General features: G+C 37.5%; 1 protein-coding gene across 3 annotated transcripts; it reads right to left on the bottom strand.

Moving 5' to 3' along the window:
* Positions 1 to 16,569: 16,569 nt before the first annotated feature.
* Positions 16,570 to 64,022, bottom strand: LOC115981557 (mediator of RNA polymerase II transcription subunit 23). 3 transcript variants are annotated; one of them, XM_031103775.1, is made up of 21 exons: positions 63,814 to 64,022; positions 63,667 to 63,710; positions 62,476 to 62,575; positions 61,357 to 62,340; positions 58,057 to 58,288; positions 57,111 to 57,328; positions 56,342 to 56,549; positions 50,458 to 50,738; positions 49,862 to 49,945; positions 45,646 to 45,740; positions 45,277 to 45,439; positions 44,908 to 45,153; positions 40,318 to 40,488; positions 39,990 to 40,103; positions 39,776 to 39,901; positions 39,128 to 39,276; positions 34,821 to 35,061; positions 33,963 to 34,734; positions 31,830 to 32,011; positions 17,266 to 17,369; positions 16,570 to 17,158 (listed from the first exon to the last, which is right to left on the bottom strand). In XM_031103775.1, the coding sequence occupies exons 1-21, from the start codon at positions 63,949 to 63,951 to the stop codon at positions 16,957 to 16,959; spliced, it is 4,854 nt and encodes a 1,617-aa protein (XP_030959635.1). In that variant the 5' UTR covers positions 63,952 to 64,022; the 3' UTR covers positions 16,570 to 16,956. The 3 variants fall into 3 exon arrangements, 1 of the variants encoding a protein (XP_030959635.1); XR_004089375.1 differs by lacking the exon at positions 16,570 to 17,158 and adding an exon at positions 27,599 to 27,689 and having other exon boundaries at positions 17,281 to 17,369; positions 63,814 to 63,951; XR_004089374.1 differs by lacking the exon at positions 16,570 to 17,158 and adding an exon at positions 27,581 to 27,689 and having other exon boundaries at positions 17,298 to 17,369; positions 63,814 to 63,951.
* Between the last annotated feature and the right edge of the window lie 8,067 nt (positions 64,023 to 72,089).

Raw genomic sequence — 72,089 nt, 5'->3', positions numbered from 1 at the left:
TCAGTGTGCCCCGAATATGTTCAAGATACTAGGCTGTGTAGATGTCTTAGACGAGCGGATGAATCTAGGCCTTACTTGGCACGATGTGGCTTATCTGTACGAGTGTCACCGCCTCGGGGATGATGGGTATTATCTTAAATCCCGGAACGAGGACGTTAGGTTGATCTCTTGTCTCCCAATATCCAATAAGACCGTGAAGAATGACTTCCTTATTGCTTCTGGGGAGTGGTTCGACGGTATTCATTGTCCAACTCGGGCAGGAACCCCAGGTGCGGCGTCTTTAGGGCCAGTCCTTTTTGGGAAAGGATTTAGTATTGAGGGGTTATTTTTCTCGCTTTCTTTGTAATTGGAAAATTTCATGAACTAACCCCACTTTTCCTGGTTGTTTGCAGATAAAGTTCACGTCGCTCCTCGGATAAACTTTGTGAACGTGCCAGCGTTGAACTACCTTCTTAGGTCGGAGATTTACGTTTCCGAGGACGGACAGTTGCGTGCGGCCCATCTGGTTCTGGGCTATCAACCTCTGAGCAGCTCTTTCCAGGCTATCGGTCACGCTATAAGGGCTGGCAGTCCGAGGCTGGCTAGGATTGACGTGTCCAAGGACGGGTTCCTAGCTCAACACGATCTGCCACCAGTTGTGTTGCCCGGTGTTAGAAATCCTTACTTAGCAGAGCAGCTACCTCCGCCAAACGAGCCTGGTGTTGCTGTTCCGGTTGAAGAGGAAGCTGAATCATCTCGTCTTTCCCTTGAGGAAGAGATAGACGAGTTTTATTTTGAGGAGGAAGTTCAGCAAACCCCCTTGGTGGAACTTTCTGATCCTGAAGCAGAGCAGGACCAACATTCCGCAGTTGGTGTTCCCTCAATTGTTATCTGCTCGGACGATACTTCAGACGAAGAGACAGAGCCCATGGCAGGAAAGGGAAAATCTCTAAAGGAGCTGATGGCCTCCCGAGGGAAAGGTCAGTCATCGAAGGGACCAACTCCATCACAGGTCAAAACCCTCCCTCCTGTGGCCCCTCAGCACACCTCGGATCTGGGCCTCAAGGTTAATCCGGACCTGAAGAAGAAAAGGCCGGTTGACACTCCTGAGGAGGGTGAGGTGGTTGCCCAACCGACCAAACAGCAAAAAACCACTCGGGCTCCAAGGAGCAGAAGGGGTAACTCCTCGGAGAGTCGGGATGAGGAGAACATTGCTGAGGTGCGCGCTACTCCGCGTACATGGAGCCCCAAGTTGGAGCTGGATGGGGTTGCCATCCCCTACAATGCTTCGGTTCGAGAGTACAACCGAGGCCGGGCAGGGTACGTGGCTGACGCCTTAGAGCAACCCCTACTCCTTCCTCGGGACATGGAGGCTTATAGGCGGTTCTCTCAGCCCGAGATCTTCCTATCCCTTAAAAGGGATCTCGCGATGGTAAGTAATCCTTTTACTGTTTCATTAATTTATTTGACCTTGTTAGATTTTAAAGCAATCTTGTTTCGTTTGTAGATTACTCAGCAGGTATTTGTGGCTGAGGAATTTTGCCATGGTAACAGTAGTCGGGCTGAGGCCGAGAACCAGGCTCGGGCGGAGATGGAGAAAACCTTGGGGTCCCTCAAGCACGATCACCTTGAACTCACGGATGAAGTTCAAGGAGTCGGAGAACCGGCGCAAAAGTGCAGAGGCTGTTTGAAAAGTGCCGAGACCCAGGCGGAGGACCAGCGCAAAGAGCTGTACTCGACCCAGATCAACCTCGCCACCGAGAAGCAGGCAGTGCAGGATCTCAAGACTGCTCTGCAAAAAGTTGAGGATGAGCTGCGGCGGGTCAAAGAGGAGGCCCAGCTGATCCGAGAGGCTACAGAGGCTGAGAAGAATGCTGCTCGCCAGCTCGGGGCCGAAGAGAAGGAGGCCAGGCTATCCGAGGAGATCCCCGAGGTGTGCAGGGATTACTGCAGTATTTCATGGGCTCATGCTCTCGATGCTGCAAGAGTTCCTGCGGATTCGGCACTAAGACTTCCCGAGAACATCTTCTATCCTCAAGAGATCCGAGGGAATCCTGATGACGCCTAAGTGGCTTTAGAGCAGGACCTGGCAGTGCCTGATGCCATCCTTGTGCCTGATATGGCGAAAGATCCCGCCACAGACTCTACCATCGAGGTTCCTCCTCCTCAGCCCGAGCAGAAAGAAGATCCTCCTGCTAAGGCTTAGCCTTTTAGGCTTTTGATCTTTGTACTCTTTCCTTTTTCTTTTCTTTTTTTTGAATGAGAATCGTCCTATTTTTCCATTCTTTTGTAAGGACCTCTCTTTCTAATGTACTCGGAATATTAATATAAAATGTTCGTTTTGCTTACTATGGATGTATGTCAGTAGCGCTCTTCTTTAAACATTTGCAACGATGTAGATACAGGTAAACGGTCAAAATAAAATGGGTTTTTGGGCTGCGCACTTGAGGGTTGCGATGGTGCCAGACTGCGCGCACGCATTAAAATGATTTCCTTTAAGTAATAATCTCCCAATCTATCATAAGTAATAATTTCCCCTAAGTCTGTGGTCCGAGGAGCCATGCAGGACTTAGGTTCTGTTTAAAACTTATGAATAGTTGCCTTAAGTATTAATTTCCCCTAAGTCTGTGGTCCGAGGAGCCATGCAGGACTTAGGTTCTGTTTAAAACTTATGAATAGTTGCCTTAAGTATTAATTTCCCCTAAGTCTGTGGTCCGAGGATCCATGCAGGACTAGGTTCTGTTTAAAACTTATGAATAGTTGCCTTAAGTATTAATTTCCCCTAAGTCTGTGGTCCGAGGAGCCATGCAGGACTTAGGTTCTGTTTAAAACTTATAAATAGTTGCCTTAAGTATTAATTTCCCCTAAGTCTGTGGTCCGAGGAGCCATGAAGGACTTAGGTTCTGTTTAAAACTTATGAATAGTTGCCGTAAGTATTAATTTCCCCTAAGTCTGTGGTCCGAGGATCCATGCAGGACTAGGTTCTGTTTAAAACTTATAGAAATTGTCATGAGTAATAATTTCCCCTAAGTCTGTGGTTCGAGGAGCCATGCAGGACTTAGGTTCTGTTTAAAACTTATGAATAGTTGCCGTAAGTATTAATTTCCCCTAAGTCTGTGGTCCGAGGATCCATGCAGGACTAGGTTCTGTTTAAAACTTATAGAAATTTTCATGAGTAATAATTTCCCCTAAGTCTGTGGTCCGAGGAGCCATGCAGGACTTAGGTTCTGTTTAAAACTATGAATAGTTGCCGTAAGTATTAATTTCCCCTAAGTCTGTGGTCCGAGGATCCATGCAGGACTAGGTTCTGTTTAAAACTTATAGAAATTGTCATGAGTAATAATTTTCCCTAAGTCTGTGGTCCGAGGAGCCATGCAGGACTTAGGTTCTGTTTAAAACTATGAATAGTTGTCAGCAGACTAGCAAGCAGCGGATAGTCATGAAAGAAAACGTATGCTAAACCATTCTCATTAATAACAATATCTTCTGAGGTTATTTACATTCCATGGTCGAGGTACAGCTTTTTCATCCAAATCTTCTAGGTAGTAGGCGCCTATTCCGGCCACGGATGTGACACGGTATGGTCCCTCCCAATTGGGCCCCAACTTGCCCCAAGAGGGGTTCTTTGCGCTGCTCAGAATCTTCCCCATCACGAGGTCGCCTGGACCCAGAGGCTGCAGTTTGACGTTAGCATCATACCCTTGTCTCAGCTTTTAGTGATAATAGGCCATATGAATCATTGCTTTTTCTCTTCTTTCCTCGGCTAGGTCCAGACTCCTTTCCAATAACTCGTCGTTACCGTTTGGGGTAAACGATCTAGACCTTAGTGTAGGAAAGTTGTTCTCGATTGGGAGCACGGCTTCAGCCCCGTAAGTCATCGAAAAGGGGGTCTCACCGGTCGACCGTTGCGGTGTTGTCCGATAAGTCCATAAGACGTGCGGGAGTTCTTCTACCCATCTCCCTTTTGCCTCGTCCAGTCTTTTCTTCAGTCCGTTCACTATGACCTTGTTCACGGCTTCGACTTGTCCATTTCCTTGAGGGTAGGCGGGGGTGGAATATCGGTTAATGATTCCAAACTCGCGGCAATACTCCCTAAAGTTCTTACTGTCAAACTGCAGACCATTGTCGGAAATGAGTGTACGTGGAGTACCGAAGCGGGTGATGATGTTCTTCCAGACGAATTTTTGGGCGTCCACATCCCTAATGTTGGCTAAGGGTTCAGCCTCCACCCATTTAGTGAAGTAATCAATTCCGACTATTATGTATCGCTTGTTCCCCGCAGCTTTGGGGAAAGGTCCGACTATATCAAGGCCCCATTGTGCGAACGGCCATGGGCTAGAGAAGGGGTTGAGAACCCCTCCGGGTTGGTGGATATTCGGGGCAAATCTTTGGCACTGATCGCACTTCTTCGCGTACTCTTGGGCCTCTCTTTGCATGTTCAGCCACCAGTATCCTTGGGAGAGTGCCCTGTGCGCCAGCGACCTTCCTCCGGTGTGACTTCCACAAATTCCCTCGTGTAACTCCTCAAGTAGAGACTCGGACTCTTCCGGATGTACGCAGAGTAGGTACGGTCCAGAATAGGAGCGCTGATATAGCTTGTGATCCTCTGATAGCCAGAACCGAGGGGCGTTCCTACGTATCTTCTCGGCCTCTAGTTTTTCCTCTGGTAAAACGTCACTTTGGAGGAAGTTCCTTATGGGGTCCATCCAGCTGGGACTCTTTCCGATCTGATGGACCTGGGTTGGGTTTTTGTTGATAGGACCTGCCTAGGCTAGATTTTCAACAAGGATCAATCGCGGCAGATTATGCGCCGAGGACGTGGCTAGAGTGGCCAGCGAGTCTGCGTGGGTGTTTACGCTCCTGGAAATGTGTGTCAGATTGAAGGACTCGAAACCCGTCTGTAGGCATTTGACTTGTCCTAGATACTCCTGCATTCTAGCATCTCTGGCTTCCAGTTCACCCATCACTTGTCCAACGACCAGCCTGGAGTCCGAGAATACCTCAATCATTCTTCTGCCCAATCTTTGAACCATCGTCATTCCTTGAAGTAAGGCTTCGTATTCGGCTTCATTGTTCGTAGCCGAGAATCCAAGTCTTAGTGATTTTTCAATGGTAACACCGTCCGGCGATATTAAAACTATTCCGACTCCAGATCCTCTCTGGTTGGCCGCGCCATCCACGTAGACCTTCCAATGCAAGGTCCCCCCTGCTGAAATCGCACCAACCGATTTTCCATCCATGTCGTTCTTCTCGGTTATTGTTTCTAAAGAGGGCTCAGCAAACTCCGCTACCAAGTCTGCGAGGACCTGTCCTTTGATGGAGGATCTGAGCATATATTTAATATCAAAGGCCCCTAAAAGCACACTCCACATGGCAATTCTTCCTATGTAGTCAGCGCTTCGAAGCACTGCTCGAAGGGGAAGCTGAGTTAGGACGATGACCGTATGCGCCTGAAAGTAATGAGGAAGCTTCCGGGTTGCATGCACTATCGCCAGAATTGCCTTCTCTAAAGGTAGGTATCGCACCTCGGCCTCATGTAATGATTTGCTCACATAATAAACCGGTCGCTGCACCCCATTATCATCTCGTATCAGTACCAAGCTTACAGCATGGGGAGCTACAGCGACATATGCAAACAGCACTTCATCTGCCTCAGGGCTGGACATGATGGGTGGTCGGGACAGGTAGTCCTTAAGCTGCTGGAAAGCCTGAGCGCAATCCTCCAACCATTCGAACCCTTTCCATTTGTTTATCAGGAGGTAAAAAGGCCAACATCGATCCGCCGATCGCGATATAAACCAGTTTAATGCCGCAATCATGCCAGTGAGCTTCTGCACTTCCTTCGGATTCTGAGGGACCTGTAGACTGTTAATGGCTTTGATTTGGTCGGGGCTTACTTCTATTCCCCTGTGGGTGACCATGTACCCTAGGAATTTCCCAGACCCGACCCCGAATGAACATTTGGAAGCATTCAGCCGCAACCGGTGCTCCCTTAAGATAGCGAAGATTATTCCAAGGTCTTTCACGTGCTCTGACACCCTTTTACTTTTCACAACCATATCGTCTATATAAACCTCAATGATCTTGCCCAGTTGTGGCTCGAACATCCAAGTCATCATCCTTTGGTAGGTTGAGCCTGCGTTCTTTAGCCCAAACGGCATCACCTTATAATGATAATTTCCGATGGGCGTCATGAAAGCCGTTTTCTCTTGGTCCTCTAGCGCAAGGGGTATCTGGTGGTAGCCCTAGAAGGCATCCAGGAAGCTCATTCGAGGGTGTCCCACGGTTGCATCCACCAATCGGTCGATTCGGGGTAGGGGGAATGGGTCCTTCGGGCATGCCTTGTTCAGGTCCGTGAAGTCCACGTAGACCCTCCACTTCCCTGTCTTCTTTCTTACCACCACCGTGTTTGCTAACCATTCGGGATAAAAGACCTCTTTGATCGCCCCTGCCCTTTTCAATTTCGCCACTTCGTCTCTTACGGCACTAGCATGTTCCTTCGAAGGGCGTCGGGGTGGCTGCTTCTTCGGAGCGGAAGAGGGGTTGACGTTCAAGTGGTGACAAATAAGGCTAGGATCAACTCCCGGGGCGTCGTAGGCGTCCCATGCGAACACGTCGACATTTTCTCTGAGAAATCTGACCAGTTCCTCCTTTTCCTGAGAAGGTAATTCAGAGCCGACCTGAAAGAACTTCTCCGGGTCGTCGTTGACAGCGATCTTATCTAAACTTTCACACCCTATCTCCTCGGCCAGCCCATCGCCTTGCTTTGCCGAGGGGGTTGGTTGCTATAAGTTCTCTGGGGCCGAGGACTCGATTCGGGGCCGATGTAAAATGGCGGCCACCATACACTTCCTGGCCACGGCCTGATCTCCTTGGATCTCTTCTACTTGTCCTCTGGATGGGTATTTCACTTTTTGATGAAGTGTGGAGGTTACGGCTTCTAGGGCGTGGATCCATGGCCTGGCGACTATCGCGGTGTAGGGTGAGTAAGCGTCGACGACGATAAAATTCACCTCCACCACCTCCGACCCCGTTTGTATGGGTAGTCGGATCTGCCCTTTTGGCGTAACAATTTTTCCTTCGAAGCTGAGAAAGGGGGAGTCATAAGCTGCCAAATCTTCTGGCTTCAAGTTTAGCCCCTTGTATAGATCAGGGTACATTATCTCTACTGCACTTCCCGAGTCCACCAACACCCTTTTCACGTCGAATCCCCCAATCCTCAACGTGACCACCAAGGCATCATCGTGAGGTTGAATAGTTCCTCTCTTATCCTCATCCGAGAATCCCAGTATCAAAGGGCTTCCCTTTTTTGACCTTTTGGGTTCCCTTTGCCCGCCCTCGGAGGGGAGCCGATCAACAGCTAATACCCTGGGGATGGGCGGTCCAGTTCTTCCTGGTGCAGCGAGGATGACATGTATCGTCCCGGTGGGGGGTCTTAAGGACACGTCCTTTCGAGGCTCTTGTGTTGCTTGGCCGGGATGGCGGCTCGATGGGTGCAGCAGGTGACGTAACTTTCCTTCTCGGACCAACTGATCTAGGTGATTCCATAGATTCCTGCAGTCCTCAGTAGTATGCCCATGGTCCTGATGATAGTGGCAGTACAGGTTCTGGTTACGTTTGGAAGGGTCTCCAGCCATCTATTCCGGCCACCTGAAATAGGGCTCATCCCTTACTTTTTCCAGTACCTGTTGTACTGGCTCCCTGAATACGGCATTCACCGTTGGCGGGTTGCTCTGCCCAGCCTGTCGCGGAAAATCTCTCCTCGGCTGACCAGGGTTGTGCCGTTCCGACCTGAAATCATTTGCTTTGGGGGGGATAACCTTCTCCTTTCCCCTCCCTTGCAGCTGATCTTCCTCTACCCTTTTGTATTTGTCGATCCTATCCATCAGCTGATGAACGTCAGCAACTGGTTTCCCGGTGAGGGATTTCCTTAAGCCATGCTCGGTGGGGAGACCGCTTTTGAACGTGCTGATAGCAACATTATCATGGTTGTCATCTAAATCGTTATACACCTCCCAATACCTATCCGAGTACGCTTTCAGGGTTTCTCCTTCATGCATGGATAAGGATAGTAGCGAACTGAGAGGTCGAGGGACTCTGGTGTTTGTAATGAAACGAGAGCAAAAAGCTTGAGTGAGCTGCTTGTAGGAGCCTATGGAGTTTGTCTTCAGGCTGTTGAACCACCTCATTGCCATCGATCCCAAGCTGGATGGGAAGATTTTGCACATTAGGGCTTCATTTTGCGAGTAAATCGCCATTTTTTGGTTAAACTGACTCACGTGCTCTACCGGGTCTGCCCTGCCGTTATAGATGGCGAACACCGGTTGGTTGAAGCGTCTAGGCAGCTTAGCCCCTTCGATTCTATTCGTGAAGGGTGACCTTGAGACCTGATCCAGCACTTTCTTCATGGCGTCGTTCCCCGAACCCTTGCTGGATGAGCTCTCATACTTCCGTACAGGGCGTGGTTCCCTTTCGTAAGAAAAGGTTTCACTTGGGGGGGGTTCTTGACCTTTGTCTGTAACTCGCATCCTCCGCATTAGAAGACTCGCCTGAGTCAGAGGGAGATCGTCTTCGCTGCACACGTCGTAACTTCCTTTTTAGGTCATCTATCTCTCGCTGCATGGCCTGGTGATTATTTCGCCTCTGAGACACGTGACTTCCTATCTGAGTGTAACTCTGGCTCGTCCGGATAGTATGCACACTTCCCTCACGATTCCCCCTGCCGTCTGGGTTGGTTAGGTTATTTTGCCTCTGGGACTCGGCGGGTTGTGTCCGTTGGGAGTTAGCTTGGTGAGGATCCTCCTGGTGCGGACCTGGTTCTGCCATGCTCAACCGTTGCATTAGCTGATGCCTTAGTTCTTCCCACAGACGGCGCCAATTGTAGTTGCACGATTTTCCTGGCCCAAATTCTATTGATCAGGCCTTGGCCCAAGGTGCAACCCACAATAAATATTTGTAGAGGATGGGTCAAAGAACTTAGCCTCAGTGAGCCTATTCGGTTTGATACATGGACAGTATTGTTGCAGAAAATAAAAACACAAGAAGGAATCTCTAACGTATGATTCTATTTCTTCAGTTCCGGATACAGTTTTTCCGTCCTCTTCTCTGAGGGACTCCACTACATTATATAGTTCTCCTCCTCTCATCTCAACCTTACACTTGTTGATCATCTAAGCATCTACTTGAGCACCTGTCCCATCAGACGCCCTCATCACTCCCTTTGTGAGTTGCAGAGACCAAGATGGTACTGTTCAGGGGTCTTTTCCTCATTAATGCGGTCAAGAGGGTGGTTGGGGCGCAATTAATGTGGTGGTGGCAGCTTTCCATGAGATATTTTGGATTTTATTCATTTTATATGTTGGGAGGATGAACTGAAATGGCTGGGGAGAATTCCTCGTCTGGGCTTCGTAGTGTCTGAGGAGGAGTTACTCCTCGGACAGGTTTCCTTGGCGTTATCGGGACTGAGTAATGCTTCAAATGTGGTTTCTCTTCGGACAGGACGCTCCTCGAACGGGCCTGAATTTGGAATAGCCCATTATTTTTGGGTCGGGCCCCACAATTTTAAATTTAAATACGAGTTTAAAAAGTCAATTATGTAGCATATGAGGTGTATTTATATGGGATATCTTTGCATTTAACCCTATTTTTATTTGTGCATTTTATCAAATGCAAAGAAACTCCTTATGGTATAAGTCATTATCAAATACACTCATTACTTATGCTACGAAATTGACTAAAAAGTCTTGGGTTTTTAAAATAGTGTAATTGACCATTTATTTAGAGTTTAATCACTTTTATTGGACGAAAAATGACCATGTAAGCATCATATAAATCAAAACACATGCAAAGTAACTTATTATCATATAACATGCATGTTCAAATGGTTTTTTTTTTTTTCAATAAAAGTCACAAAAGTCTAATAGAATGGTCAATTATTATTTTAAATTTAAATACAAGTTTAAAAAGTTAATTTTGTAGCACATGAGGTGTATTTATATGGGATATCTTTGCATTTAACCCTATTTTTATTTGTGTATTTTATGGGCTAAATGCAAAGAGACTCCTTATGGTATAAGTCATGATCAAATACACTCATTACTCATGCTACGAAATTGACTAATAAGTCCAGGGTATTTAAAATAATGCAATTGACCATTTTGTTAGACTTCAATAATTTTTGTATGAAAAATGACCATGTAAGTATCCCGTGAGCCAAAACACATGCAAAGTAACTAATTCCCATGTAATACATGTTCACGTGGTTATTTTTTTTCCCAATAAAAGTGATAAAAGTCTAACAGTATGGTTAATTATATTATTTTAAATTTAAATACGATTTTAAAAAGTCAGTTTTGTAGCACAAGAGGTGTATTTATATGAAATATCTTTGCATTTAACCCTATTTTTATCATGTTATGGAAGAAGTAATTGGGGTATTCCTTATCACCAAAGAATAAAATAAGAGCCTTATAAATAGGTGTTATTACAAAAGGTTTAGTCATTTTGGCTCAAGGGTACTCCCATATGGGGAGTGGATAAAACTCTAAAAGAATATGAAATGAATTTTTTTGAAAAGTAATTTGTGTGTGTTATTGGATGTATTGAGGCTTTGGGATTGTGAGTTTGTGTGCAAAGTTTGCGAGAGTTTTGTATGTGTGTGAGGTTTGTGAATGTTTGTGTGAGTTCGTGAATTTATGAGCTAAATTTGTGAGGTTCAATTAAGAGTTTCTATAAACCATATTATGGATAATTGGGGGGAAGGGAAATTTGAACTTTGGATCTCATAGAAAGATCAAAAGCTGCCAACAAATTGAGTTATAAGGCTCTTGGCGTTATTCTCTTAATTATGTGAGTTTATAGAGGCTGCATAATTAGCCGACTTTTGAGGACTTGGACAATTCAGAAAATCAACTACTTGCTTTTTTTAGTGGTTCTCTATTTGACTGGTTTCGGACTTAGGGACTCACATCTTGTGATTCTCCCCATTTGTTCCTTAGTTCTCTCCTCTCTTTTTTTTTCTTTTTTTTTTTTTCATAATTAATTTTCTTATTTGCTCTTTCTTTCTTTTTCATCTACTGCTTGACTGGTTTGTACTTCTTTTGCATAAAGTAGTGTTTATATATATATATATATATTTCTTACTTATCAAAAAAAAAAAGTGGGTTTTTTTTAATAATATATTATTGTTGTGTGAATACATTTTTGCTAACCCTAAATCACAAACAATAAATACAACTTATGTTTTTCATGATCAAAATTCACTATTTTTCATAGTATATTGAGAAGATCTAGTTATATAAATAATGATGATTTAATTTCTTTTAAATGTAAGGGAAAATTATACTTTATTACCCTAAACTATACCTCATGTTACACTTTGCACCTTAAACTTTTCAAATGTACTTTTTGCACACTAAACTATGACCATTGTTATATTTTGCACCCCGATATTAAGTTTGTTGTTAATTTGGATAGAAAAATATGGCACCATGTAAAAAGACCTAATTGCCCCTCTTCTCAATACTTTAAAAACAAAAGACAAATTACATTTTTCCACCTTAAACTATACTTCCTATTACACTTAGCACCCTAAACTTTGAATTTTCATCCAAGTTAATAGCAAACTTAATGACAGAGTGCAAAGTGTAACAGAAGTCATAATTTAAGGTGCAAAACATGCATTTGAAAAGTTTAGGGTACAGAGTGTAATATGAGGTATAGTTTAGATAGTAAAGTGTAATTTTCCTTAAATTTAAATATGCACAGTATCACTTTTAAGTAAAATTTCATTTTATTTGATAAAAAATAATACTTAATCTTAAATAAGTTGATAGTACATTTATGACCTGTTTGGAAGTTTGGAGAGAGAGAGGAGAGTAGAGGAGAGGAGAGTAGTGGGGAGGAGAGTAGAGGGGAATGGTTATCCTCCATCTTGTTTGGATGTTTTTAAAATTAGTAAGGGGGAATGGAGTAATTAGCCCATCCTCTTGTTTGGATGTTTTAAAAATTAGGATGGAAATGAGAGAAAATTATTTAAATAGACAAATTTACCCCTATTTGAAAATGGACTTGCAACATTAGTCTATGATTAATTTATCAGTTTTTTAAAGTCTTGAACCTAATAATTATCATTCGTCCAAATCTTAGAATATGTTAGTGATTTTTTTTTTTTTTTTGAGAAGCATAAATAAAATTAAAATAAAAATAAAAATAAAGTATATACCTAAAAACTAAAAAAAGAGTAAAAATCCAAACCCAACACGAAGAATCGAAGCGATTTCTTGAAGCGAAGACGGCACAACCTCACTATCGAAGATCGATTCCCCAAGGTTCCCGGCAGTTTGCGTTCGCATGATCCTCCTCTGGTGTGGCTGCAAAGGTTGATCGGAGCCTCCTCTGGCTCTCACCGAAGTCAACGCCGACACCGACGACGCCATGTTCTCTAGCAAAATTCGACCAGAATCTCAAAATCCAAACACCTTTTACACAAAAGCACAAATCTAAAACAGTGAAGCTTCAATCAAAGCAAACAAAAACAGTGCAAAGAGAAACTGCTTCTCTGCTTACCGGATGGTTGAGAGAGAAAGAGAGAGCAATGGCTAAGCTTCTGAATCTAACATCTACAACAGCACAAAGAGAATCGGTGAAAAGGTGATGAAGTTGAGAAAGCTAAATAATAATGAGATTCAAATTTTTTTTTTCATTCACCTTAAATTTCCTCAGGAAACAAACAAAGATTATTTATATAATCAGTTTGTAATTTTGTTAATTTAGAAAGGGTAAATTGGAAAATTCATTTGGTCAATAATTTATCTACTCTACTCTCTCTATAAATCTCTCCAATTTGGAAGAATTAAAAATGAGAGGTTAGAAGTAGTTGAAACCTCTCTAAATCCCTCCAAATTCCTTCCCTTTCTTCCTTAAAAAATTTCTAAACAAGGTAATTGAATTACTCTCCCTCCCTTTACTCTACTTCCCTTCTTTTTTTAAACATCCAAACAGACCATTAAATTCTTATATATTTAAAAACCAGATAACTAGGATCCTACTATTCTATTTCGCTCCACAGCCTTCAAAATTCTAGCGAATATAAGAGTGTTTAATCTAATGAATATCTTGAATTATTATGATAATAATCCATTAATAAGATGGTGTTAAGATTGATCATGAAACATCTTATCCTAATTTTAGGATGACATAATATGAGACTATCACCTTGTTCCAAACAAAGCAAACATCATTATCCTATTTATTTCTTCATCTTTCATTTCACTTTGACCCTACATTTGAAGGCATTCCAAAAAGTGAAAGGAATAGGGTACCAGAATTAAAAAAGAAAATAGTCTCATTTATTTTTCCTCCATTTCCTTCCTTCTGTTGCTTGTAAAACTAAATTCAAATGGCTAATGAGAATAAAAATTTGTGGTTGTAATATGCAGACGTTGAAAGATGAATCTCAAATCATGGAAAAAAAAAAAAAAAAATCATGTAGTCTATAAACAAGTTTCACGTGCTCACAGGAAGCTAAAGATGACAACAAATAAGGAGTGGCTGTCCTTTCCCGGACGTGAAAGGTTGAAATTAAACCATCTATTATTAAATTTCATTTCCAGGCTGTTTACTTTGGTCCCCGTCGGCACCAACATTAGAAGAAAGAAAAAAGAAAAAATCTCCAAGTTGGTACTTAGTACAACATCGATCAGTCACGTTTTTTTAATTGAATGTTTTTTTTGATGCCGTGTGGGTCACTCTTGTATTAACATAACGTGTATTTTTGTCAAAGATTTTTATTAGATAGCTACCAATCAACGAAGCCTTTCTTTTTCTGTCTTTTTTTTTTTATAAAAAAATTTAGTGACGTCTAGCCTGTCACCACCAACGCAAATGGGGTCACTTTAGAGGCCCTACATGTATCATGAATGGAGTGAGTTTTCTCCTTCTTGCTGAATGAAGATTTGTGGTTGGACTTTTGGATCTCAACCTCTAAAAAAGAAGGGATAAGTCTCAGACTTTCGGTTAAAAATTGGAATAAAGAAGTTATCCGGTTGGGAATACAAGTGAGAGTGACATTGAACAAGAAGGTAAATGGAGAGCGGTTGATATAATATAATTTACCTAAAATTTATAAGATTTTTGGGTCAAATAGTATTCTTATATGTTATCTATACTATTATTTAAGAGATTTTTCCTATTTGGAATCCTCGTTTTTTTAGTTAAAAAATACCCCTACATTCTTATGTTTATGTATGGACAAAACTAAAGGACAATCCGGTAAAAGTATAAATCTAACTTTCACTAAAACATTCCCTTAAAAATAGGTTTACTTTCCTATTGATTTTCAAATTACTTTATCCATTTATAAATTAGATTTTCAAAATAAAAATTATATATAAAAAATAAAAACAGTTTTTTTTTTTTTTTTTTTGCTATAAAATAGGAGCACTAAGCTCCATGTTTTCACTAAACCCAAAAATAAATAAAAAATCTCATCGCACGCACAAAGCGCGTGTGATAACACTAGTATTAATTACCCAGTTACAGACTCTTCAAGGTATAATCTCTCTAATCCATATAATATTCTAAAGCAACTATCCCATTGTTCTTATGTGTTAAAATAAAATAATCAAAATAATAGAATGAGTCATTAATGCCAATATAATTTTTTATGAACTTGGCTTGACAATCTTTTTATGGACTCAATTTTTCAATACTCGAGGTTTAGCTCAATCAAGGCTTTCAAATCCAAACACATTAAAAAGATATGAGAATGATGTCGTTCAAATAATATTCTCAAGAAAATATCACGTCATCCTCATGTGCTAAATTAAAATAGTAAAAATGATAGCAAAATAGTTAACATTGTTAAATAGGTGTTGCAAGGTGTCTAGCACATTCCTTGCATATATAAATCCCCAAACCCATATAATGATTAGTAGACACTTTATTGCCTAATTAAGTATAGGAGACCACACATGCTCTTAGCCCTTGGTTTGCAATAAAATTAAATTTAAAAAAAAGGAATTACATGATCAACCACGTAGGAAACCCAATGATTGGTGGCAACTCTACTCACCAGTCCAATTTGAGATTTTGCTAAGGAATTGGTCCATTATCTAGTATCAATACCTTTAAATTTTAAATTAAAAAAAAAAAAAAAAAGAAGCCATTAAGGAATCTTAGATCGAAGCTTTAACGATTTCATTTTAACCCAAACTTTAGGATGGTTAAATATAATAATTATAAAGTTTGTAGACTATATTATGTTATGGTCAATTTAGTCTTCTTTTTTTCTTTTTTTTGGATAATCTGCAATTTGTATTACTCAAAAACGACTTACAAAAAGGACAATCCACCTGACAAGCAGAAAGTAAAAGGGGGGGGGGGGGGGGGGGGGGGGTGGGTGGTGGATTGCCATTATTGAAACAAAAGGAAACATTAGGATTTAAAGCAAACTTAGCAACTTTATGAGCTGCGACATTGCAGTCTCTCTTAACCCAACTAAAGGAACAATTAGAAAAGGATTCAGCTAAACATAAAGAGTTATCTAGCACGGTTTTGATTGACCAATCAGCATATGTAGCTTTAGCAGATAAGGAGTCGAAACAAATTTTAGCGTCACCCTCAACAATAATTTGGGACCATGCTTCTGGGCAGCCCAAAGAATTGATGATGCTTCAACTAGTAGGGGTGAGCAACTATTTTGCAACTTAGCCCAGACCTTGATCACATCACCACTGTTGTTTCAAGCAACTACCGCTAGAGCTACCTTGGTAGTTGATATGGCAGCATCAACATTTTAAGCTTGACCCAATCCGTAGGTGGGGGAACCCAACTTGCAAACGATAGGGGTGGAGGGAGGCGAGTAGATTAGTTTGTTGGGGTTGAAAACTCCATAAACCTGTAGTGAATATGATGAATGGAACTATAAATATCAGCTGGGCCTCCATTGTGCAGGACATGATTACATAGGCATCATATTCCTTGTAGAGTAAAAGCCATATTTAGGGAGACTAACCAGATTTCATTGACAGAACATGATGAGTTTGGAGGGTTTAGGACTAACTTGACAGTGTCCTCATTGGAACTGATCCAAAATTCATCTGTCCTAAAACCCCAACAGGCTGAGTGCTAGATAGCTTTGGCGACAATGCATTTGAAAAAAAATGTGGCATGTGGTTTTAACCTCTTCCCCGCAGAGAACACACTTGGAATCTGTTACTTCTAATCTTCTCAACATATTTTCTTTTGCAAGGACATTTACAACAATTCTCCATAAGAACATCCTAATTCTTTCGGGTGCATTCATCTTCCAAATCTTCTTCTAAGGAGTTTGGGATTGATGGAGTGTGCTGGTATGTTGTATGACTGAGTGATAGGCAGATTTAACAGTGAAGGCTCATTTGGAGTAGAGAACCCAAATAAGCTTGCCTTCATTGGATCTTATAGGAAGAGGGATTGATAGAATGGCTTGGACATCTTCTGGGTCAAACAACTCATGGACTGAAGCTGTGTTCCAGGCATGCTGCCCTTCTAAAATGAGTTGGGATACCATAATAGGAAGATATGAAAGTTGCTGAATTTAGTCCCTTCTATATACGAAATACGATGCATCTACTTTTTATATGTGATAAGCGAATTAGAAAGTAGTCTCTACAATTTTGTCCCTTCAATATAGACCGACTTTTACTAATTAGTACAACATTCATGCCCTTCTACATTAGAACAAATGACATTTACTTTTTCAGATACCATTGATGGATGATATTACAAGGTTTATCGCCTTAGTTCCTACATTTTCCTCTCAAGATCCAAGAAACTATAAAATCTTCCTAAATCCCTTTTATCTTCGGGATAGGGTGTTCGGCATGGCTGTCTTTGTCTGTATACGAGTAGATCTCCCTTTTTGAGTCTCATTTTAGCTCAGAATAGCACCATGTACATGTACTGATCAGCATACTAGAAATGCCACCAAAACTGTTATGACGGATTCTGGACCAGCTTTGGATGGGTAGCAGCATAAATGGAAGAATTTACATCAGGTTTTAGGTGGGACAGAAGGTGCTGAACATCCGGACATAAACTTTCTGATGCTCTCCCACAGAGAGCCAGTGCCTCTGGTCGAGGCTTGCTGTTGGCTTGCACAGGCCCTCCCTGCCCTTCATAATGGATAACATGATGGCTGAAAAATGAATTGGTTATGCAATATGTAAGTACTCAGGAAATAGAAAGAATGTAATTTTAATCTTGTTCCACAGAACTGAAGAAGCACAAAAAACTGACACTTACAGGAAGTCAATGAGATCTGCTATTTCCGACGCTTCAACAGGAATTGATGGTTGTGAATTCCTCCCAAACACATCAACCATTACACTTAAAAGTAATGAGAGAGTCTGAAAGATTTTTGTCAAAAACATAAAAGATAAGAAATCAAACACACGTAAAAGATAAGAAACCAAGCATTCTTCAATATATATGACCCAAATACACACATTGATTGCAACAGTTTTTAAGATAATCTAAAAAGTTCTCTCAAAGAAACGTTACACAGAACACTAAGAATGGTGAAAAACATTGTGCAGGAGAAAAGTGGGTCTATTGCTTGGACACATTAGTTAGATAGTATGAATACTTGATTCATATCAGGAGCTGTCATTGGTGAGGGGAATAATTAACAGACCTAAAAAAATACGTAAACTAAATGTTCTGTAATCTTCATCCAATGTGCTCTAACTTAATTTCACCAAATCAGATTACAAATAAATCTTTTTTTTTTTTTTGATAAGTCAGATTACATATAAATCTTAACTGATAACTGGCCAAAGAGTTACGTGTGAAGGTGTAATTTTTTACTTTCATTTTATTAATCAATGCCAGGGGAGCCAGCAACTCCCTATGGTAGAGACTCTCATCCTATCTTTCTCATCTGATGATTCTTTAACATGATAATAGTCCCCAGTGTTTCTGTACAAGGTTTTTGGTTTGAATTGTTGCAATCCCTACCTGTGACCTGTCATAGTTTATGTTTCAGTATTTTGGTTCTTTCCGTTCTGCTTGTGTTTTAAGGTCCATGTCTTAACATGGGCAAGTATTAGTGGGTGTGTTAACATATCTACTGTGGGGCCTGCTCCCATCAGTTTAAGCTTATTGGACAATTGGTCATCCAATATGGCAGAATAAAAGGACAATCTCGTACTTTGATTTTTTAACTAACTAGTCACTAATCCATGCAATGCACGGGAAATGTATTGAGTATGATATATGATTTAATCTTGGTTTATTTTACTAAAATTGCAGATATTGAATTTGTAAATAACACTATATAGATAAAACATATATTAAACAGTCATATGTTATAAGATGAAGAAAAAAATGTCTTGTATAGTTATTATTATTATTTACAATGCACAAATATGGAACATAAAAAATATATAATTTATTATAGGGTTTTACTAACGTATGCCATAAGGACATATGTTAGTAAACCATTTTAGTAAATTTTTTATGGAAAAATGAAAAAGTAACTAACTAATTTGACAGCTTTTTCAAATTTCCATAAAAAGTTTCCTATTATGGATGGTTAATGTTTGCCTTAAGGGCATACATTAACTGGACCCTTTATTATAAACTAACATAATTTGTTAACACACCTGAATTGAATATGTTCCCCAATATATAGCTCTTGATCTTTTTTAATTTATTTATTTTTTTAAATTGATAAGTGCAGCTCATGAATCTTGATAAAATAAAATCTACAAAATAGGTATTTATTGTTTAATGAGTGTCTACTGTAGTAACCTGTTGCAATACTTGTCGATAAAAGCACAAACCCCTTAATCCCACACCATCATTTGATTTGAAAAAATTGTTAAAATCCATAATTCATAACCCAGAACTCATAAATTCCCAATTTAAATAAATAAATAAAAACAAACAATAAAAATAAAAAAAGCATCAGACATATCAAATTCTATACCCATTTAACAAAATCTACTTCATATTGAATATTTTCTAATTATTTAACAAATAGACAATCTCTTCTATAATATCCAACAACAAAACCTTAAAATAACCCAACTTAAAATTTGGAATGATGAATCCTATTAGTGGATAGCAATAACCACAAAGGCACAAAGATTATTCCTTCTGACTGCCTATTACAGAGGCTATATGACTAGTAGATTTTTGTATATAGAGTTAAACTAAATGACCGGATCAATAAAACATTTTCACCAAAAAGAGAGAGAGCAAAATAAAAAACATTTTATTTAGACAATTCAAAGAAAGCTTTTAAGAACCTGAGACTAAGAACTTAATCTCTACAGAATAACATAACTTTCACCTAATATGACAGGTAACATAGTTGGCTTTACGGTTTACATATTGATTATCTGTAAGACATGGAGCATGCACTATTGTGTGTGCTTGTTAGACATTGAGCATGCTCTGTCATGTATTCTATAATTGATTAGTAATGTGAGTCAAACTCGAATTCAAGCTAATGAGACCTGCAAAAATATACATGGTAAAAATTCCAGATTCTAGAATAGGAACAAAACAATCAGGTATTTTGTCAACCAATTTTAATGCATGCAACATAGTCTCATTAATTAAGTCTACACCAAAATAATAAAGAAATTTTTTTAGAGGGGTGATTGGCAGAGAGAGACAAACAAATCAAAGCTTCAAAAAAACAAAATAGCCAAGCACTTAATTAAAAGGTGAAATCAAGGTGACCTAATTTTGCTTTGATTGGATTAGACAGAGGTCAAGAAAAACAGTTGCAAAGAGGAGATTGAAGGTTGATCAGAATTAGAGAGGAATACAATGAGAAAGGGTGAAGAAGAAGGGGGAAAAGAGAGAGAGAGAGAGAGAGAGAGAGGAAAAGCAAGTATGCCTCAAAGAACAGTACCAAAACCACCACACGGTAAACAAAAAAGACCAATGGTGGAAGCTGTAGGAAGCAATTGTCAAAACAATTTGAAAGTCGGTGGCCTCCTCTATATAAAAAGCATAACATGGACGGCACACCTGGCACAATCTCTTTCAATATGGCGGGTTTAAATTCAAGGATGCTGGAAGTGGACATGTTGAAGATTTCAAGAGTGACTCTTATCACAGTTTGGTTTTGCGTGTGGGGTTTTAGAGTCCTGTAGAGTTAAAAAATAAAAAATGATGTGTAAAATTGTGAGGTTGCTAAAGCTTATGTGGCAAAATATTAGAAGGTCAACAAATAGTCAAACGTCTTCAGTTATAGTATATATAGATGACATACAGAGGAGTTGGGCTCTCTCACTGGCAGATTCTCTAATTCTATATTGGGTGGTGCAGTACACTGTACACTGGTAACATCCCTCACAGCCACCGATCCTCTCAGTTATTAATTAACTCAGCCCAATCATCTGTCAGGAAAAGCGAGATAGAAAAGAAGAGGATGGATTCAAGTTTATTATTTTATATATTTCTGGTGGAGAGGATTTCCCTCAGAGTTCTAACCAATGACGAATTGTTTTAAAAAGACAACCACAAAACCAGCCAAGCTTCACAATACAGAAATTTAGGTAATGAAGAAAAATATTATATTATGATTGGTTCACCAATAGAGAAATCAATGCATTTGTAAGAACTTGGGGATCCTACTAACAATATGGAAAGGGTATTAAATATATCAGTCATAGGAAAGAAAAAGAATGACTGCATTGCTAAGGATGGAATGTTTATCAAACCAGAGGAAAAGGGAAACTGAAAAAGATTGTACTCTAGAATTTTATACAAGACACACTATTGCTAGGCACGCTCTACTTACATGATACTGCACACGTAAAAAAAACCTATAAGAAACAGTTTCCTTGAGCATTGACATAAAGTCTTGATTTTCTCCTTACTTACAAGGATAAAGTTTTAGTTATAAAATCTTAGGTCAATTATGAATCCTCAATAGATAGTTAGGGTTGGCGACATGTATTCTTTTCCATCATTCAATCCCATCCAAAATCATACTATAGTACTTGTCATTTCTTACTACTTCTACTAGTTTCGTTTTGGGTCTTCTACTTTTCATTCGCTCAACCTGGAGCAAACCATTTTTCCTCACTGAGGAACTTTTTTGCACATAACAAAATTATCTCAAGTGACTCTCCATCATCTATTTATCAATAGATGCCAACCCTATCTTTAGACGAATTTGTTCATTTCATATCCTTCTTTTCCTTCTATTTCTACTTATCCATCTTAACATTCTCTTTTTCTCTCTTTTTTTGATAGGTAGTCAAAGATTTATTTCATAAAAAGGACATCATGTTCACAATGATGAACTCTCAGAACTTAAAACGAATACAAGTACCTTAGGAAGAGATACGAATAGAAAGAAGAAATTCAGAAATGGAAATACATTGTGTAAAACCCCAAATTTTACCCCACTGAAATAAGGTCCCAACTAGTATAGGCTTCAAAAGATCTATTGATCTCACAATATCTTCAAAAGTATGATTATTATGCTCTTGCCAAATTAACCACATCAAACAAGCTGGAACCATATTCCAAATCTTAACATTCTCATTTTCACTACACTCATTTTATGTACATATTGCTTCATGATAGCCCAACATGCAATACCAAATAGCATAACTAGTCTTATAGTAGTCTAGTAGAACTTTATCTTTAACTTAATAGGTATTGTACAATCACACAATACTACTAATGCACTTCTCCACATCATCAACCCTACTCTTATCCTGTGATTCACACCATTTTCAATCACTCCATTCATTTTTTCCAAGATTTTTTTTTTTTTTTGATAAGTAACATAAAAATTAAAAAAAAAAAAAAAAAAAACACAGCCCAGTACATAAGAAATGTACAAAAAGGCAAAAACATCAAGAAACCAGATTACAATGATCTAGCAACATAGGAAGGGAAAAACAAGAAAAAGACTGTAAAACAAGACACCATTTGAGAAGAGAAAAAAAGAAGAAAGACTTAAGCTCAATAATGGACCATTCACAACCCTCAAAGCTTCTAGAATTCCACTCCCGCCAGATACACCACATCAAGCAATGCGGCACAAACCTCCAAATAACTATATTACAATGACGCCTGAAATTGCATGTCCAACAATCCAACAAATCCACTACCCTTTGAGGCATCACCCAACAAATACCAAACAAGCAAAAGATCATACTCTACATCTCATAAGCTATAGGACAGTGAAGGAGGAGATGATCTATAGATTCCCCACAACTTTTGCACATAAAACACCACTCAAGGAAAACAAAATGCCTCTTCTAAAGGTTATCTATAGTTAGAATCTTGCCTAAAGCCACAGTCCAAGAGAAAAAGGCTACCCGAGGAGGAACCTTCAATTGCCACACCATTTTCCAAGGGATAGAAATGCCAGTAGAAGGGGAAATAGAATGATAATACCCACTCACCTTGAAACCTCAATTGCTGGCTGGCTTCCAACAGATTGTCAGAAAACACTCACTCTTTGGTATCTCTTGATCATTAAGTTTTACATCCCCTCCATTTGTGTTTCTCCTTGTACTAAACATATACTTCATGTACTCTATTTTAGACATATTGAACCTAAAACCTTTAAATTCTAAAGCATCCCTTTAGATTTCCAACTTGGTGTTAATTAATTTCTAGTTTCATCCACTAACGCTATATCATTTGCAAAAAGCATACACCCAAGGACGTCATCTTTTCGTTGACACCTCCCCCAAACTGGATAGGAGAGCATATACCCCCTTTTACACTTACCTCCCTAAACTATGAGAGTGCACACTTACCCCCCTAAATTATTACCCGTGTAACAATTTGCACCCCATCCCATGGGTAATGGTTTAGGGAAGTAAGACTACATTCTCATCGTTTAGGGAAGTGTAAAAAGGGTATAGTTTAGGGGGCAAAAGTGTAATTTCCCCCTAAAATTAATGTGTAAGATTAATCATTTAGCACTGGGTGATACCAAAGGTTGATTCACTGTAACAAGAGTTCATAGACATGTGGAATCAATACCCACAAGCTATAGAAAGATATCATTTTCTGATTCCAGTCAATTGTTTGCTTTTTTTTGCACTAGATCTCATCGCCAATACTATTTTTTCACTTCCATACCATAAGATTACCTCACAGCTACGTAAAATACTCAGATGTACACTTAAACAGAGCCTAATCCTGCCCAATCAAATCTGTTAGGCCTCTACCTTCTCATGACTCTTCTTTTCATATAGAATTTCCTTCTTTGCAGCACTAAACTCTGCATAGTACCTTCACACTATTAGACTAGAATGGCATGTATTGTCTAATCATGCTCAATAATGAGCAAGTGTAAGCACTGCACAAAGAAAGTTACATTAGTCTACCAAGCAGTCTTCAGTATCTTCGTGAATATATAGAGGAACTGGACTTCTAAAGAAAGTTTAAGTTTACAATCCATACATTTTCTTTTTAATAAAATATTATTACTAATAAAAAAATTAACACATTATCTTGTGGGTGCCCATCTATGAAAGCACTTTTCACTTAGCTCTATCTAGACTAGTACCTAGGAATAACAAATTGGAATCAAGTCCAATTTAGCATATGAATTGGTTCTTTCCTAGAAACTGAGATGGAAGCAGCCAATTTGTTACACAGGAGAGAAATGGGTAGTAAAAAAGTGGCTAAGTCCAAAAACAAGGGACGTAGAGAGTTGCAAAACTTGATATGCTCGGTGAATTATGAGAGGAGATAAAGGGTGGTTTTGTGTTGGTGTCAGTAGTTGAGGATAGTTTAGTGTTTATGAAGATAAAAATGATTTCGTGGAATGTTAGAGGTTTAAATGATCCTCAAAAACGACTTGTGGTGAAGAATTTGTTGTGGGAGTGGAAGTGCGATGTTGTTTGTTTACAAGAGACAAAAATTGCTAGCATGAATAGACGGTTTGTAGTTTGTGGGGCTGACCATATGTGGATTGGGCTGTTTTGGAGGCTGATCGGACTGGTGGTGGTATCTTGCTTATGTGGGATAAAAGGGTTTTGGAGAAGGTGGAGGTTATGGTTGGCATTTTCTCAGTTTCGGTTAAGTGGCAAGGGGTGGGAGACAGTTTTATATGGGCATGCTCAAGGGTTTATGGCCCAAATGAGAATGTTGAGAGGGGTCACATGTGGGATGAGTTGGTGGGTATTCAGCAGTATTGGAGGTTACCGTGGTGCTGCTTTGGGGATTTTAATATTGTTCGCTTTCCTAGTGAGCGTAGGGGTGAGGCACGTTTGACCTTGGCTATGGAAAAATTCTCTGAATTTATTGAGGATCTTAACTTGGTTGATTTGCCTTTAGACGGAGGTAGATATACATGGTCCAATGGTACTGATCAACTAGCGATGTCTAGGATTGATAGAGCATTGGTCACTCCAGAGTGGGACGACCGCTTCCCAGATGTTCTTCAAAGGATTTTACTACGTCCTATCTCAGATCACAGTTCAATTCTTTTGGAGGCAGAGGGAATGGCAAGGGGGAAAAGTCCGTTCAGATTTGAAAATATGTGGTTGAAGACGGAGGGATTTGTGGATAAAGTTCAGTCCTGGTGGAATCGACATTCTTTTGTGGGTACACCTAGTTTCGTGCTTGCAAAAATATTGAAGGCTCTGAAAGAGGACATTGTGCAATGGAATTGCCGAGAGTTTGGTAATGTAGAGCGTCTAAAGAAACAATTATTGGAGGAGCTGAAAAAATTAGACGCCAAGTAAGGGGACTTTGGTCTCACTGATGGGGAGAAAGGCCATAGGGTAGCTTTGAGGTCCCAGGTGGAACATCTTCTTTCCTTGGAAGAAATTTCCTGAAGACAAAAATCTAGGATGTTATGTATCAAGGAAGGGGATAATAACACCAAGTTTTTTCACAAAATGGCTAATTCTCATAGAAGGTTTAATCATCTAAGGACTTTGGAGGTGGATGGGGTGGTTTTTGAGGAGGAATCCGAGGTGTCTAATCAGGTAGTACAATTTTATAAAACTTTGTACAAGGAGACTAAGGGGTGGAGGCCTTTTGTGGAGGGTTTGGAATTTGATCGTATTGGGGATGTGGAGAGGGTTTGGCTTGAAAGGAAGTTTGAGAGGGAGGAGATACTTCAAGTTGTACGTGATTTGGAAGGGGACAAAGCTCCAGGTCCGGATGGGTTTACTATGGCTTTTTATCATCATTGTTGAAGAGTAGTGGAGAAAAACATCTTAGCGGTCTTTGAAGAGTTTTATCAACATTGTAAGTTTGAAAAATCCCTTAATGCTACCTTCATTGCATTAATTCCTAAAAAGAATGATGCCTCTAATATTAGAGATTTCCGACCTATTAGCTTGGTGGGGAGTGTATATAAAATCTTGTCTAAGGTTTTGGCAAATTGATTGAGAGTGGTTTTAGATCAGTTGATATCTGAGTCTCAGAATAGCTCTGTGGATGGGAAACAAATTCTTGACTCAGTTCTTATTGCGAATGAGTGTGTGGATAGTCGAGGGAAGAGTAGGATTCCTAGAGTCATTTGTAAACTTGATATTGAGAAAGCCTACGATCATGTGAATTGGGAGGCTTTGTTGAATTTGTTGCATAGAATGGGCTTTGGAGTGAAATGGTGTAAGTGGATCCGTACTTGTATATCCACAGTTCAGTTCTCTGTTTTGATTAATGGGTCTCCAACTGATTTCTTTGGTAGTTCAAGAGGTTTAAGACAAGGGGATCCGCTATCTCCTATTCTGTTTTTTATTATGATGGAGGTGTTTAGTAAGATGTTGAGAAGAGTGGAGGAAGCCGACTTGATCCGTGGTTTTAAAGTTGAAGGTAGGAGGGGTGGTGGGGAATGTGTTACACATCTACTGTTTGCCGACGATTCTATCCTATTTTGTGATACGGATGTGGAGCAAATCCTTCATATTTGGTTGTTGTTACTTAGTTTGCAGGCGGTAACAGGTTTGAAAGTTAATGTGCATAAGAGTGAAATGGTTCCAATAAGGGAGGTTGATGATGTGCATGCCCTGGCTGAAATTTTGGGCTGCAAAGTTGGAAAGTTGCCTATGTCTTATCTTGGCATGCCTTTAGGGGCTTCACATAATTCCCCTTCAATTTGGAATCCTATTTTAGAAAAATTTGAGCGGAGATTAGGCTGGTGGAAGAAGTTGTATTTGTCTAAGGGGGGTCGATTGATGTTACTCAAGAGTACACTATCTAGTCTTCCTACCTATTTTCTATCGCTATTCACAATTCCTACTCATGTGGCTGATAGAATTGAAAAGCTGCAAAGGGATTTTCTTTGAGGTGATAGCAAAACTCATTTGGTAGGATGGGACAAAGTTTGTGCGCCTATAGCTAATGGTGGTTTGGAAATAAGGAAACTTACTACTTTCAATAAGGCCTTATTGGGGAAATGGTTGTGGCGGTTTGGGAAGGAAGAGGATCGGCTATGGAGGAGGGTGGTAGCTTCAAAATATGGGGAAGAGTGGGGGGGGGGGGGGGGGGGGGGTGGACCTCAAAACTAGGTAGGGGAGTTCATGGGTGTGGTTTGTGGAGAGGTATTCGCATGGGATGGGAGGATTTTAGTAAAAATTGTCAATTTGTTGTTGGGTTGGGGAATAGAGTGAGGTTTTGGCAGGATGGGTGGTGTGAGGGTCAACCTTTTCACTTGGCCTTCCCAAGGTTGTATGGTATTGCTATTGATAAGGAGGTATCTGTTGAAGCTTCCTTGTCAAGGCAGGGGGAGGAGGATAGAAGAATTTGGGATGTTTGTTTTATTCGAGAATTTAATGATTGGGAGATGAAGGAAGGGCTGCATTTTCTTCGTGTGTTGGGAGCTAATACTCCTCCAATGGATGTGGGAGACCGGATGAGATGGAAGTTGAAGTTTAATGGGGATTTTGATATTCGGTCATATTATAACAAATTAAGGAATTCTCTTTCAATTGTTTTTCCTTGGAAAGCTATTTGGAAAGTAAAGGCCCCTAGGCGAGTTTCCTTTTTTGTTTGGTGTGTAGCTTGGAATAAGATCCTAACGGGTGATAATCTAAGATTGAGGAGACTGGTTTTTGTGGACTAGTGCATTATGTGTAGACATTGTGGAGAGTCGGTAGATCATTTACTTCTTCATTGTGAGATGGCTTATCGGTTATGGAGATTTGTCTTTATAACTTTTGGCCTGTCTTGGGTTGTACCTAGTTCGATCCCAGATTTGCTTTTTGGCTGGTGGAATTGGTTGGGGAAACACTCGTCTTAGATATGGAATTTAGTTCCGTTGTGCATCTTTTGGTGTATTTGGAAGGAACGGAATCGGTGGATTTTTGAGGATTTGAATAGCTCCGGTGATCAGATGCTTGCTTCTTTTAGTGGGACTCTTTTTGATTGGTCTCGGGCTTGGGGACTCACGACTAGTGATTCTCTCCCTTCTTTCATTAGCTCTCTTTCTCTTTGTAATTAATCTGTAGATTGGTTTTCTTTTTTGCTTTTTCTTTGTTTCCTTCTTGTATTTTCTGGGTTTGCTCTATGTTTTCATGCATAGAGTAGCCATTTGTATATATAACATTCTTACTAATCAAAAAAAAAAAAAAAACTGTAACAGCCAATGGTAGGATTCATATTTTACCGGTGAAAACCAACTTACATCACCATTGGTTGTAAGTTGTAACCTCTCATATGATTACCAGAAAACGTAAGTTTCATTCTTTATTGCTTCTTTTTTCCCGTGCTTTGCCCTGCCCTTATTAAAAATTTTCAGAACACACATTAGGCTACACTAGGAAAAAGAAAGTAGACAGGAATGATATACAGAAGGTAGAAAAAACAGGACAAGAAATTTGAGAAGGGGTGCTGCTAACCAGAGGGAAATATTCAGGGAATAGTATCAGTTGATCAATTTCAAGTACTCCATATGCTTTTTCAATGTCCAACTTGCAAAGGATTCCAAGAATATGGCTTCTTATTGTACTATCTACACACTCATTAGCAATGAGCACCAAGTCTAAAATCTGCCTTCCCCCCACAAACAAATTCTGAGATTTAGAGACAAGATTATTCAATACCCCTCTCATTCTTTTCATCGACACCTTAGATAGAATTCTATACACTTCCCATAATAGGTCAAAAGTCTCTAATATTACAACTTTTACAAACGGGATTTGTGGGTCAATCACCTATTCCCACTAAGAACCCTTAGCTAGAATTTTACAAATTTCCAAACAAGATTTGTGGGTCAGTTGCCTATTCCCACTAAGAACCCCACTCTTCACATTACACAGTTACTTGGTTACAGTTAGCTAAGTAATTTCTTACAAGGGGGAAAATGGGAGGACCAATGACAAGTGGGATTTTGAAAAGTCCCTGTTAATGTGGTGGCTCTTGCATTCTATGCAACCAAAAACTAGTAGTGGATACCTAGTACTGTAAACAACCAAGGAGATTTGGAATGCTTTGGCTCAAACATATGCTCACAAAAGGAAATCTAGCACTGTAATATCATTTGAAGTGTCACATTCACAAGAAAAACAGTGGGCTTGGCCTCTGACTACGTTTTTTTTTTTTTTTTTTTTGATACGTAAAGAAATTTTTGTTTTGAAAAAGGCTACTTCCTACAAAAAAGATGAAGCAGCAAGAAAAATATGTCCAAGTATTTCAGAAGCACACTCCATAGCTTTTGGCAAGAATTTTGGACTGTTATCAGAATTTCCAATTTGAACGTGCTTTTGACAATGTAACGTTCCAAAAAATGATTGAACAAGAGAATATACTTAAATTCTTAGCTAGGCTAAACCCTGAGTATGAACCTATTCATATACAGCTGTTGAGAAAGGAACCACATCCTCCTTTTCAGGAGATTTTTGCCTATGTCTAGAGAGATGAAATTCGCAAGGGTATTATACACCACAATGGTTCTTAGGAGAAATCTATGTTGGTCACTTTATCTTCTAGGGATACTAAAGGAATTCCAGGCAGTTTTCTTGTTATTAAAGAAAAGGACAAGTTGTTCTGTGATCACTACAACAAACCTAGGCACATGAGACTTATTGGAATCTCTGAGGTCACCCAACCAGAGGCAAAGGTGGTTGCTCAGGAAGGGTTTCCCTGCCTCATGCTAATCATACTGATATTATTGATTCAATATCTAAAACCTCATCTCCAGCTTTGTTAGAGCCACACTCTCGATCTTTGACAGAAATCAAAACTACTATACTATTTAGGACCCAATTGGAATCGTCCATCAGTGCAACCTCCTCTCTCACTCACTCAAGTAACTTGGCTACATTCCTCAAATACATCTATATTAGCATTGATTCACTGTGGATCATCAATTCTAGAGTATCTGACCATATGACTAATATATTTAACTTTTTTTTCATCTTACACTTTTTCAGGTAGAGAAAAAGTTAAAATTGCATATGAGACTCTTCTGTCTTAGGCAAAGGTCTTATTCATGCAACAGCTTCTTTTGTCTCTTAGCCAAATCACTAAAGACCTTAATTGCAGTGTAATACTTTGCCAATTTCCTCAACAATTTATGCTCTATTAGCCAAATCACTAAAGACCTTAATTATAGTGTAATATTGTTCTCCATTTTGTATTTTCTAGGATCTCAACACAGGAAGGATGATTGGTAATTATAGAGCACAAGATGATCTTTATATTCTAGATTCCTCCATACCACGGGCATTTCAGTCTTGGCCTTCAGATTCCTCCACTGAGCAAACATTGTTGTGACATTGGAGATTAGGCCATCCACCCTTTCCACTATTACCTTCTTCTTCCTTTTTCTTCTTCTTTTTTTTCCTTTTTTCTCCTCCCACACCCCCCCCCCCCTAAAACCCAATTTCTTCATTTCTCAGAACTCTCACCCTTGAAGAGGTGGTGGGTTGGATCCTCCTGCACTAACTGTATCTTTCTAGGCTAATCCATCTCCCCTCTCGTAAATATTTTCTCCATGGATGTCACTCTCTTCAAGTCTTATGCTTATTTTTCTGGTTCAAACACTCCTCTTCAAGAGGAGAATTAGTAAAGATGAACCTTAATCCCAGTCTAGTGTGCTGCCTGCGATTACTCCATCATCTGAAATGAAGAACCACTCCAACAGCCATCCCAACAGACTTCTGTGGTGGAAAAGAAGTAGCACTCTTGAGTGGAGGAGGATTTCCTATCACTAGGAATGTTACTTTGAAGTATTCCAAGATATAAAAAGAGAAGATCACTGTACCAATTCCATGTCAATCGAGCTCCTTATGTTCAGGTGATATCTCTAATCCCATTCCTACTCACAATCATGATAAGAAAGAAGATTTAAATGTTCCTATTGCCCTTTGTAAGGGAATTAGATCTTGTACTCAACATCCAATATCAAATTACATCTCTTATTAAAAAACTTCACCTACTTATCATTCATTTATGTCTCAGCTGTCTTCTGTTCTGATTACTCAGTGTGTACATGATGCTCCTATTGATCTAAATGGAAAGATGCGACAATTGAGGAAATGACAGCATTACACAAAAACAAGACTTCAGAACTAGTTGAGTTGCCTAAAGAGAAAAGGACAGTTGGCTGCAAGTGGGTGTATAATGTTAAGCGCAAGTTAGAAGAGTCCGTAGAAAGATACAAGGCTAGATTGGTTGCAAATGGGTTCACTCATACCTACAGGATTGACTATCAAGAGATATTTGCTTAAATGGCTAAGAAATTCATATGTGTCCTTCTATCATTAGCAGTTAATTTGAAATCTATACATCTTCTTCAATCATTAGAAGCTAATGCAAATTGGACTTTGAATTAGCTTGATGTTAAAAGAAAAAAAAGAGCCCTCTATAATGATTTAGAAGAGGAGGTTCATATGAATGTTCCTCCAGGTTTTAGAAATCCCTAAACTTAAGGAAGGTATGCAAATTGAATAAATCATTTATATGGATTGAAGCAATCTCCTAGAGCATGATTTAAACAATTTAGTTGAGCCATGTATGCTTATGGAGACAGACAGGCTCAGAGTGATCACACTATGTTTATTAAGCACTCACCTCAAGGTTAGATTATTTCTTATTGTTTAGGTCAATGGTATATTTTATTAACAGGTGATGATCCTGAGGAAGTACAAAGATTGAAAGAATATTTAGCTAGTGAATTAGAAATAAAGACCTTGGAGATTTGAAGTATTTTCTAGAGACTAAAGTAGCAAAATCCAAGTAAAATATATTTATATTTTAGCACAAACATGTTCCTGATTTCTTAGAAGAAACAGGAATGCTTGGCTACAAGGCCTGTGATACCCTAATAGAGCCAAATCACATATTGGATGAAGATCTAGGGGCTTAACAGCTGATGAAAGAAGATACAGCACCTAGTTGGAAGAAAGATTTATTCTCACATTATCTAATTTTGTGAGTTTTGCCATTTGTGAGGGCATACTTGTAATTTCCATATTATCTAATTAAGTATAATAAAACTTGTTTTAGGGTAGTTATAAAAAATAAAAAATAAAACTAACACAATTTTCTTCAAAACCAACAGAATTCACTTAAATAAAATAATGAATAAAATCTTAACATTCACAAATGACTGGAACAGTGACGCATTTATTTTTAACTTTGGTCAACTGGATGCTGGTCCTAGGAAACATTGCAAATCCCTGGAAATTCAATCCTGTCCTTGTGGCGCTTATATCTTAGTTTTAACAACTGAAAAAGACAGCAAGCTTTTGGTATGGGTTCATTATATCTGAATGACATCAGAAGAAATAAATAAATGAACAGAATAAAAGTTACAAGTGGTTGTCCAGGGCAGAATGGGGATACTGAGTTCATCACAGCCACTAAGAAAGCATTCAAATAAACAACAGGAATGAATTTGTGACTTTCTGTACCTTATTGAAGAGAGAGTGAGCATTGGCAAGCCTTGGGAGCAATGGACCCATTATACGGAACACTATTCTCAACATTGCAACTGATGTCACTGGCCTGAGATGTTTAATGATGACATGAGTCCCTTCTAGCCATTCCTGTGGAAGGTTACTGAAAAAAGAATGAAGAAGGGCAACTATATTACCTGAAAAAGAACAGGATCAGACTTCCAGTCAGGATGCATGACATAAAAGATCATATACACAGTTGAATTCAGTATTAACAGAAACAGAAAGGCTTGAAGGGCAACTATATTTCTTCAAATACAAAATCATCCTGCTCTTGAACTAGTTATCACAAATTTCCTAATTTAGCTTTCTAAAATACTTTACATTCATCTACAAATTTTCTTTCATACCACAGTTAAAAGCTTCCATAATGAACCCTTGTAGGTCTTTGTTCACATAATCAAAAATTTTTACCACCAACCATAAGAGAAAGTGAAAGCTACAATACCTTGTATGTTATTGAGAAGATCCTTCAACTATGAATTATCATTTGCACACATCAGAGTTTACCAACATTATGTATCTTCTCAGACAGTTTTACTTGCTCTTCAAGTCATTCAGTCGGATGCAATATGTAGGTTTAAGAATTCTAAAAGTTCCTTTAGAAGAAGATTGTTCTTTCCTACCATTAACAATTGACATGAAGCTTACGCTAAAGCAGAATTGCTGCTTCCTTTACTACCCTAGATTTGCATCTTGTTATTGTTAAATGGGTGATAGAAGTGAGGCAAAAGAAATAGCCAATGGCAACTGAAGAGAGGAAGACCACCAAAAAAAAAAAAAACACAGATCCACAGAAAATATTTGTCACCATGACTCAAATGCCCTAATTGGACTTGGAAATAAGAACAAGAAGCTCCTTGAGTCCAATCAGACATTACAAAACCAAGCATATAAAGTTTGGCTATCATTCAGCAGCAAAAGCTCCTAAACGGCTGAAAATTATACTCCTTACATACATGAAAAGAAGTTATATATGGTCCATCGTTCCTCATGGCTTAATGTGGTGTCTTTGGAGGGAGAGAAATAGTCGTTGTTTTGAAGATATTGAGAAATCTATTCCGGACCTCAAGCTTTTCATTTTTAGAACTTTGTTGGATTGGTTGTTTGCTTTGCAAAACAAACCTTTCCCTTCTTTTTTTGTTTTCCTAGATTCTTGCAATTTTTGTTTTTGATTTGTTGTCCCCTTGTTCACTTCTTGTGTACTAGGGTGTTTCCTTTTTGATATCAATATATCTTATTACTTATCAAAAAAAAATGAAAAGAAGTTATAGCCATAGAAACAAAAAGAAGCTTTAGCATCGTCCACTGACATGAATCACAGCTCATAAGAATGTAACTCACAGCAATTCTATAAGTTTACTTGTCAAGTAAATAGAGATTAACAGTAAGGACCAAGTGAATATAATCTTATTCCTCTGAGGAACCTGCTTTGAAGGGCCAACATTAGATAGAGCTAACACACCTGAGCCATCAATATGATGGCGGCACTAAAAATTGACAATGGGTTTGGAAATAAAATTTAAAAAGTAGTATCAAAGTGAATTTTCAAAATGCAAATTTTTGTGTGAAGAAAAAACTTATATTTTTCATGCAGTGGCACATATGTACACACATGCATATATATATATATATATAATTTTTTTTTTTTTATAGGTAAGGAAAATTGTATTTAGAGAAGACTACTTCATCAAAAAAATATGTACAAACAGCATAAAAATATATATATATATATATATATAAAAACTATGTACAAGAAGAAAGTGAGTCTAAAAAGAGTGGAATGGATTCCCAATAAGTAAAACCCCACTCACGAGACCAATCAAACAGGTCCCTGCAAATAAAGCAAGGAGCTGATCCCTGGTAAGCTCCATATCCTCAAATATACAACATTACAACTATTATGCTCCCTCCAAATAATCCACATCACACAAGACAATATTTTGCACAATGAAAATCACTTGAGATTTCATTGTCCAATGATCAATAAAGAATAATTGAAAATATAATTGGAATAATTATAAATCTCATGCAAAGAAATATAACGTGGTTTATCAGTAAACAGCCACCATATATATTATAGCATACCGATGGCTGTTGAGGTATTGTCTTGAGCAGCCCATGATGGATCCAACAAAGCATAGCCAACAGCAGAGTCTAGTTCTCCCAGTGACCTTTTGCCATCAGTGAGCCACCAACTCTCTTTTATTATACGTGATGTCTCTATATAAAGTTGCACGTGGAAATCAGGAGGAAGCTGAGCCAGTAGGAGACCACAAGCTTGGATCAGTAAGCAAGATAGTTGTTGGCACGTATAACCACTTCGAGAAACAATGTTAGAGGTATTTATTCCTGAAACCGATGTAGTTGATCTGCCAGCACTCAAGGAATCTGTGCTTCCTCCTGAAGGGGATGTTGGCAATACGGAAGCTTGCCCAACACCATTTGAAGCTCCATGCAGACCATTGCTGGATTGAATTAATGTTGGTTGTATATTGACAACTATCTGGACCAATGAAGACACAATCTGGAATGCAGACACAGGGAGAGAGAGTAATTCTATGACAGCTGTTTCAAGGACCAATTGAGTGTAGGTGCCAGGATCCTGAATTTGATAAAATGCTTTCTGGCCCTCAGAAGCATTTCCCAGCCCAGACTGAGATGTTGCTGGAGTCTTATTAAGTGGAGCACGCACTGAATTACTTAAATGTTCTCCCATTGATCCAGATTTCGAGTTGTTATGTAATGGCGGTATAACATTATTCACAAGTCCCAATAAGAGAGTCGCAAAATAGTCCATAGGTGGGCACACAGGATTTTGTGAAGTGATGTGCTGTGCGAATGACTCAGAAAAAGATATCTGAAAATAATTTCGAGCCAATGAGAAAGTTGTAGGAGAACTTATATTTGTAATGATCAAAAAGAAATAGAAGGAAGTATCATTACCTTCTTGAGATCAAGAACCTTCAATATCCGGACTATGAGCTTTGCAGGAAGATGACCATAGAAATACGCAAGTATATCACGAACAAATGTAAATTTTAGCGGGTGGTAAGCAAGAAATGGAGAATACATGGCAAGAAGTCTGTCAGCTGGATCTATGGCATCATTCTCGATAAGTCTATAAACAATTAAGGGGATGACTGGAAGCAAACGCGCTGCAACATCATCAAAGAATGTGGGATACCTGTGAAGCTTATTTCAAGCAATGTCAGTGAATATACAACCATTAAAATAGATAAGATTGTAGCAAAAGATTGGTAACGATGCCCTTTAAGATGCCTTCGGAATAACACCATCATAGAGTACATAATTGATTAATATTGATACAATGAAGTAATAAATTATTTTACATGAAACATGAGAAACTAAAAAGGTACTCTATGCCACTCAAACAGGTTGCATCCAGGACCACAATGATCCTCTGAATAGAAGTAGCAAATTCTGTTTTACACCTCTTAAGCAAAGAGATTTCAGAAAGCATATACAAGTTTAAGTTACTAATTTGACTGGCAGGAAGATGGACCACGAAAGTAACCATGATGGTTATGATAGCCACCTTGGTGGTTCTATTCTACTTGGCCCCTGTATATGCTAATCACAATTCTGGATGGAATATAATCTTGTAGTTTTAATACTGACAAGAAGAGGATCCGTAATTAGTAAACTTCAAAAATTTTAGTTTGATAGGCAGTTATCTTGCACAAATATAACTAAGATACCAAAACTGACACAGCATTGACAAGCTGATGGATTTACACAGGCAGCTGCAGAGCAGCAGAAGACAAGAAGAAAAACACAACAGTGTGATGTAGTGATAGGAAAGTACCAAAGAGATCTGGCTCAAATAGCACTTCCTCCTTTTACAAGTGTGGGTGGAGAGAAAGGTCATGGGTACAAAATTCATTGGGTGCGTGTAACCAATTACCAATAAAATAATTAATACAGAGGTTTATGATTTTGAACATAAACTATGGTGCATGGACTTGAGCACAAGTCCTGGATAGTGCGAAAGGCAGACAACTAAAACTATTCAAAATCTCCACATCTCACCCTTTGGCCCATATGTCCTAGTAAGTACCTATCCAACAAAGCCATGTCAAATACAAACTACATGCCTATACCATGCCATGTAAGAAAGTTACTGTTCACATTTACAAGTGTTCATGCAACATAGACACAATTTTATCCTCCTACACGTCCCCCACCCCCCCCCCACCCCCCACACACACCTTTCACTATCGTAACTTTCAAGAAATCTCACTATTTATATCCAAAAATGGGTTATTTCTGTTATAAACATAACCCTTGTTGCATCTTTTCATGTCGTAGTACTTATATGACTGGGGGAAAATCCTAATTCAAAGCACAAGGTCAAAACTATCACCCCCACAACATCAAAGAAGCCTTTTTTGTCCCAGAATTACTGTTCATTGTACTTTATTAGGTTAATATGTTAGTTTATATTTGGCTTTCATTTAAATGCTAGCCAAGGGCTGCAATTGCATGGCTAGTCTTATTTATTTAGTAGTTCAGTGTAGGAGAGTTACTGGACTGTTAAGTGTTGGCTTTATTTATGGACATGGTCTACTCTTCGTCTATGCAGGGTATTGGTCTTGGCAAAGTTTGTTGGAAGCCAACAATGAGTAGAGGTTTGAGGTACGAGGATATTATCTTTCTTTATCCCCTCCTGTCATATCTTTCCCATGGAAAGTGGTGTAGCAATCCAAGCTTCCTCCAAGGGTAACTTTTTTTTCCTGGTCTGCTTTTTTAGGTAAGATTTAAACAACAGATAACCTTCAGAAAAGGTGTATTATTATCCTTGATTGGTGTTATATGTTCAAAAGGTGTGGGGAGTTGGTGGATCATCTTCTTCTTCATTGCTCTGTAGCATATGAGCTGTGGTCTTTGGTGTTTTGTTTGTTTGGGATTCACTGGGTTATGCCATATAAGTTTATTGAGTCATGCGAGTCTTGGCATGGTAAATTCAGGCAACATAGTAATATAGCTATTTGGAGGCTTGCGCCATATTGATTGGTGTGGTGTATTTGGCAAGAAAGGAATGCTAGAAGTTTCAAGAGATGTGATGGTCTATGCTAGAGATTAAGTCTTTTTTCTTTCACACTCTCCTTGAATGGAGTTTGGTTCTATCTCCTTTTTCTTGTTTTCCCCTTCCTGTTTTACTTGATTGTTGTATTCTTAGTACATCTCCTAAAGTACATCTCCAATGTACTCGGGTTGGCTATGATTTTTAATAAAATTTTACGTTACCTATCAAAAAGTGTTGGCTTTAGCGTCTTTTGTGAAATTCAAGACAACGAAATGTACAGAGACAACAAGATTCTGCCCTTAGTTTGACAGATTACCATCATAAAAGATGTATAGAAATTTGCCACAAAATAGAGTTCGTAGACTATGATTGTAGACAAAGAAACAAGTATTGAGTATTAATTTGGTGAATACTCTACTAGACAAAACCAAGAAACAATTGCACATATGAATAATTTGTAAGACTCATATTGAAGCACATGCATCAGGAGTACTGTTTGCATGTAGGATACTTATTAAGTTAAAGGAAAATTTTCATAAGATAGCTATGCTCCATGGTAGTGAATGTTGGGCTGTTAAGAAACAACCTATTCATTAAATGAGTGTAGCTAAAATGAGAATGTTAAGAAGAATAGATGGAAATAAATGGAAAGATAAGATTCGAAATGAGAAAATCCATAGGAGTGGCCCCTAATTCATGAAAAGATGGGGAGAGTTGCTTAAGATGGTTTGGTCAAGTTTAGAGGAGAGTGACTAAAACACTAGTAAGAAAAGATGAGTTGATTCAAGTTGAGGGAACAAAAAAAGGGTAGAGGAAGACTAGAAATAGCATTAGTAAAAGTGGCATGTGTCAATTAAGGAAGTAATAGAGAGTATGAATTTAGATAATATAGGATGGAAGAAAAGAATACATGTGGGTCAACCCCAACTAATCTATTGAAGATCCATAGTTGACCTTGAAAAATTGGGACTAACGTATTGTTGTTGTTGTTGTTGTTGTTGTTGACTTGCTGTATTTGAGCACATGCATGCATGTGATTCTTTTTAGGTGATAAATTATGTTTTATTTGACTTCATTTTATTAATCAATTATTTTGTTTTATAACACATCAATAACATTTGATTCATCAAGTTTTTTGTCATAACATTTAGGGGTCATTACAAATATCGCCCTTGAACTTTGACATTAGTGTCAGTCAATTCAGTCTGACTTTCAATTTGCATAATTAAACCCCTTGGATTTGAGGTTTGCAAAAAATTGAACATCCTATAATATTGTCCACTAAAACCTAACAAAGTTAATCGTGCAAGAAGCACATGCTTTTGTATTTTGAAAACATACTAAAAAAACTGGTTTTTTTTTTTTAATTCTAATTTCTTTGCTGTCATGAATGTGTGATATTTAGAGCATTTCTCTTTTTCAATTTCATTTCAATGACTAAGAAATAATAACTAAATTTGGTGCTGAAGCTTTGCCTATATTAGTTACAGTTTAGTTTTGATGGTTTTGGTGATTGATTTTTTTATTGGGTGTTAAAAGTTGAACGTATTGGATACTTGATGTTTGTATCTGGATGCAATTAAAGTTGAATGTATTGTTTTGATGGTACTTGATTGTTTGAATAGAGTAGGAACAGCAGGTGGGATTTATACAAATCCAAGTCTAAACCCTTTTGATAGTGACCTTTGGATGAGTCATCAGGAAACAAGGCTTGCTTACCATATGTAAGATGAAATTTCTGTTAGAAAAGAAATTGTAGCACAAAGGAACAAGGCACCACATTTGTTCTCAATCTCTCGATAATTATGGGTCCTCATTGTGGTGCAAAAAACGTCACTCTTTGCATCTATTGAATCACTTGGTTGTACATGTTTGCATCTCATTCTCAAAAATACCATTATGAGAATGATAGCCACCTGTTACCTTTTAGCTGAGCTCTCTCTCATTTTAATTTGCATCCCTTTACTTCCAACATTAAGAAAGTACGCAAGTTTCTTTAAGAAACTCCAACTATAACCTTCACCAAGAGCTGCCACAGGCAGCCCAAAAAAAATGTTTATTCTGTTCTAAGATCCAGATATTACCACAAGTTAGTTCAGTTGACAAGGTTTAACTCAGAATTAGATTTTGTGGCCTTGGTCTCAGTGAACATACCATACTATTTTGGTTCAAACTAGGCAAGTTATAAATTTACAAATGTCACCTGTCCTTCCATGAGAGATGATTCCCGAGAGCCTTTTGCAATTCAACTCGCTTGAACATTCCAGAGTGAAGCCAATGCTCTGGAGGATTATGATTTATACAATATAATTTTACTCTTTGTTGGAGCTCTTGCCTCTCAAGTAAATTGATCTGCAACATACAGATTACACCATCATAAGCGTTAAACACAACTAATGACTGCTCATTTTCATTTACAAGGATAAGAATTTTTCATACAACCATCAATAAAAGTTTGATCAAGTCACTTATCAAAAATAAAATAAAAATTGGTGAAGTCTATAATTTCTAGGAGAGCTCGAGAAAAATAAACACAACCAAGTAAATCTCCACAATGCCATGAATGAAAATCCAAAAGTCTGAAAAACTTAAATAGATTCAAGCAATAATTTGAGTAAGATATTAGTATGAGATAGTGATAAACAATTATATGCACATAGCATTACATTCCTTCTTTTTTTTTTTTTTTTTTTTTAATGGTAAGTTACACAGAGCTCTTGAACTTACAACCTCAACCTCTGCCCCATTCTATGGAGTGAGGAAATGCCATTTGAGCTAGAGCTCATTGTAATAACACTATACAGAGATCACACTAATAATACAAAATAGATATAAGTGAATAAGTACGTACCACTATATGCAAAGCATGGGGATCTTCATCACGGTCAATAAGTGCCAGAAGCAAAATATCAAAGGGAAGCAACTCATGGTTCCAAACAAAAAATGCAAGGTTTGCACAAGCTTTTAACAAAAGGTCCTGAAAACGAAAAACATGAAAAGGCTGAATGAACAAACAAGTAGGCATAGCTACATAAAAATTAAAAGAACTTGGCACAATCTAGTACCTGTAAGGGATGTCCATGCTGAAGTTCCATTTGAATATGATGAAGTAGCACGTCCACCATTTGGTAAATATTAGCTGTAACTTCTTCTGGGGAAAACTCCCTCAAGACACGTGCCTGCTCTCCATTACAAGAGAAGAGATGATTGTTCTTAAAGATTTTTTTTTTTTTTGATAGGTAAATTGATATAACTTAATACAATAATTGTTCTTAAAGATGCGATACAACAATCTCCCAGGGGAGGGGAAAAAGAAAAACGCTGTACAGAAATGAAGTAGCATTGCATAAATACTATTCAAATATCATTCCAGGATAAGTGGAACTTTCATACCAAGTTTGCACTGTTTATGCTCTCTGGGTGCCCATGCATTAGTACCCAAGCACCGGCACAAAGACAGTTTCGGTGTTGAGGAAAACTATGACTGACATAGGTTGTAACATAAGAAGGATCAGCCGACGGTGAAAGGAGTTGCTTGCATTGATTAATTACAGTGGTTTCCACCTGCACAATTAGTTAAAGTTCTAACACTTGTAGAATGCTCAAGTTATTAGAAAGCACATACTTGAAAAAATATATATACAATTTGCAGGTTTATATTTGCATATTTACTTTAATATCGATTGGGAAACATTGCTTCAGTAAGCCTCTGTTTGGTATAACTGATTAGTACGCTTATCTATTAAGCTGGCCAATTTACAGCTATTTAAAATCTCATTTTCTCTACGTACAGAGGCACTTTTATCCTATCTATTTTTAAGCAAAATAAGCCAATGAAAATAAGCTAACTAAATGCACACAATGCATCCCATGGTGCGGACACAAGCTATAGTCCTCAGATTATACGAACCTCTGGGTGTAGACAAAAAGGAAGACAGCCCAACTCGTGACCTAATGGATGGAGCTTGCTAATAGTTGGGCTTAAAGACCTACTAAACCCAGTCATTTAATAATTCATATTTCTTTTAAGTATTTTGTTATTTTCATTTCCTTGTTGGTTTAGGAGTTTAATTTCTATATCCCCTTCCATGTCTCTAACAACCTAAAGAATCTCCTCTTTCTCAAACTTCCTTTCAAGCCAACCTCTCTCCATTCCCCCGATTTGATCAAACTCCAAACCCTCCACAAAAGGCCTCCACCTAAGCAACTACCATTCCCGATTTTATAAAATTGCACTACCTGAGCAACTACCTCGGACTCCTCATAAATCACCCCATCCACCTCCAAGATACTCAAATGATTATACCTTCTATGGGAATTAGCCACCTTGTGGAAGAACTTAGTATTATTATCTTCTTTCTTGATACATAACATCCTCGATTTTTGTCTCCATGATATTTCTTCCAAAGAAAGAATATGCTCCACTTGGGACCTCACTTAAACCTTTTCACATTTCTCCCCATCAGAGAGTCCAAACTCCCCTTCCTTAGCATCAAAATTTTTCAATGGGTGGGATGTGTTATCATGTGAGTGGATTTCAGGTTTAATAAGGGACATTGCAGCTCTAGTGGTTTTCTAGCCATTGGTGAGTTTTTGTGTGTGTGTGTAAGTGTTTTTTTTTTTTCTTTCTTTTTGTTTGGTTTGGCAAGAAAATGTGGAAATGCTGTTTTGGTGAGAAAGTAGGTATTATTTGGTTGAGGATGATGTTTCAGGGAAAAAATGTTGGTTTATAGCATTTTTTAGTTTGTGTAAGGTATGTAAGGTTTATGAGAAAATGTGGGAAAACAGACCAGAAAATTGTATGTTTGATAAACTCTTTATTTTTGCAGTGGTTGTGTGTGCAAGGAAAATAGGGAATGCATAGATCACTTGATTCTCCATTGTGAGGTTGGTCAAGAATTGCAGTCAATGGTATTCTGTTTATTTGGGATTTACTAGGTTATGCCTAAGAGGGTATTGGGACTATTGACTTGCTCAAAGGGCAATTTGGACAAAATCAAACATTGATATTAGGAATGTGATTCCATCATGCATAATATGGAATATTTGGGTAGAACCAAATGCTTGTGTGTTTGAAGCGAATGGGAAGTCCATTTTGGAATTGACAATGTTCTGCTTACATTTGATGCATGATTGGATGAGTGTGAAATGAACAGAGGCCTCCCATTGATGTCTTTTAAAAAGAACATGTCTTCAATTGACAAAATTAAAAATCTGGTACTTAATTTCAGACAGGATTTTTTTTTTTTAAATTTTAAATCTACTTAATTTGAGACAAGGGAATAACTTTATTTATTTTTTATTTTTTAAAAACTCCTAGAAGTATATGTATCCACATGATGACGTATGACAGATTGGGGGACTTGTCTAGTTGCCTACGTGTGCTTGTGGTAAGCGTAGGGTTTGGAAGGTTTGTGAAATGGTTAAGAGGGGTTAGGGTTCCAGAATGACTAGGTTTTGTAGAGAAGAGAAAATAATTGATTCATGATTGCAAAGAGGTAAGAAGATATGGAAATCTTATCTACCCACAAACTATGAACAGTATGCTTGAACAGTGCATAAACAGTGCTGTGAATAGTGACAGATTACCAAACAGTTTGTGTAAACACCGATTGTCACAAAAGTTTAAGCTATTGGAATATAATAAATTTAATCATTTAATCACATATTTCTAACACTCCCCTTCACGTGTGGGCTGAAACTACCTTTTAATAGGTGATGCCCAACACATGGGAATTTAAATGAGAGGTAGAGTGGAGGAGACAAGGATTGAACTCAATACCTCCTGCTCTAATATCTTGTTAAATTACCGATTGCTCCAAAATGTTAAGTTATTGAGTTATAGTAAATTTAATCATTTAACCACATACTTAGAACAAGTATTATTTTATTTTTTTTGATAAGTAATAAAGATGTATATTCAAAAATATTACCTCATGCAAAAAATCATAAGGCAGAGGAAAAAAGTACAGAAAAAGATGATAAAAAACAGAAAGAAAATATATTAATTACAAAGAAGGGAGCTAAGGAACATAGGGAGAGAATCACTAGAGGTGAATCCTCAAGCCCTAGACCAATCAAAAAGGGAGCCACTGAAAGAAGTCAATAACTGATCATCGGAACTATCCATGTCCTCAAACGTCCTCCAATTTCGCTCCCTCCACAAACACCACATTAAGCATAGCGGAGCTAAATTCCAAATACTAGACAATCCCACCAACCAAAGAGAGTATCCACAACCAATCTTAGCAAGACCCAAGAAATCCCAAAAGATCTAAACACCAAACTCCACAACCGGTAGGCCTTACCACAATGCAGTAGCAAATGATACATTGTTTCCCCATTACAACGACACATAATGCACCAGTCAACAAAGACCATCCCTCTACCCCTCAAATTGTCACCTGTAAGGATTTTATCCCATACAGCAGTGCACACAAAGAAGGAAATACGCCGAGGGCCTTAACCTTCCAAACACTTTTCCAAGAAAATATAATGGGCACAGGTCCTCTTAACTTATTATAAAACGAGCGGATATCAAAATTCTCATTCTTCGTCAACTTCCATCGCATACGGTCTCCATTCTCAGTTGGAGGTAAATTAGAGCCCCAAGTACGAAGAAATGCATCCACACCACCCATTTCCCAATCATTTGGTCTCCGAATGAAACAAACATCCCAAAGAAAATTATAATACAATTATATAGGCCCTAACTCTTAACTAGTCCTAATAGAACTAAGACTCCTACTTTGACTAATAATCCAAACCCTAATTGACAATCGAGCCCTAAAGCTCAAGTGGTACCCCTACCTCATAGAGAGAGTGCAAGTTTGAAGCCAAGGCTCGAACCCCTTAAAATTATTTGTAGGAAAATAACCCTAATTGAATTGAACCAAAGCCAACATATAAAGATTCATAAATTAAATCAGACTTACTAGTAAAATAATACCCACAGGCCACAACTACAGCCCATACTGAAATAAAATACCCTCTAGAAAACCAAATAAAACATAAACTAAATATACTGATAACCTAGTTAATTACTATGGGCACTTATTCTTGGACTTTGTCTTAACTTTAGATTTCCAAAGAAGATTTGTTTTCCCTAACCACACCATGGTTGCACAAAAACAGCAGGGGTATGCAAACAATTTTTATTGGACATAGGTTCAATAAAATTTGTTTGCATACACCCTGGACTCAATGCTTTTGTTCAATAAAACTTATTACTTATCAAAAAAAATTATATTGGACATAGTTCAGTTGAATGAAGCAACCAACAAATAACAAAAGGAAAGAAACTGAGATTCCCCTAGAGGACAGCTCAATTTAAAAGATCAACTAATGAAAACCATACATACAATGTCATGTGAGCATCAAGAAGAAACATAGTGAACAGGCTACTAATATATGTGCAGTGGCATCTTATCCATTAGTTCAGAACAATAATTACATTGTACAACAGATGAGTCATCACTCATAATGTGAGAAGGTGCTTCATGTTTACAATCTAAACATGATGATCCATTTAATCACTGCTGATTTTTTTTTTCTTCCAGATGGTTATGAAGCACTGAACTTTTATGGTAATAGTCTAACCAAGTCAGCAAAAAACATTTTGAACACAAATTCATTTAAGTTTCACTTGTAGCATCCTATAAATCTTGGGGAGGATATTTGTTACTTTTTGTGGAAATATTTTCATGAGTAGAAATTAATCATAATTATATAAGAAAAGGCAGGATAGAAGTAGCAAGCAACATTTGTGCTACTAATTTTATACGTGTCCCTGATTCTCACTTTCTTTAGCCCTATTAAATCTCATAATTTGTCGTAATATGACAGGTCACAAAACTTATTTCAAGATGAGTAAAGACATTTTCAATCTTAACGAATACAAAGGAAATTTCAACAGGAAGAAGAAGAAATTATTCTAGAAAGAAGCATATTAAGGAACCAAAAATAAAAATAAAAATAATGAACCTGTTGCCATGCTTGAATCACCGCGCTCCTTTTATCCATCCGCCCCATTAAGGCATCACGAAGAGCAGAAGGAAAGTAGCGCAGTGTTTTCTCTGACCATGTATGTTGACTAGTTGCCATTATCTGTTCTAACATAGTTTGAAGATAAAGCAGGTGATCTGCATCCGCAACTCCACGTGTTTTAATCGTGATGGCAAGTGTTATAATGGTTATCCTATTTAAAGTTTCAGTGAATTCAGTAGGACCCTTCAAAAAGAAAAAACAGAAGAATCATATTTTAGTTGAATTCAGAAGGGTAAAAAAAATCCCCCCCTCCCCCACCCCCCCCAAAAAAAAAAAAAGTTTCAGTTGGAAGACAATAGTATCCACCTTCCCTTCCCTTTTCACTGAGAAAAAATCTCTGAGTGACAAAATAAGATTCATGCACAAGTTTTCAGCCAATCTAAATACACGATGCTCTCCACGTTTCCCTTTTCTTGCAGAAATTATTTTTGTGACATCATACATCAAGGCTTTGCTTTTTCCTTGGTACCTACAGTAAAAGAGAGTATGTCAAACTGACAAATTAAGTTGCAATACTATCAGATTGCATCCAAGGGAATCAAGCTTAAAGTGTCTGAAGTTTATGGAAATTTGGACTCTAAACCAAGAGGCAAATTTTGGAATAAAGAGATCCAGAAGCACATGGTAATTGATCAAAATATTATGATTCAAAAACATGGAACACAGAAGTATCACCTATATAATGGCAGCAAACGGTAATTCAAAATTTCAAGCACCAAAAGAGTTACACCAGGCTTGCTCAATAATGCTGGGTTCCTTTGTGCCAAATTCTGCAGTAAATGGCAGTTATAAGATACATCATCACTGTAAGACAAATATCTTGAAAAGAAAGGTAAGAAAATGGTGAGTACTAGAGGCAGCAAGAGGAATTTTTTATGGTAAAATAATTTATTCAGAAAGATAAATAGACAAGGTACAGAATATGTCCTATTCCACTCCTGAATATTACACTTAAGTTTAAGCTATCCAAGATTTGTAAAGAGAATATTAGAGAACATTTCCTAAAACAGCAACCCAATCATACAAACATCTTAACATTGATTGTTTGATGATGTTGTTTAGATGTCCAAAGTCATCAACGGATATGCTATTTTTGTCAAGCCAAATTGTCAACAACATGCGAAATGGAACATCATTCCAAGCTTTAGAGCTTCTGTGACAATGAGATCTCCATTTCCAATAGATTAGCATCTGAACCACTGTCTTCTGCATAAGCCATGAAACTTCCAAGAAAGTGAACACAAACAACCAAATAACTCGTCACAGTATAATGAGGTAGAAGGTGCTCAACTAATTCCCTGCTATTCTTGCACACGCAACATCAATCGATAATCAATATGTTCCGCTTCTGTAGAGATTCACTATTATAATGTAATCCAGCGCTACCGTCCTTGCAAAGAAAGCAACCTTTCCAGGAACCTTAACATTCCAAATGCTTATCCAAGGAAAACCAATCACATCCCCATCAATAGAGTTTTAAAGCAAACCCACGCTAGTAGATTCACCTTTTCTTTTATGATAATTAAGAGAATAATTTATTACAAAAAGGTACACTCAAATGCAAGCGCCCTTAAAGAATTACAAAGGGAAACTCATTAAGTCCAAAAAATCAACAAGAGAACTACATGAACCCCCCCCCCCCCCCAAATTGAAGTACAATATTCAAACAAAGATCACAAAACTATTCTTAATATCCTGCATAGAATGCTCTTCATCCTCAAAAGTTCAACAATTTCTCTCTCCCCATATGGTCTACATAATTCAATTTGGAGTAGCTTGCTACACAACCCTGTTTCAGTGACATCCAAAGAACCCTCTGCAAGCAGTCAACTTATCAATCACCTGGTTTGGCAACACCCAAATTACTCCAAAAGCTGTAAATGCAAAAGATCACAGCTTTCTAGCTATAGGACAGTGCAGTAACAGGTGCTTAATTGATTCACAACTGCACTTACACCTCAAGTCACACTCACACGTTAAAAGTGTTCAATAAGATTTCTCTTTCTCAATTATCGATTGTCAAGATTTTCCCCAACGTTGCAGTCCATGTAAAGAATGCAACTCTAGGTGGAACTTTGCTCTTCCAGATATCTTTCCAAGGAAAATTCATGTCTTCTGTAGAAATTAAAGTTTGCTAATAGCTTTTGACCACAAAACCCCTTCTCTTAGAAGGTTTCCAACAAAGGTTAGCCTCCCCATTCCCCCTCACAGGAATAGAATAAAGTACATCCATAAAAGATGACAATGACTCCAAGTCCCAATCATGCACAGTTTTTGAGAAATTCAAATCCCAATGAAGAATGCCAAAAGACAACATATTATGCAATTGGGAACTGCCCACTGAACCTTTTCTAAATGTCGACGTTGTCCTAGCCACCCATGCTCACAAACCAACACTAGTATGTTTTTTGGAATAACCCACTGAACCCAAAACAGATTGTAGATCAAAGTCCACAACTCTTGAGCCAAAGAACAATGGAGAGTAGATGATCCATAGTGTCACACCCCAACTCATCATTGGCATGATACTATCTGCTTTGGGTTGCCCCTCACGGTTTTTAAAGGCCTCATACCAACTAAAGTCTAAGACCTCCATATAAGGCATAAGACCTCCCCCCGCACCTAGGCGATGTGCAACTTAGTCAAGATTTGGTTCTCCCTCACCTCACCACACTTAAGAGGTCTTTTAGATATTTGGGTCCCCACAATAAAATGGTTTCAGAGCCGACCCCTACGCAACAAGATGATGTGTGGGTCCCACATGGTGACACATGGCCCTTAATGGGGACCAAAAGTCCAAAAGACGTGGGTAAGGTGAGGGAGAACCAAATCTTAAATAAGTCCACATTGCGTAGGTAAGGGGGTCATGCGCCTTACATGGAGGTCTTAGACTCTAATTGGTATAAATCCTTTTAAAACCGTGGGGGACAACTCAAAGCGAACAATATCATGCCAATGATGAGTTGGGGCATGACATAGTCTCACCACTTCTTTTACACACAACATCAATCTATCAAAATAAGATTTCTCTTTCTCAAATTATTGATTGTCAAGATTTTCCACAACTCTACAATCCATGAAAATAATGCGACTCGCGGTAGCACTTTGGTCTTCCAAATACCTTTCCAAAGAAAATTTGCATCTTCAATTGAAATTAAAGTTTGACAATAGCTTTTGACCTCGAAACCACTTCTCTTAGATGGCATCCAACAAAACTTATCATCCCCATTTCCCCTCATTGAAATGGAATATATTACATTCATAAATGACAACAATGACTCCAACTCCCAATCATGCACAGTTCTTGAGAAATTAAGATCCAAATGAAGAAAGCCATTGCCAAACTTTTTAAGATCTGCTACTACAGCTTCCATGTTCATGTAATGGAAAACGGTTTCGAGTATGCCACCTTCAACTGAAATTCGCCATACCATAAATCATAACAGGATTTCACCTTTGTCCTATCTCCCACCTCAAACTGAAGGTACTGCAAAAAAAGAAGCCCACTCTCGACTTATAAATTTCCTAAAACTAAAACCGTAAAGTCCCTTGACAACATTCATGCACCAACCACCCCATACACTACCATACTTCTCCCCTACTACTCTCCTCCATAACATATCTGCGCCATACCTAATCTCTAGAACCACTGAGAAAAGCTTGATTAAATCTCTTCAAACTCCTAATGGCCAACCCCCCACATATCTTAGTCCATTTCACTAAATGGATCTTGGACTCCTCGCCTAAGCCACTCCATAAGAAATCTCTATGTAACTTTTCTCCACCTCAATTGGGATAGGAAACAGAAAGATAAAATAGGTGGGTAAGTTGGAAAGGGTACTTTTAATTACCATAATTTTTCCCCCTAAGATAAATAAAGTCGCTTAATCCTACCAATCTTCTCTTCACCTCCAGAATTGAGTTCCAATTTCCAAATTGTCTCATCTTTGAATTTGGCATACAAAGAAAGACCTAAGTATTACATTGGTAAATTCAACTGTTTACAACCCAAAATAATCACTAGCCCCCCCCCCCCCCCCCCACCAAAAATTTGGAACATCCCCAATTCACCAATTCAGACTTACCCAAATTCACCTTTAACCTGGAAACAGCTTCAAAGCAAGTGTAAAGGTGTCCAAGTGCACAGTGTAAATCTTGGAGCAATAGTTTAAGAACTCATAGCTCAAGTACCCAGTGGTCACATTTTTTTTATATGAGCAGCTAAAACTAAAACCTATAGCTCCAAGAATGAGGACAAAACAATATGAAAGCTAAGATCAAAGTTCCTAGGCTAATAGCGTGACACCAAAATAAGCATCAGGCCTATCATTTTTGGGCCAAATGACATCTCTTCCCCCAATAAACAAGGGCTGTAGGGTAAGGTCACAAGTTCGATATCTATGTATGAGTTGTGTTTACCTTTTAAAAAATAAATAAATAAATAAATAATTGGCATGTTAAAAGACAAGATCTAAATCTGAGGATGACCATTTGAAAGACTTTCATTCTCTTTCTAGTGTAGCAAGGTAGAGGAATGGTAGAGTGAGAGCCAATTCATGCCAAATATATAGGCATTGCTTTATCCATTATACATTTTTTTCTTCTCACCCAAAAAATTCAAATATGAAGATGTCAACCAAGCTACAGGTGAACCCCTTACAGGTTGACATAGACACTTCAGACAGAATCCCATAATGAAAAAAGTTGGGGGCTGCCTACATTATGAAGCCCACTGTAGCCTCAAGACCAGAAAACAAGGGAGAAAACTCATTCCCTCTCTACATATTATGAATGCATTAATACAGAGCATACTTACTTGCAAGAAATGAGAATAATAATGTAGCAATAAAAATAAAAATAAAAAAAGCTTTTAAACGGCACAAGAAATTACGCTGAAGTGTGAACGAAATAATGAGTGAGGTGAAATGAGCAGCAATCTAGTATATGTTTCAACCATTGCGATGCTAGGCACAACCTGCATTGAAATATTAAACATAAATGTCAAAAGATAGTTCCAAATTTATAGGGATCTCGTTGAACCACGTTCCCAGATTTATAGAGATCTTGTTCAAAGTGCTATCTAGTCTATAATTCATACTTTATAAGTTTCCAGGACATAATATCAGACAATGCACTTATAGTAATCAAATAACTCTTTACATATTGCTGGCTCTCCTTTCCACGTAGATTTTTGGATGGCTCCAGAGTTGATTATTATGCTTTGGCAGTCTATACCTCTTGAAATGAGGGGAAAAACCCTTAGTAAGATTTATTACATAATGAGTTTTATTCACTCAATTTTTTCTACAATATTAATACAATTTCAGTCATCTAAGTTGGGCAGATTTTCTAGTAAACAAATACATGTAATTAAGAAGATTAGTCTTAGCATATATGACATGATTAGTATTAAAATACAATTAAGAATATTTTCTAGTACTCATTAAAAAAAATTATATTGAATTGAACCTATATAAACTAGCGTACCTGCCCAGCAAATAAACTTTCTTCCATTTGAAAGGCAAGCTTCAAACATAGGTTCATGGAAAAGCCAGATAATAATGACATTGGCAAGGGGCTTACTTCCCGCATAACCATTACCCTCTCGTTGGACTGTAGATTTGATCCTGGTAACAAATCTGTAACTCCAGCAGAGTTTAACCAATTCATTACCGTTTCACAAGCTGGTTGTGCCATGGTATAAGACACAACCCAAAACATCCCAATTGATCTATCATCCATATTCATGTAATCCATAATGCGGTCACCTGAAATGAAAAACCAACACATGTAAAAAATGGACAAGAACAGACCCCATTAAAAATATTTTGGTACACACTCTGCAGCAGATATGAATCATTGTTAAAAGAAATCCAAGAACAGTTTCACCATTTGCTATTAAAGAAAATGCCCCAAAAATGAGGATATCAGACTTGTTTTTAATAAGCAATATTTAAAAAAATAAAGAGAAAAATGTAAAACATGTATATTAGAAGTAAAGCTTTAAATCAAGCAAGGACAACAATCTAGCGAAGTGGATAAAACCAAATAAACAATTCCTCCCACAGTTTTTAATATAAATATATTTGCCAAGTTATTTCATGCTGAAAGAAATGGCAAAAAAAATAAAATTGAAGATGAATTAGGGCACTCAATCCACTTCAACAATTCATTCTAAAAGTCAGAGGACCAATAAAAAGATCATGTGTGTATGATGGAGTCATGTATTTTTTTCGATAGGTAATAAGACTTTTATTGAAAAAAATTGAACATCATAAAAATGTTCACGATGGTGATCACTCTAAACAAGAAACAGATACAATATAATCAAGAACTAAAGGAAATAGAGACTAAAAATTCAGATAAAGAAATACAATTCGTACACCCCCAAGTCATGTAAGATTAATATGCTATTACTTTGCAAATTCGCTATTCAAGAACTATTTTATTGGGTCCTCATGCGAAGTCCAATTGAAGTGAAAATCGTGCCCTTTCAAATGTCTAAGTATGAGTCTTTTAGGGTTAAAACAGTTTTTAATTTGGGCTTTTATTTTAATAGTTATGGTCAATTTTATATTCAGGGGTAAATCTGTAATTTCTGCAATTACTGCAAATTAAGGGTATTTTGGTCATTTTCTTGAGTCTAGAATCTTCTAGGGTTTTTAGTATTTTAGGTTTATTTTCTTTGGGTCCAAGTTAAGTATTTATTAGGCTTTATTAGTAGTCCTAATACTAGAAGGAATCATATATGTATTCAAAGAAGTAGCATGAGTTGATTAATAAAATTGAGTGTTTTAGGCAATAGGCACGTTGGCTTTTGTTGTTTTTTTCTCCTTTCTACTCTCTCTTTCTCCTCTTTCTTTCTAAGGTTACCATTCATGGGCATTGTTCACACAACCCAACTGCTCTCTAATTCTTCTTCTTTCCTAACCCAAAACCCACCACAACTAAACATAGACAAATCCCTAATTTGTCCTACATCAGTGCAGGGTTAAAACTAATTATTTATTATTTACATAATGATTTCTAATATATTTTGACTAATTTGCCCCAAATATATGTCATACAATCCCAACTTATAACATAACAAATCCAATGTAGTTTTAAACAAAGGCTTGGTAAATATATCAGCGGTTTGAGCTCCTATAGAAACATATGGCATAGTACTAACACCGCTTTCCACTCTTTCTCGAACAAGATAGCAACCCAACTCTATACGCTTAGTCTGCTCATGAAACATAGGATTTGAAGCAATGTGGATTGCTTTGCTTTTAGTTATCGCATACATAGTCATGGAAACTACATATGAAACCTTAATTGCTCAAGAAGGTGCTTGATCCACATAAGTTCACATGATGTATGAGTCATGGCCCTATACTTGATCTCTAAACTAGAACAAGACAACATTTTTTATGTAGAACAAGGGTAGGAAAATAAGGATAAAAAAGGAACAAAAGGAACAACAAAACAAATCCTAGGCTTCACCACCTAGAACCTGCCTGCAAACCCTAAGCTTCACCACCTAAGGGCGTTTGGCATCACACCAAACAAAGAGAACAAAAGAGGAGATATATTCTCAACTCATCATAAATTATTCTTATTCAAATTGTATAGATTATGCTAATATGGAAAACATCTAATCAAATCCCTTAAAACCAACAACATTAAACCAAATTCAAAATTTGAAAACAAAATTAATTTTACATTCAAAAATAAAATTTTAGATGATTTTAATGCTCCCTACATCAATTTTGATTCTTAATTTTGCAAGTGATCAAGTTTCTCCTTAGAAATGTGCAATATCCAATAGTAGATCTCCTGTCTAAATGAGGTAGAATTACTCTTATAAAAAATTAAAAAGTACTTTATCCAATCTACTGACATATTTCCTTCCCTATTTCCCATGTTGACCTATTTCCTTTCCCTATTGCCTATGCCGGTGGACGCCACAAATCGCATAGAACTCCAATGAAATTTCCATTGGAGTGATATGGAAGATGGTTCAAAATTTCACTTGGTGAATTGATCTAAGGTATGTTTCTCCTCTTCAATATGGAGGTTTGGCAATTAGGAGTTTGAGACGCTTTAATGAAGCTTTGTTGGGAAAATGGTTGTGGAGATTTGGGACTGAAAAGGTGCGTTTTGGAGAAGGGTGATAAGGGTTAAATATGGAAGTGAGGGTGGAGGCTGGTGCTCTAATTCCATTCCAAATCCTTAAGGGGTGAGCTTATGGAAGACTATTAGAGGTGGTTGGCCTACCTTTTCTCGCTATATTTAGTTTGAGATTGGTAATGGATCTAGAGTGAAACTTTGGCTTGATGTTTGGTGGGGGGATAGCCCTTTGAGTTTGTGTTTTCTAGAGTTATTCAGAATCGGTAGTAACAAGGAGGCTTATGTGGTTGATCTTGTGAAGCTCTACAATGGTGTTCTTTATTGGGATATGAAATTCTTGCAAGCAGTTCAGGGGAATTAGGGTCTTTTTTTAATTTATGGAAGTTATCTATGGAGTATCTTTGAGAGGATCTAGTGAGAATAAGATGTGTTGGATGCCTACTAAGAGAAGGGGTTTTGAGGTTAGCAACCATTATTGGGTTTTGATAGATGTATTCGATCAATCCCTCCCTTAAAGGAGCATTTGGAAGCATAAAGTCCTTTCTAGAGCTGTGTTCTTAGTTTGGGCTGCAGTGGGGAATCAGTAAAAAGGAAATTGTGGATTTTGGAATGGAATTATATGCTAGGAAGCACAGGTACGGATACGGTATGGTGACACGTCAATTTTTGAAAAAGTAGGACAAATGTATGGCAGGGGCAGAGATATGTATATTAAATATATTTTTATTTTTATTTTTATATATGGTTAAGCATTTATTTTTCATAAAATATTAAACATATGTCAATTTAAGAGAAATAATGAATATTTTATGTAATTAAAGTCTAAGAGTTTTTAGTGTGTGTGTGTGTGCATATATATATATATATATATAATTTAAAATATTACCTGCTTTAATAATTTAAGCTCATGTCTTAATTATATTTAAGCCCATGTCCCAAATCACAAGTATATTTAAAGCCCATTATGTGAGTGTGTCATTCTAATATGTGAATTGAAAAAAAAAAAAAAAAAAAAAAAAGGACGCAATGAAAGAAGAAGGGAAGTGGCCAACAGCTGGCCACTTAAAAGTTAAATTGAAACAGAAGAGGCAGACAACCACACAACTCTATAAAAAATAATAATAATAATAAATTAAATAAAAATAAAAAGATAAATTAGTCACACAACTCTCAAAAAAAAAAAAAAAGATATAAGTTTTGAAAACAAAAAATGAGAGAGAGCTATGAAAGATGAAGAGACATAGCGTGAGAGAAACTGAAGCTTGAGGAAGACTGAAAATGGAGAATGGAGATGCAAGGTTACAGATTTTTCCCCACTCTTTTTTTCTTTCTTTTTCTGACATACCCTGTGTCCTGGCCGTATTTGATAATTGGGGGGGGGGGGGGGGGGGGGGTGGGGGGGTTAGGACACATGTGCAGCCGACGTGGGCACAATAAGCAAAATGCCGTGTCCGTGCTTTCCAGGTTATATGTGAAAGAGCAATGAGGAATCAATAGATCATCTTACTACAATGTCCTATTGCTTCCGAGCCAAGATCTATGATCTTCACCTTGTTTGGTATTCACTAGGTAATGCTAAAGACTATGGTTGAGCTTCTAGTTTGTTGGCAAGGAAAGTTTGGACATAATTGTAATGGTGTCTTTTGGATGGTTGTTCCTCATTGCTTGATTTGGTTGCATTTGGCAGGAGATATAATCGGAGCCCTGGATAAGAAAAGTAGGGGATCTAAAATTTTTCTTCTTTAAAACATGATGATTGATAATTTATGTGAAAGGAAAGTATAGATTTTGGATTGGTCTTTTACTACAATGTCATATTGCTTCAAATCAGTAGACCACCTTTTACTACAATATCATATTGCTTCCGAGTTGTGGTCTTTGGTGTTCTTGTTTGGTATTCACTAGGTAATGCTGAAAACTGTGATTGAGCTTCTAGTGTGTTGGCAAGGAAAGTTTGAATGTCATTGCAATAGTGTCTTTTGGATGGCTGTTCCTCATTGCTTGATTTGGTGCATTTGGCAAGAGAAATAATCAGAGCTTCAAGGACTCTGAAAGGACAATAGCAAATCTAAAACTTTTCATCTTTAAAATACTATTGGAATGGATTTCAATCAATCGTAGCAAGTCATTCTATTTCTTTGGTTCATGATTTGATGGATACTTGTAATTTGTGTGCTTAATTGTATTGATCCCCAGTTGTATGCATCATTTATACTTGGGTGACTTATTTTTATAATTTGAATTAAATTTTCATTACTTGTCTACACACACACACTATTTTTTTAAGATAACTTATCATATTTGTAAACTTTAATTAGCATATATATTCTAGTTTGCTATAGGTATATGCAAAAAAATCAACATAATTTTATTATAATTATTTTAAATATCTCTTATTCTTTCAATTACTATCATTCTTAACATTAAATCCGCTATTTCTTTAAGTACCATAATGAATGTAACATTTTGAGTCTCAATCAAGCATTGACAAACAATTGAAAACTTAACAACAACAACAAAAGACTTTGTCCAAAATAAAAAAAAAAATAGGTTAAATTGCATATTTGGCCCTTAACCTTTGACCTTTGTTACAAAATATTTCTTATACTTAAAATGTTTTACTTTAGTCCCTATACTTTCAAAATTGTATAAACAGGACCTTATCCTCATCTAATGGACGGAAAATTACTAACGTGACACATCATCAAAGTGACCTTGATTTCATGAATTTCGTTTGCTACTTTAACTTTTTTCATCTATTATATGATGATAAGGACTTTTATGGGACATTACAAAGAATAAGGACAATTTTGAAACAAACGTTAAAGGTTGATAATTCATTTTTCAATTTCAGAAAATGAACAAGAAATTACCATACGAAACCCTCGTTAGTCGTTACATTGATGTCATGATCAAAATGTCTTTGATTTGATTTTTCTAAAAATATTAATTAAAAAATAAATAAATAAATTGGGCTGATGAAGTACCACAAGCTCATATATGTGTAAAGACTCATTTGACAGTAGTTATAGAAGGGGGAGTGACACTCATATGGTCATAAGGTTCCTGTAACAAAGGGAGAAGTGTCCTACATATCCAAAGTAGCAGCAATTGTAACGCAAACACTTATACCATACACTGACTCGACAAATAAGCATACAGCACAATCAGATAACATTTTTTCATTTCATCAGCAGCAGTAGCCATGTGGTCAAGGAAAATAAACTAAACTCCATGAAACGACAGGAATAAAATGTACCTTTGCTTGCTTGCCTCCACCATTCATCTATTTGCTTTCCCTTCTGGAGCTGTTCATTATTCAAATAATCCCTGGTGGCTGTGTTCAGTGACCAAATACGTAAATTCTGACAACTACTTATAAAATCAAGCAGGATACTTTGAGGATTATTAGGATCAGGGCTTCTTTCTTCTCGATGAAATGATATTAGTTTTCTGGTCGTTTCCACCTGCCAGCAGGAACAAAATGCCTCAGATACAGGATATCAACTTGATTAATGTGCTCAACACCAAAAGGCCTCAGGTATAGGCTATCAACTTGATTAATGTGCTCAACACCAAAAGAATCATCAAAAAATTTTAAGAGAAACCTAAATTTCTGCAACATAGGATTACACATAAGGAAAAGGTTTGGCTCCAAACATATTTAGAGCAATCTTGCTTCAACCTACTATGTGGCAATTAAAGAGACCATCCATGTGTAGTTTAATTGCATGACCATTTTAATGAGTCATGCGGCTTGATTAAATAAACACATGGATTGTCTTATAATTTGCAACATAATGAATTGGAAAAGATAACTCCAAACATGTTCAGAGACACACATTGTCCAACAGACAAAACGCCCACCCCTGTCCCACCAGCAGAAAGATTAGTTTAGCTAAAATATACACCTTCGACAAGAAAACAAAAGAATTATCAATGCTTTTAATGATGTTGTATCAGTAGTGAAGGTGCCAAGAATTTCAACACAGTAGAAAGGCAATGAATTTTTACGGTTAAGAAACAACCTTTCTAGGATCTGAATTCAAAGCATTCATCACAAGCTCAGCCCTTATAACTTGTGCAAGCAGCAAAGTAACGTGATTTGTCTTAAGAATGTGTGGATCACCCTCTGTAACCCGTGAAAGTAGCTTGTCCACAAAATCAACAAAGTCAATACACCCACTTTTCGTAAGAAAAAAGAAGATATCTGAAAGGATAAGCCACTCCTGCCAGCAATTTATCTCTGGTAAAATCAAGAAAAAAAATGTACAAGATTTTAGCTTACAAAAAATATACTTCCAGAAATTGCCCATGATTAGTCATCATACAAACAGCCACAATGAACAAAACATGCAAGTAAAAAAAAGGGACATGAAAACAAGCATATAGTAAAATAGGATATGAAGTCAAGCATATAGAAAGCCACTAGCAAAAAATAGGCTACAATGACTAACATGACTTGTAAATTTTGATTGCTTGAATGTAACTAGTATCCTTCACGTGACCTCAGCAAGTCCACTCCCACCAATAACCATGATGTATATTACAGCACTGCAATTTCATTTTTATTTTTTAATACTAACTTTTTTTTTTTTCATAGGAGAACTTCACTCAGATTAGTTGCACATTGCACAGCATATTGTACAACAATCCTCACTATTAATCAAACTACTATGGGTAACTAACCACACCCGCCAAAACCATTTACCAGGTACTCCAAGGGCTTTTCACCCCTAATGGGCTAAGCAGTTTATCCTTATGTCCAAAAGGCAATAATACTAGCACTCTTAAAAGCATTAAAAAAAATATTTTTTTTAAAAAACTAAAAAACTTAGGATCAAATTATCGCATTTTTAAAGATAGAAAAAGTACTACAAACTCCCTCAATTAAAGAAAGCAATGGGAAAGTGAATTGGCATTTTAACTTGGAATACAATTCAATAAATAGAAAATTAAGGAAGAGATGATTGCCTGAGTTTGTCAACTTCAATAGTTCAATAATTCTATCAATAGTTGCCTCACAAATCATTTCAGAAGTAAAAACAGCACCAGGAGTTGGCGGTTGAGGATTCTTATAGGATGGAGCCACAAGAAGCACACGCTTCCACCAATCAGGTGATGGAGTAGTGCGAAGAGCATGCCTTATACAACGCAAAGCTCTCTCCCAGTCCAAACTTCCCTTCTGAATAGACATTGCAAGATCCTATTCCAATGAAAAGAAACTAATTTAGTCCAAACTTCCTTTCTGAATAGACATTGAAAGATCCTATTCCAATGAAAAGAAGCTAATTTAAGCAACCGCAGTTGATTCTAATCCAAATAAAATTGCAAGACACACATTCACGCACGTAGAGGCATAACTACATACATATACACACACATGCATATTTATATATTTGTACATAAATGCAATAGGAGTGGACTAGATGCATGTAATCTCAGTTTTAACACGGGTGAAATTTTGGCAAGATCGATGGTGTGGGCAGACTTCTCTTGCTGTTTGTTACCCCAAGTTATTTAGACTTAGCCGCAATAAAGATGCCAATGTGGCAAATTTTATGCATTTCACCAATGGGGTTCTTCACTAGGATCCCACACTTTGTGCAGGCAATACAAGATTGGGAATTGGAGTCCTTGATGACTTTCATGACTACCATTTATGATTCGGAAATTAGAGGGATTGGAGAGGATAAGATGTGCTAGAAAGCAAATAAGAAAAAGGGCTTCAAGGTAGGTGTTTATTACCAACCTTTGGACTCTGATACTGATACTGCTACTACTAATCATCTCTTCCCTTGGAACATCATTTGGAGATCCAAGGCCCCTTTGAGAGTAGCTTTCTTTGTATAGACTGCAGCTTTGGGTAATATTTTGAGTATTGACAACTTAATGAAGAGAAAGGTAAAGATCATAAATTGGGGTTATATGTGCAAATGTAATGGTGAATCTATTGACCACCTTTTGCTACATTACCCCATCATTTCAGATTTGCGGTCCATGATTTTTGGTTTGTTTGGAGTTTTCTAGGTGATGCCAAAATCTGTAGTTGAGCTCTTAGCTTGCAAGTAAGGTCACTTTTTTTGTCATCATCAAAATGGTCACATTTGGATGATTATCCCACACTGTTTGATGTGGTGCATTTGGAGGGAACAAATAGCATAAGTTTTGAAGATATCAAGCACTCTATGCCTGCTCTCAAGTTATTCTTTTTCAGAACTTTATTGGACTAGCTAACACCCTTTAGGAATCTTTTTTTTTCTTTTCTATTGTTGATTTATTATATTTATGCAATTTTTGTAACTAATTGTTCCACTCCACTATATTTCTTGTATACTTGGTGACTTCTTTTTTCTTATATATATATATATATATTTGGACAAAATTTAGCTACAAAATTAGTTGTAATCTAAGACTACAACCTTACTCAATATCTTTTTATTGAAGGTGAATTTTAACAAATCCACCATTGAATTACATTTTCTTCTTATATCCTTCATACTTGCAAAATTTCTAGAAAATTAAATATCAATAGTTATGTTATCGATAAATTATTTAAATTGCAAGTTTTTGTAGTTTAATGCATAAAATATAAGCTTATAAATCATAGAGTAAATAATATCCGATTAGCATAAAATTTGACATGTGTATTAAAAGTGTAAAGAACACGCAATTCAATAGATAGATTTTCAAAATATGTAGTAATGTCAATTTTTTTTAAGTTGTAACCTTAGGTTACAACTAATTTTGTAGCCAAACTTTATCCTATATTTTTATTAGTTATAAAAAAAAAATTGCATGTAATCTCAATTTTATATTTTATTTTATTTTGTGTCAGGGGCAATTTTGTAATTTCCTAAATTATAGACATGGGTTGTGCTAATGGTCCTTTAGGTCTTATTTTGGGTTTTATTTAAGTTTTTTTTTTATTTAGTTAGGCTTAGTCGTAAAAGCTTAAGGAATCCAAGCCCAAGTTTTATTAGGGTTTTAAGAAATCCTATTTCAACTAGGAATAGGTATTAGACTCCTACTTAAAGGGTTGTAATGCATAAAATTTTCAGATTTTTAGAGAAGCTATGAAGCTTTTATTGGTTTGTGTGATGCAACCCTATCCAAGATGTGATGCTTAGGAAGTCTATGTACAGATACTATTCACAGCAACCCAAATTCTGACTTTTCACCTTTGTTTCATCCCCAAACCCTTCTATTCCTTTCCCCCATTGGAAACCCTACAGCCCTCATAATTTTCCAGCCATTCCCCACCAAAACCTAACCCTAATTCCTAAAAATCTAAGTTGCCCAAGTGCTACCAGATCTGCCCCAGGATATTTAAATCAGATTTTGTTTGTTTTCACTTGTCCTACGTCACCAAGCAGCTTTTTTTTTCCCTTAATTTACTAATAAACTGATAACAGGGAGCAAGTGGCCATTTGTAAGCTATCTACACAAACAAACTGGCAAGGAAGCAGAGAGAGCCTAAGGGAAAGGAAGTGCACTAATTTGAAATGCTATAAACCCTATCCAATAACAAAGACTTTCTAAAACAAACTTAGAACTGAGAAGCATATAAAAAATTAGCCTAATGAACAGGATCCATTAATGGGAGACTTTGTACACCATGTGTGTTCCATCAGAGGTTCATGCATTACTTTGTAAAAGCACTAGAGAGCTTTACATCATCTCTTCTATTGATTATCCCACAACTTGGGGAAAGAATACTCATATGATTTTCATCCAGTCTACTTTATGCTTTGCAGGTCATTTTCGTTCAAATTTCATAATAGCAAAATTACCTCTAATATGTTATCAAACCCTTTCTATTTCATAAGTTGAATCTACACAGCTAAAGTTTCTCTCAAACACAGCATAGCTTACAAATTTCAACTGTATTACTATCTATGCAGCAACATTATCACTCAGGTAGCACTTCGCATATTTGTCAGTGGATAGAGAATAATCAAATAATAACAATAATTGTTAATAAAAATGAAAAAATCATCATTTCTTTTGTGGATTTTAAAATAAAATAAAATAAATCAGTAAACAACAAAAATGCTGTGACTTGTGGCAGGCCCTCTTAAATTAGAACTTATGACAGTAAGCAATCGAATTGAAGTAGAACCAATCACACAAAACAATTCAAGAATTTGCACTACTCACTTACAAAGGCCATTAAACCACCAAGAACATGTTTATGATATTCCAAAGATTATGTAATGTTTCATTTGCATGAAATGTTGGATTCTGATAATGAAATCAAGGAAAATGTCTCACCTCTCCATGCAATGGTTCTCCAAGTACACTTGGATATGTGATTGGCGAATATCGCATGTTTGCTACTGCTTCGCCTGCAATATTAGGAGCTGTTTGAGACAGAATCCGATGAGTACCAAATGTAGGGCAATGCAAGTGTTGATCTAGCATTTGCATGTGCATAGCCATCATATCTCGCCTCCGATGGATCTCTAAGATAAGTGTAAATAAAGCTTCATCATCAGGTATGTTTTCTATGAACTGCACACCACTCCGCAATAATTCATAGAAGGGTACTCGGCATTTATCCTCTTCAACCAAAAGCCAAATCACATCCAAACAACTGTGCAGCCATTCAATAAGAGCCTTGTCAGGTCTCCAAGATTTCACTGCATCAGATTCATCAATCCCCTGTTGTCTTTGATCCCAATTAACCAGCCAATTCAGCATATGGTAGAAAATTTCTGCATGAGTCACTGGTTTTAAATTAAATTCAAGACCAGCCAAAATAATCTTGCAACACAGCTGACGTAGACTGCTTACAGCATTATCTCTTATAGATGAATTTACTCTGGCTGTAGATTGCTGTCCATTACAGGAAATATCAGATGATTTGGCTGGTGACAGAGTTGCACATGATGGTGGTTCAGTCATTGATTGGGCAGGGGACCCAATACCATGAACTGAAGGTAATGGAGATGCCGGATTTGAAGACTGAAAATTAGAAGAATTGGGAATTGAGCTTGAAGGTGGAAGCATCCCAGACTGTGATAAACTTGTAGATGAAACAGCTGGCATCACTTGACTCCCCTGACCCACTGTCATTTCTGCAGAGGAGATTGATGAAAGAAGTTGTGGCAAAAGAGTATCCCAGTTAATGTAACCTATACTACACAAGCTCTGTAAAGCAAAGAGAAGAAATTCAGCCCGTGGTGCATGACCACTACACTGCACAACCAGAGATATAAGAACAGATTCTGTCACAGCACGCAATTGCTCTTGGTCCTGAAAAACATGACCAGCATCAATACACAGAAGCACAATGGCACAATTAAGTTGAATGAAACCAAAAAATAAAAATAAAAACTAATGAAAGAAGACATATGATGCAAAAAGAATAATTAAAATTCAGAAACTCACAGAAAACTGGCTTTGAAGTTGTTCAAAATCTAAGAGGAACTGCTCATTCCGAGGAGGAAGCTCCCTGTTTAGTGCAAGCACACGCTTTTGTGTCTTGTTCCTGAAGATTGGTTATTTAAACAATGATTAGAGCACTAAGAGAGCAAACAGCTAATCAAAGAATCCTAGCAATTCCAAAATTTTGTAATTCTTATCACACCTATTCAAGGTTTGAACAGTTATGGTAGAATATACTCACAACACAAAATATGCCAAATATTTTGATACATCTATGAATCAAACTGTTCTTTTATTAGGCTTTCCTTCTGCATCTAAATTTGTCAAAGCTTATCTTATTTACAGATAATTTTGAGTCTTTTATAGCTGGATTGAAACAAAAATTTGTATAGCCAAACTCACATTATAAAATAAGGACATCTCAACTACTGGTTTGGCTTGCCACCGCAAATAACTGTAAAAACGTATCATAATAGTGTATTTTTAAGAAAGCAACTCAAAAAAAAAGGGGTTCGTGTAGGAGCTTTGTGTCGTTTTAAAGGTAGGTCATATCCTAGATGAAGAAAGAAAGACTCTTAATACTTTCAGAAACTGGCATATATCCCATGTAAGCAAGAAGGGAAATTTGGTAGCACACAGACTGGCAAGGCATGCTTAGTATGTAGAGGATGTAAAAAAGCAAAGTTCAAGGAAATACTCACAATCCTAGAAACAAAACTTACTTTGTATGCATCACTGCAGAAAATTAATGAAACAATATCTTTTTCATTCATTAGTGACTAAATTTTATGCTGGCTGTCAACCTACTGCAACCCTCTTCGTTTTTCCGGGGCTTGGAACCTCTGTTAACAAATATACGACACTAAGCACAGACACGGGCGGAGTTATATAGTGAGGAAATATATTGATTAGGAAGTTCAAACAAAATCGCCTTAGCGTAACTATTTAGCATTGTCGTTAAATTTTCCGTTGCTTCATTCGAAAGACAAACTAAAAAATGGATTTTCTCAACTTAGGATGAAATAAACAACGCAATTTCATCTGTCTTTCAATGAGTAGAGCCTAAAAACTTAAATTTAGACAAGAGAAGCTAATAATATGAACAATTTAACACTGCCCCACGCAACTCAACCCTAAAAAAACAGTTTCAATATAGAAATAGAAACACAAACGCATAGATATGTATGTACTTACGGAGGTTCTCGAATAGAATCTTCAGGTTTCTGGCGACTACTTCTCTGCAAAATTAAGAAACACACAATATTTTAATTAATTAAGAGGAAGAAGAAGAAGAAGAAGAAGAAGAAACAGAAGGGATGAGAATTGGGAGAGAGTGAATACGCCTAAGTAGAGGTTGAAGAGATCGACGATAGCAGCGCGAGCAGGGTGGAACTGGTAGGCACGAGAAGCTGAGGAGGAGGCTGAAGCTGGAGCCGCAGTCGGAACTGATCTCTGAGCTTGGTTTTGGGTTTGATCCATTTTCACTCATGGAGAGAGAGAGAGAGAGAGAGATGTGAGGTTTGTGGGTCTTTGAAGTCTAGAAAGAAAGAAAGTGCAAATGTTTTTGAATGAATGGACCGGTCAAATTTTGAGAGGGTGGGTGGACTGCCGGGTTCGGGTTCGGAATTTTTTTTCTAAATAACAATAAATATTAAAAAATTTAGTTAATTGTCACGTTTCAAAACAATCTTGAAAACTAGCATTTCGAGTGTCTAAAACTCGAGTTCCAAGATAAAAATCGAGTTTTTATGTCTCGATTTGCAAGTGGATTAGTTTAAAGTGGAAAAAAATTAAGCTGAAAATCGAGTTTTAAAGACTCGATTTCCATAAATTGAATAAAAACGCCGCTATAGGTCTATAAAACGTCACTATAGGGCTTAAAAATGCCACTATAGGACTCCATAAATCTGTACTTAAAAAAAATTTCCAAAAAAACGCCGCTATAGGGATTTAAAACGTCACTGAAAGGCTTAAAAACGCCACTATAGGTGAAATTTTTTTCGCATGAAACTCAAGTCTTAAAGACTCGAGATCTGTGTGGCCTTTTTCTAGTATGGATCTCGAGTTTCTAAAACTCGAGATGCTACTTTCCTTTATTATTTCAAACGTTGCCTAACTAACTATATACAATTCTTTTGCATTGCTGTTTTGCACATTACCTCTTCGGGTTCGGGGCTCCGAATTTGTTTTGGAAGAAAGAAAAGAAGTGAGTCGAGCGACCACTGCCCCGTAGAAATGCTTTAGAATGAAGACCTGTAGCTGCTATGCGACAAGTCATTTTTACCATTTTGTAATAAGTAATGTATAACTACAGGTCGCTTAGTTCGTTGTTTAATGCTTAGTTGCTGTCCATGTGCAAGCCATGTGCCACTTAAGTTAGTTGTTAGTGGAGAAGGCAGTCATTTTTTAGTTATAGTTATTTTCATTTGCTCCAAAAAAAAAAAGTTATTTTCATTTGCTCTCTGTTTTCTTTTTTTTCTTTTTTTTGAAAGGAATGCTAGAAAGCTTTCATTAAACGATGTTAAAACCCAAAACAGATATATCATGTAGGATTTGAGAAGCAATAATAGGGGGAGTATCCTCCACCCAAATAATACAGTCAAATATGTGCTTGCATATTTGGCCATTTGGTGAGCTGCCTTGTTCCCGTCTCTACAAGTGAAGGAAGACTTTCATGCCCTGAACTTGGATTCCCATGACTTTATACCAACAATTAGATGATGGACTTGGATTGTGCCCGGATCATGGTTAGCAATGGCAGCCATGACAGTTTGGGAGTCCCCTTCAAGGATGATCTCTCTAAGGCCCAACTCCAATGCAAAGGTCGTGCCAATCTCAGCTACTTTGGCTTCAGTCTCAAGAGCACCAAGTGCATATGGAAGTAGTTTGCTAAGAGCTCCCATAATCTGTCCTTTGTCCTTTCAAACCACCACCCCGATCCCACAGTGTCCAAGTTCTTTAAATACAGTTCCATCAACGTTGACCTTGTACCATCCAAGAGGAGGTGGTCTCCGTAAGGTGGGGCCATGGGGCTGAGAAGGGTGGGGAAGCACACAGAAGGTTTGGAACTCATTTAAGAAGGCTCTTGATGCTTCAAAAATCTGCAAAGTAGTTCTGCCGGTTTCCCCATGTCGAACGGCATTCCGGTTGTTCCAAAGGGACCATGCTAATGCTGCAAAGGTTTTAAGGTCTTAGTTGGGCTTTGCCTCTTTAACACACCAAAACAGGTGTAGGAAATTTGGTGAGTTGGCAGTGAGGCTTGGAGCTTTGAGATTTTCCATTTGCCACACCGTTGCCGCTAGTTCACAACCCCAAAACACATGTCCAGCTATTTCTACTCCCCCACAAATGTCACACTCTACTTCCAATGGGATTTTACGATCTTTGAGTTTAGTTTTGGTGGGGAGAATATCTTTGCAAAACCGCCAAATGAAGTTTTTTATTTTGTTTGGGCAACAGAGCTGCCAAACTGACTTCCATAGTGATGTCGTCCTGGTGTTGCTCGAACATTCTCCCACTTCAACCTTAGTTAGCTGCTTATGACTTATCCGATATGCACTACGAACCGAGAAAACACCATTGGCAATAGTGGATCATACTCTCTGGTCCATAGGAGATGCAGAGCTTAAGGGAATAGCCAAGATGGATTCAGCATCATGGGGCAGAAAAATAGAATTGATCAGTTCAGATTTCCACACAGCCCTTTCCTTGTCAATTATAGTTGAGACATTTTCATAATATAACAGGGGGTTTATAGGAGTTGTGATTTTGAAAGTATTAAGCTTAGGAATCCATTTATCCTTCCAAACCTGCACACTCTCACCATTGCCAATAGACAAACGAATTCCTTCTTCCACCACGCTCTTAGCAGCCATAATGCTTCTCCAAGCATAGGATGGTCTTTTACCAATCTGATTTGCACTCTGTTTTCGGTTTACGTATATAAACCTCAATTTGATGGAATAAGATTTCATTATGTTGTTTTTCATCAATTAGATTTTCTCCCAATTTCATTTCTCAAAAAAAAAAAAAAGGATTTTCTCCCAATTTCAATAAAAGTAATAAAAATTAACAAAATGGGTAAATTTCATTCATATACCCTAAGGTTTGGGCTAATATAAATCAAGTTTAAAACTATTCAAAACCGACCAATTTGATCCTTAAAGTAATCTTAGTCACTAAGACAGTTGAGAAAAATGACTAACTAGCCTAACAATTTTTACTAATTAAGTTAGCTTTAGGGACCAAATTGGTAAGTTTTGAAAATTTTTGAATCTAGTTAACATTAGCCCAAATCTCAAGATATGCTAATGGAATTTACCCTAGCAATTGTAAAACTCTAACCAAATCAAAATTGTTATTTAGAAATTGTTAGGTAAATGGTTGTATTTAGGACATTGGTATGTGTTCTTTACATTGACTTAAACCAACCACTTACATGTATGATTTAAACAAATGTAAAACTCTAACAAAATCAAAATTGTTATTTAGAAAAGATTAGGATAACGGATGTTTTTAGGACATTGTTATGTGTTCTCTACATTGACTTGAACCAAACCATTCACATGTATGATTTATCCACTCTTTCTTCATATTTCAAAACCCAGGCTTACACTTGCATGGATAAATCTTCTTCCAAATCTTGTGTTTTGTTTCCTAAACATTGTTGTGCGTTCTTTACATTGATTAGGAGAAAACATTTTTTTTTTTTTAAATATCCGAGCAAATAGTGATATTTTTATTGAAAGATTTGCACATCTCCCTCCCAAAGAAATTTGCAACATAATAAGTGTATCCAAAAGTCTAGAATCATTTACAAAAAACCCAGACTTTGTTGCCAAACATCTCTTTAGTTGCAAGGAGATATTCAACAATCTTATTGGGTTCTATGAAAGCTTCTCCATTGATGATCCCCGTTGAAACTGTGGTGTTGTTACGACTTTAACTAGCCCATAACCTTCCATCCCATCGGAGGTGGATTTTTTTTGAGCCAATGTTTATTTCCATTCAAGAATGTGCTAGTGGTTTACTATCATTGTGCTATCTGAAGGACAACAACTTTTGACCTGGTTGAGGTAATTGACTGTTGTAATGATTTGTCATTTTGTTTCCATTACAAATCAGTAATATTTGTCAGATCCTATATAATATGCAATCATTTGACCAAAGAAGATGTTCTTCTTCCCAACCATGCTAAACATTACGAGGTTATATCCACGGTTTTAAACCGCCACAAAAAGTCAAGCATTTTTCAAAAAATTTTAAATTTTTTAAAAACCCAGTTTTTTACTTCAAACCTATTGCAGCGATTTCAAACTACTGTAATAGCCATTTATATTGCAAATGCCTATTCTGACAGTTTAAAACTGTCATAATAGGTTTTGTGAATTTTTTGGAATATAGACCCATTGCGGCAGTTTAAAAGCGCCGTAATAGGTATTTCAATTCCAAATATCTATTGCAACAGTGCAAAAGCACTGTAATAGGTCATATGAATTTTGTAAACCTAGTTTTTGACTTTAGACCTATTGAACGGTTTTCAAACTCGTTGTAGGTGTGACTACCTATTGCGGAAATTCAAAACCGTCGCAATAGGCTCTGTGAAAATTTTGTAATGTAGACCTATTTGTGGTGGTTTTAAAACGGCTACAATAGGTCATTCAAATTTGGGAATAATTTGAACCTACCGCGGCGGTTTTAAAACCACTGTAATAGGTCTTTAAAAAAAAGAATTTTAATTTAAAACCTAAAGCGGCAGTCATAATATGTCTCTCACCTATGGCAAAACATATAGCAGCAATTTTAAAATTGCTGTAATAGGTCATTTAAAAAAAAGTTTTAATGGAAAACCTACAAGATATTCAAAATAGTAAATTGCCTGTTACAACAAATCACTAAATCAAAATTGTCATTAAAATATTTGGAGTTTATTGCAACAAAAGTTTTTGTTAGAGCATCTACATCAGTTCTTTTAAATTTTCTGTCTATTTTGCACGCCCTACTTTTTCTATTTTACACTATCATTTTTACAAAACACCTACATCAGTTTATCTATTTTACAAGATATTTCAATAAAATATTCATTCTTCTCAATTTTATTATTATTTCTCTCAACTACCCTTTACCTACATACGCTCTCTCTCTCTCTCTCTCGTTTCTGCCTTCTTTCATTCTTTCTCAAAAACTACCAACCCAGATCACTTCTTCACTGGCCGATCCAGATCCTTTCTTCATTGGTCGATCCACGAACCAAGCTCCAACGACCCAGATCCTTTCTTCACCGGTTGATCCACGAACCAAGCTCCACAAGCACCGATCTATCTCTCTATTGGTTTGTCTGTGTGGGTTTGTTTGTGTGTGGGTGTGTTTCTGTGTTGATTTGTCTGTATGGATGTGTTTGTGTGTGGGTGTGTTTTCGTGCATCTGAGGAAAAGAAGATGAGGAGTTGAGGTCGTTGTGCACGGAGAAGAGAGAGAAAAATTGGTGCGAATGGAAATTAATAAAATAATAAATACACATGCTATAGTAACCGTGTAAATATACACGGTTACTGTAGCTGGTGAAAATATATACACAAGTTTAGAAGCACTGATGTGGAGCAATTTTGAGTCAAAATGTGTAAAAGTAGTGTCTTTTTCTATTTTACACATCTTTAGAAGCATTGATGTGAATGCTCTTACTCAAACTTATTACCTTAAATTTTATTACAACACCTCATATCAACTATTGTATGACTCTAATATTATTGCAACAATTTTTTTCGTTGCAATAAACATTTTTTTTCTTGTAATAAATGTTTATTTTCATTCAAGAATGTGTTAGTGGTCTACCATCATTGAGCTATCTGAAAAACAACAACTTTGACCCAGTTGAGGTAATTGACTGTTGTAATGGTTTGTTACTTTGCTGACATTACAATTCAGTAATATTTGTCAAATTTTATATAATATGTAATCTTTTGATCAAAGAACATGTTGTTCTTCCAAGCCTGGTAAATTGTTTACTATGTATTGCTTGCTAATACAACATATTTTGGCTATTAGTAATATAAGGTTATTTGTATTTGTGACATCAAATAAAAAAAACCCTTCATTTATATTATTTATTTTTTCATGGGAGATGGGTGAGTGTGAGACTTTTGATGTCAAACTTCCACCATTATCTGACCAGTACAAAATGAGTACAAACCTATTACCTTAAATGTTATTGCAACACCACAAATCAACTATTACAATGACTCTAATGTTATTGTAATGATTTTTTTCGTTTCAATAAACTTTTATTTTTCTTGTAGTGAATGTTTATTTCCATTGAAGAATGTATTGGTTGTTTATCATCATTGAGTTATCTAAGGAATAACAACTTCAACTTGGTTAAGATAATTGACTGTTGTAATGATTAGTTGCTGTGCTGCTGTTACATAGGGATGGCAATTTTTGCCTGACCCGCGGGTACCCAGTTCGGTCCGACCCTAATGGATCGGGTTTTACCCAGTCCGATTAGAAATAGGGTCGGGTATAGGTTTTTAAAAAAAAACCCTAAGTGGGTCCGGGTTTTATTAAAAAATTCGAGACCCGACCCGAAACCCGGCCCGGATAAAAACCCGGTACTATATATTACAAAAATACCCCTCCTATATATATACCTCTATAATCTAACCCTAAATCTACTCTCTCATTTGTCTTGCATCCATTGCAGGAGTTAGCGTGACCTCCCGTGAGTGAGGTCGAGGTGGTCTTGTGTTTTACTGATTAGATAGCAACGCCCTCTGGGGTGGTTTCTATCAGTAGTTTCTCTTAATGGCTGAAGAGTTGGAAGCGCTGTGGAGCAAGCTCTCCTTTATGGAGGAAGAGGGGGCAGGTGTTGAGCTGGGTAGCAGCAGTACCAGAGCTGCAAAGGAGATAGGTAAAAACTGTGCTATCATGAAGATCATGACACAGAGAAGCATAAGCCTAAATTCCTTGAGGAAAAATCTGAGGATGTTATGGAAGACAAATAAATGGGTTAACTTTTCTGAATTAGAAGCAGAGTTGTTCCTGGTGGAGTTTGGGGATGGGAAAGATAAAAAGAAAATTCTTGATATGAGCCCTTGGAGTTATGAGAAACAATTGGTGATCATCCAAGAATTTGTAGGTGAGCTAACTCCTAAGGAGATGGAGCTAAAATGGTCCCCTTTTTGGATTCAAATATTTAACTTACCACTTATAAACAGAACAAAGGAAATAGGTTGGGCGATTGGGGCATCTTTGGGGGATGTCATGGAGGTTGATGTCCCTGATTCAGGTGTGCAATGGGGAAAATGCCTCAGGGTCCGTGTCCGGATTGATATTACAAAAAGACTCATCTGGGGCAAAAAAATCACCGTTGAAGGAGGGGAGTCTAGGTGGGTTCAGTTTAAGTACGAGAGATTACCAAACTTTTGTTATTACTGTGGCCTGCTCAGTCATTCTCTTAAAGATTGTTCTGCACCTACTGTTAAGGGCCAAACGATTGCAGGCGGTCTTCAATATGGGGCATGGATGCGTGGTGATCCTTTTGGAAGGTCTCCTAAAGAGTCAGGTAGAGATGGGGGAGGCGAATATCAGCGAGGTAGGGACAGAGGCGAAGTAATAAGGCCGGAGCAGACCCATGTTCTGTCCGATGAACCCAAGGAGAAGACTTGGGATGGTGGGAGACGTGAGACTACAACATTAGGTAACAGTAGCCTAGTAGGGGATGATGCACCTATTGAAGAGCCAAGACAGTTGACAGCGACTTCGCATGGAAAGAGTAAGGGTGCTGGTGCAGTGGGGATATCAGGGATCGAAACTCCCTATACAGGTGCTAGCTCTCTTGTCAATCATAGCACTCAGTCAGATGCAGCAGAGGAGATGCAGTGGGCAAATGGGCAGGATCGGGCTTTGGGGAAGGCGCCTAGTGAGGTAAATCCCAACTCCACGCCAAATCCTCCTTTTTTATCTACTGCTTCTGATTGCTTAGGATCTGAGGAAGATATTCCTCCGGGTTTTGAGGGTCAACTTAGGAGACTAGATGTAGTGACTAAGGTTAATGAAAAGGTGGGGGGGCCCAAGAGTGTTTGTGTACAATCAGATAACATGCTTCTTGAGTTAATATCCGGGCCTTCAAAGGGTCAAAATGGGCCTTGGGTTGATCCTATTCGGGCTAAGTCCTCTCTGGGCCCTATCTCATTGGACCTTCTCCAAGACCAACCCTTGGAATCTTCATCCCACATGACCGTTGGCCCTCATTTAAATGATATCTCTAATCTTCAACATACAAAGCACGTCCCTCATGCTTTAGGTCCTAAATGGACCCGTGTTCTCCGGTCTTCCTCTGGCAGTAAGGAAGCTCTCTTCACACATGCGGGTCAAAAGAGAGGTGTTGTGGTGGTCTCCGATCAACTTGAATTACCTAATAAGAAAATCCGGGTTTTTCAAGATGATAAAGAAAACTCAGATTTTATGGCGGTGGCTGGTTCCCAGCACTGCCAAGAATTATGAGTATTATGTGTTGGAACTGTCGCGGGCTTGGGAACCGGCAGACAGTTCAAGAGCTCGGGAATATTATCCGGGCACAAGATCCTACAGTCGTGTTCTTAGCCGAAACATGGCTTGTTG

This window comes from Quercus lobata, chromosome 3, assembly GCF_001633185.2.
Source record: "Quercus lobata isolate SW786 chromosome 3, ValleyOak3.0 Primary Assembly, whole genome shotgun sequence".
NCBI classification, from domain to species: Eukaryota; Viridiplantae; Streptophyta; class Magnoliopsida; order Fagales; family Fagaceae; genus Quercus; species Quercus lobata.
The sequence above is the reverse complement of the archived record's forward strand: the minus strand, read 5'-3'. Positions and strand labels throughout refer to the sequence as shown.

Bases quoted from the DNA above. Each gene is read 5' to 3' on its own strand.
- LOC115981557 (XM_031103775.1), bottom strand. From the start codon at position 63,951: ATGGATCAAACCCAAAACCAAGCTCAGAGATCAGTTCCGACTGCGGCT. The intron at 40,489-44,907 runs GTTCATTATTTT...CTAATTGTGCAG, and splicing joins TGATTCAAGCATGGCAACAG to GTGGAAACCACTGTAATTAA. The intron at 17,159-17,265 runs GTAAGTGTCAGT...TTCATTTTTCAG, and splicing joins GCAGATCTCATTGACTTCCT to CCATCATGTTATCCATTATG.